Source organism: Saccopteryx leptura, chromosome 3 (assembly GCF_036850995.1).
Source record: "Saccopteryx leptura isolate mSacLep1 chromosome 3, mSacLep1_pri_phased_curated, whole genome shotgun sequence".
Lineage (NCBI taxonomy): Eukaryota > Metazoa > Chordata > Mammalia > Chiroptera > Emballonuridae > Saccopteryx > Saccopteryx leptura.
The window spans coordinates 303,915,335-303,987,423 of NC_089505.1; positions in this window are offsets into that span (position 1 = coordinate 303,915,335).

Here is a 72,089-nt window from a genome sequence, read left to right on the forward strand (position 1 = left end):
CCCTCCCCACAGCGCCCTCCCCCCTTCCCTTCAGGTTTATCCCATCCTATCATCCCCTTTCCCTCTGTCTTCTTTTCCTCTGGTCCCTTTGATCCCTTCTCTGTCCCAATTCCATCCCTCTCATTGTTCATTGGATTCCTCAAATGAGTGAGGTCATCTTGAAAGCTCTCAATTGGCTAGCTTCCTGGGGACCAACACTAATTTCACACCCATCTCATCCCAATTTACTCCTAATAAGTGCATCTCTAGGATCACTATGGAGGGTTATGACTCCTAAATAGAAAGGCAAATACTAATCAAAGCCTAAATTAAATTAAGGTCATATTCATTAAGATATAAGTTGAAAGATGTCATTAAGATATAAGTTGTATTTGGTTGTCTTTATTTATTTAAAAGCCCAAATGTTAATTTGGTTTATTATTCAAGAACTTAGCAATTTACAACTATTGATAAATTGCAATCATTTATGAATTCTGTTGCAAGTGATTTCTTGGGAATAATATGGTTCTGGAGTTTAGAAATCACTTTTTTGCAATTAATTTGAGGAGCTTCAAGTTTATTTCTACAGTAAGGCTGTGCTCACAAGCAATCTGAGATGCAGGCTGGATAAAATAGAAAGGGGAGGGGTTATAAGTGCTTCATTAGAATTTATGAATGGGTGTGTGTGGCCAGAGGTGAAAGTCAGAAGTCGCATGTGGCACAAGGGGCAATGCTGACACTGAGTCTGGGACACGCTAGTGAAGGCCCTCCAGCCACGTGTGATGGTGGAGAACACAGGAGTGTCCAGACACAATGAAAAGATCGTTCTTTCCGAAGTTCTCACACTAAGTCTCAGGGCCACATTTGCCCATTTAGTTAGGGTTTTTCCCCTTTTGGAATAAGCTACACAGAAGCAATAACTCAGGGTGCTTGGGACCCCTTCCTGTGTGGGGTGTGCCTTTGTGGGAGCATGCGCAGCCACAGTGTAACAGGAGCCATTCTAAGTGAAGGGGGTACCCAGGGGGATAAGACAGCCAGGCCCTCAAAAGGAGCTTTCAGGGCCATGGGGGCAGTCTGCACCTCACACTTACACCTCACACAGTGCCACAGGAAAGTGGCACCATGTCTTGGTGTTAAGGGGCTCCTATAACAGCAAACAGAAAAAGTTTAATCAGAAACAAAAAGTTTTAAAAAATTATATATTAATTTTAGAAAGAGAAAGAGAAGGGAGAAACAGAGAAATGGAGATAGAGAGAAATTGATGTGTTGTTTCACTTATTTATTCATTCATTGGTTGATTCTTATATGTATACTGATGGGGGATTGAACCTTCAACCTTGGTGTATCCCCACAATGTTCTAACCAACTGAAGGGCTTCTTTCTACCTCAAATACTCCCAAGACCACACAAACACACACACATACACTCACACACACACACACACTCACATGCTACCTCCCACCTACATGCTCACAAGTCACTTTATCTGTTTTATTTAGCCTGATGATATTCATTTTACCCCGAGAAAAGGAACAAAGCTGGGTAGGTTTAGAAATCAGATTAGCTAGTGACAAATACAAATAAGATGTTTTTTTTAATAGAAAACACGAAGTTAAACTTAAAAGCCCAGTAATATATACTTATAATCAAAACCCCTAGAACCACTATTTTTCCTACTAGGCAGGGCTACTCAGAATACCCTGCCAGCTGGCTGGGGTATGTGTGAGAAAAAACGTGTATTTAGGGAGTTGTGCCTGCACCAGACATTTTTCTCAGCATTGTGGCCACTCCGCCACGCTGCCCGGGCACCTGCAGGATCAGTGGGTTTGCACAAGCAGCTTCCCAGGCGAATGACGTAGCTCCCCTCCTGTTGTTCCCAAGGACCAACATCTGTCAGAGATCAGCGTATGCATCCGCGTATTAAAGCGCTCAGTGTTTTGAGGCCCTGCACTTAATTTTCCCTTGGGTAAACAGAGCCAATAATGGATAAATACTGAAGGATCAAATATCCTTAAACTAGTGGAAGGAGCTGTGAGTGCAGACTTTAATCTACATCAGAAGTGAGAAAAAGAAAACAGAGTAAAAAAAAGAAATATATATATATATATATATATATATATATATATATATATATATATATATATATGACAGAGGCTCTTCGAATCAAGAGTGAGGAAACCTGGGAAGGAGTTTGTGACACTGGTCATGTAATGTCATGGGGCATCTTAACAACTGGTGGCAGGAGGGAAGAGGATTTAGGAGCTCTATGGCTGAGTGTATTGAAATGTTAAATATGGTGTGATTCAACCAACTTAACTTTCTCCCTTTGGAAAATAGCACAGGGTCTTCTTGCTGCCATGGTCCAAACTGGTTGAGCCCACTCTCTGTAACTATACACCGGAAGATGTCTACATGTATCCTAATTGCATTTCAAGGCAAGTCCTAATAGGAAGATGAACTTTGGACAGGCTGACAGTCTTGGCCTTTGAGTCCATGGTTGACCTTCTAATGGCTGAGCCAGCCCCTAAGGGAAAACACACAGCTTGAGTTTATCTTTCAAGTATAAACTTCTGAGGATGAACATTTCAGGCTCTCAAGGATTCTTGTCTAACACAGGGGCGTGGTGTATTTTGTATTTCTATACAATTCTTTCTTTTAAAAGAAAAGCTCTCATCTTTCATATAATTTTGTCACAAAGATTATTCCTCTCAAACTTTATCACTGTTATGCAAACACACAATTATTTTATGATTTGCTAAAAAAAAAAAAAAAAACAAAAAAAAACATTTACCCATTCCAGATTAGAGATTTTCTTTTGGTTAAAAATTAGAGATTTTTTTTCTTGTTACTTAAAAAAAAAGTATATAGATCATTCTTGCCATGGACCGATACTCATGTAGCTATTTTCCTAAACTATCTGGGTCTACTTTTTTTTTTTTTTTTTTTTTTTGTATTTTTCTGAAGCTGGAAATGGGGAGAGACAGTCAGACAGACTCCCGCATGCGCCCGACCGGGATCCACCCGGCACGCCCACCAGGGGTGATGCTCTGCCCACCAGGGGGCGATGCTCTGCCCATCCTGGGCATCGCCATGTTGCGACCAGAGCCACTCTAGCGCCTGAGGCAGAGGCCACAGAGCCATCCCCAGTGCCCGGGCCATCTTTGCTCCAATGGAGCCTTGGCTGCGGGAGGGGAAGAGAGAGACAGAGAGGAAAGCGCGGGGGAGGGGTGGAGAAGCAAATGGGCGCTTCTCCTATGTGCCCTGGCCGGGAATCGAACCCGGGTCCTCCGCACGCTAGGCCGATGCTCTACCGCTGAGCCAACCGGCCAAGGCTGGGTCTACTTTTGAATTATACATATTCAGAAACCTCAAAAAGAAGTTAAATATGGCCGATGGTTATGGTGATAAATTGTGAGTAGGAAAACAGAAAGAGAGGTTCCGGGTAAGATGCTCCTCAGAAACCAGGCAGACACAACCCACACAGGTGTCTGACTGGACTAGTCTCAGCCTCCAACATCACTGCTGTATACTGGCAGTCCCCATGTGTCCTTTCTAATTGGAGTTGAGGTCTCCCCTCATTCATCCTTTCCAGAAAAGCCCTTGGATAACCTTCAGAGTAGGCAAGGCAAAAGATCGCCCAGAATTGAGTAAGGGAGTCAGGAAAGCGATCAAAGTCTGAAGTCTAACTCAGACCTGGCCTCCCAGATTTCTCCTCTGTAAGAAGAACAAAGTGTTAGTGCAATGTCAAAAGAAAACAAGAAATGTAGAAAGCAGAGCGTCAGAACAACACGCATTCATTTTCCAGTTAGTTAAAGAATGTTCAGTCCTCAAGAAACCAATGATGGAATAACAACACACAGATCCTATAAATAATGAACGAACTGGATATATAATCAACTGTGTTAAAACTGCATTAATAAAATTACCAATAACTGAGAAGAAGGCAGAGACAGCCAAAAATAAATAAAATCGCCACCACTTGGAAATGCTCTTCGTTCTTGTTGCTTGTGTGTTTGCAAATGGGTCCTTTCCATTTTTGTGGTGGAAAAACAAACAAATAACAGATATGCATGCATGTTTAAGAAGAAATAGTGATGTGACTCTGTCATTTTAAAATCCATATGACAAATTTTCTCCTCCCTTAATTACAAGGTTCCATGTATTTGTTGATTTCCTTCCTGGAAAATTTATTTCTGAGCTTCCATCTGGCTCAAAACCAGAGATCTTCAAATTTAGTTTTGCATATATTTTCTCATGTAATAATCACAATCTACAAGCTGAGTATTATTTTAGAATGAGTAAAGGAGAGGTTCAGCTAGGGTAGGAAAATGCCTAGGCACAATATGCAAATGAGATAGACTTCTAACCCAGAGGTATCTGGGTATCAGAGGTGTCTGAACCCTAAATCTAGTTTCTTATTACATCTTGATTTCCCTTTTATAGAAATGGATTCCTGCCTTTTCACCACCAAGAGCCTCTTTTTAATTTTTCCTTTCTTCCCCACTAAAACCAAGTTTTAATATAATTTTGACCAACAAACAAATGATAAAAATTAACAACTAGTTCTCTATTTTATAGTCATAGAAAATATTTATTAAAATATTGTACAAATGAGTATGTTTGGCCAATGTAAGAAAATACTGAGTTGATAAAATTTCAAAGCATTTTCAAAAAGACTTTCTCACTAGTCTATTCATTGCCTTGGGTTTAAATGTTTAATTTGTATTATTAGGCTTTTTGAGTTATTAAAAAGAGTTATCCTGTGGGTCTCTGGGACTCTGGGGACCACTGGTCTCTAATCAGCTAACGGAAGACACCAGATTGTATGTTTTCAAATAACAGAAGCAGGAGATGTGATTGTGCTGTTCGTGAGAAAGCATTACCTTGAGCCAGAAATCCTTTCATATGCCAGTCTAAATCCCTCCTGCTCCAGTGTAAACCCATTTCCTCTTCTGGCCTCAGGAGAAATGGGAACAGCTGCTGGTCGTCTTTTAACCCTCTCTTTGTGACCCACGGCTGGTCTGTCTATATTGTCTGCACCACATTGTGAGCCACCCACGTTGGGTAAGTTCGCGACAAACTAAACTATAGGTTTGCTATCCTGACTCTCATTTCCCAGCACATTATCCAGGTTCTCTTTTTTGTTATGCAATTGAGAATTTAGCTTCTGTGGATCCTGACACAAAAGCCTCAGGCTTGGGAAGTATCTCACAGGACTGCGTGTGTTGCTCATATAGCACCCGGCTGGAGGAGAATGACTATCTGATATCATGATAGCTGAGACTAATATCTGTTGCTGCTATTCCAATTGCATTTAGTACTTCTGGAAATTCCTGCCTTGGGTCACAGTCCTATTACCAGCTGGGGTCAAAATACACCAGATGAAGGATTCATATTTCCATCCAATTCATTATACTGATGGCTCTTATGAAGCATCTGGAATGGGGCACAGTATGGGGAATCCTAGAGAGTCATTTGGAATAATGACAAAACTCTTCTCCATTATCAATCAAATCCTACTCAATCATTAAATGACATGATCAGTTTTCTTCAATTCCATTCTTTATGTCAGTTGTCCCCAACCCCCAGGCCACAGACCGGTACCAGTCAGTGGGCCATTTGGTACCAGTCCGCAGAGAAAGAATAAATAACTTACATTATTTCCTTTTTATTTATATTTAAGTCTGAATGATGTTTTATTTTTAAAAAGTAATCGGATTCCCTCTTTTACATCCGTCTAAGACTCTCTCTTGACGCTTGTCTCGGTCACATGATACATTTATCCGTCCCACCCTAAAGGCTGGTCCGTGAAAATATTTTCTGACATTAAACCAGCCCATGGCCCAAAAAAGGTTGGGAACCACTGCTTTATGTCCCATTAACAAATAAAAATAATAATTAATCTGACTGTCAGGCCATCCAAGAGGGCACTTCAGGAAGGGATCTGGTTCATTTCCCTTCGCCCCAAACAACCAGAATCACATACCCTGCATGGACTCTTTTCTATTGTTGGGCTTTGGATCTCCAAGTTTGGAACATCAAATAATGATTGTACCAATATTGAAAATAATTTTAGACTTTTATGCAGCTACTTAATGGAACCAACTTCCCAACTCTACTGGAAAGCAAAAAAACAAAACAAAAAACCAAAAAACAAGTATGGCCAAAATGTATAAATTCTAATTTTTAAGGACAGAGGGGCATTCTCTTCAGTCAGCTGTGGTTCCCTTCCAGCCAATTCCCCATAGGAGCTATATGCACCCAAGGGCAGGTGATAACATCATTTGTTCTTTAAAAAGCTTTTATTACAAAACTGTCCTTTCTTTACAACTCTAAATTTTTATGATAATTTTCAAATATTTTTTATTGCCCTTTGGCTTCTGAACAAAGCTTTCTATAGTTCTTATAGAAATAAAAGCTCTTTCTATTATTACAATAAATATTGCCTGGAAGGATCTACTAAGAACAGAAGCAAAAAGTTGGCTTCCTTACTGAAAAATGTCATCTGAAGGCCCAGGATTCAGAATGAAAATCCAGTGAATTCAACTTGGTTGAATTTTCTAAACCACCTACACAACTTCCACAAACATTTTACGGAGGCAAATGGCAAGTCTAATATTTCTATTTCTAACTCCATCTAATCACCAAAAGAAAGTTTATGTTGTGTTTTTATTTAATAATACCAATGTCATTTCTGCTAACTAAAATAAAACAAGGCTAACCATGTTGGTGTATATATAATTTTATGATGGGGCAGTGAGATGAGTCCTTGAGCATAGAAAATTAGCTCGTTTCATGGACTGAATGGTGCCTCTTCCCCAAAAGATATATGTACCGCACATCCACGGAACCTGTGATTGTAACCTTATGTGTAAAAAGAATCTCTGAAGATATAGTTAGGGTAAGAGGTAGTCATCCCGGGCTACCTGGGTGGGCCCTAAATCCAGTGACAGTTATCCTTATGAGAGACATGCCAAGGAAAGACAAATGCGCAGAAGGGGAAGAGACCATGTGAAGACAGAGGCAGAGACCGGAGGGGTGCAGCCCTACCCGAGGCACCCAGAGGAGAAGGTGACAGGGCAGAGAGAAGTGATGCCTGCACAAGCCAGGAGACAGTTGGAGCTCCTAGAAGCTGGAAGAAGCCAGGCACTGAGTCACCCCTAAAGCCTTCAGAGACAACACATCCCTGCTGACACTTGACTTTGGACTTCTGGTCTCCAGAATGTGAGATTTCAGTTGTATTAAGTGACCAAGTTTTTGATCATTTGTTAGCAGCCACCAGAAACTAACATGATTATTTAAAAAAATTGACTATCTTAATAACCAAATCTATTGTCCATAAGATTCTAGGAGGGGGTAAAAAGATTCAACTGCAGGTTAATCATTCATAAAACAAATATTTAATCAACTCCTATATGCCAGGCTTCAGGAATGAAATTATGAGTGAAAACTGGCATAGTCAAGAATATAGAGGCCTGAAGACAATTCTATTCTCTCTCTTCACCTCACATCCAGTCACCAAGTCCTAGTCCTACTTCTTAGTGTCTCTGATGCACCTGATCTCCATTTCCCTGCCCCCATGTTTGCACAGACTCCCCCTGTTTTCTTACCCGGATCCCTGAAATGGCCTCCATGGACCCTCCCTGCTCCCAGCCTTCCTGACAATCCTCATCTCAAATGTATTACCCTTCTGGTCCAGTGCTAACACATCCACCAGAGCGAATACCATCAGATAATTCACCCTCCTCCCAGATGCAGCCCTCCCAGGGTCACTTATAATCTGTCCTACAAAAGCTGAACCTTTTGTCATAATTAACAAGGTACTGCCTGCCTGTCTCTCATCGTTCAATGTTCCTCTGTGTCTCCTAGACTTCAGATACTCTAAACTGATCTCAGCTCCCAGGAAAGCTCTGTTTTCCAAGGCCTCCCTGCCTCTGCTCTGCTGTGCCTTCTGGGCAGAAGTCCCTTCCGTCTCCCCTTCCCTTCCATGCCATGGTCCTCCTCCACCAAGTTCACAGCCGCTCTATGCCTGACCTATCTGAGTAGCCTCTCTATTCTCTGTGCCCCTTCTTTGGTCAAGACTGAATTAGAGTTCCTTCCTTTGTTTTCCATAGCTTCTTCTGTCCTTCCTACTAGGCACAAAATACCATAAGGTCAGCAACTGACTGGTTATCAACCTGGCAGCCAGAGGAGCAGGTGAGGTTGCTCGGAGGAGCACCTGTTGCCCTGGAGAGTACCTTCTGTGGTGTTTTCCAGCACTGGGCATGCCAGGATATACAAGAGGAGGGTGGGGCACTGCTATAAACCCTGCAGGGGGTTGTGCAAAGCCAAAATCCTCAAAGGCAACCACCTAGATGTCCCCAACCTATGTGTCAGGGTACCAGGTTTTCTAACCATGGCCCTGAACTTAACATGGCAGACTGGCCTGGGCAAAGCATTCAAACAACTCCAAGGCACTGTGATCTACGGGATCAGTAGTCCGCAGCTTGGCAGCCTCTGGCACAGGACAGGAGGGCCTCTTTGCCAGCCTGTTACTGCTGTGGATGCCCATCATTTCTATCTTCCCTCTGAGGGGTACCTAGACAACTTAGCAATAACCAGCCAGCTCTGCTCTCTTGTAGATATTCTTCCAAATGCCCAAATCAGCACATCTGTGAACATGCCATTTCACCTGGACATTTTTCTAGGTTGCCACTTATCCTACATGCCACTTGCATTCTCTCCACCTGCCATGTGGTGACAAACCCAGACCTCCACATAACTGCTGCTTTCTTGCACCAGTCTCAGGATTACTCTCATTAGTTTAGAGAACCAGCTGCCATAATGCAATGAGATGTGCAAGAGATTTATCAAGAGAAACATCTTCAAGGGAAAGAGCTGAAGGAGATGGGGGAGCCTTTGGCTCATGATGCCAATGTGACCCCTGGAAGGAGAGAGGGAAGAAAGGAGAGTTGGGTGGGAAGTGCCATGGACTGCAGAGCAGTTCTAAATATCTCAGCTGGGCCAATGGGGAGTCCTTGAGGCAAAGTCAGCATCTGGCAGGAATGGACTTTGTACCTACCTGTGTCACGTGCAGTAACTGGCTCGGAGCAGCTCCTGGGAAGTGTAGTTCTGGGGGGAAGCACAGTGGTAAGTTCAGAGCTAGTACCTGGGGCCACCCACCAGGTACTTCCCCTAGCAGAGATCTAAGTGGAATATTATCATGGCAGCCACATTCATCAATTTGTCAGATGAAAAAAATATAAATTACATACAGTATAAACTTTGCTGCTAGCTCTTTCGTCCTACATCAATAACACATGCACATTGTGAACAACGACTAATCTTCCAAAGACTGTTGGTGACTGCTCACTATGCATCAGTTATAAAGTTTATGCATGAATAGCAAAGCCTATATTTGTGTTGTCTCCTAGTGATAAAACCATGTGACATATACATAAATCGATAATCAGAAGAGGGAATTGGTCAAAACTTGAAAGGAAAACAAAGCACCCCAAAAGTGGCAGTGCTAGAAGATTGGATTGAATGTAAATAGAGTTATAAAAGAAATAGTGGATCATGGGAATGTTGATACTGTCACTGTTTGAGACTCTAGAGATGCAGCCAGAAGAATATAGTGAGGACAGAGTGACCGTGAGATTGGGCAGAGGAGAAAGAGAGACCTTCCTCAGAGGTACAACTAAATCCTTTCACGGTTTCTTGTCATCATTAAGATGATAGGTACACAGCTACTTTTTTCTCTAAAAGTCAAACCAGGAAAAATCATCAAGCTAAAGAGAAGCATGATTTCAGGACTAGGAACAATAGATACACCACAGGAAAAGGCCGTGTTCACCTACTGCTCAATCTGCAGGAAAATGTGTAGAGCTAGATGATGGCAGCCAGAGCAGAGAGGACCTGGAAGCAGCTGTGACAGGATGAGCTGGAGGAAACCATTTCATTCTTTCTTTCTTCTCCCATAATGACTTGGTCCAATCACTTCACATCCATTCCCTAGAAATGGGCAAAGCCAGCCCAAAGCACTGGGACTGGTGGGAAGAGTTAATGGAGATGTAGTGGGTACTGGCTGAGGAGGTGCCCGGGGGTGCTCAGTTCCCCAACCCTTCCCACCCACACTTGCATGGCTGGAGGAACACCACCCATGGAGATAGCCTTTCCCTAGTGCTGTGCCTCCTTAAGTGTGGACAGGTACATCCTGCCCAACGGATTTGCTTGGTGCTGTAGCAGCAGGAATCACCTACAGTGGATTTGGGGTGTTTGGGCCTCTTCTCGTTGAAGCTCAGCCTGTCCTATCTCTTAAAACTCATTAGAACTGGTAGAGTTTAGGGCATGGACTTCAGCTCCTTCCCCACCTTTCCCATATATGTTTTGTGACTGAGTACCTGATCCCTCCAGGGAATACCACAAGCCCAAATGATTCAGAAGACAAGAAGAAAAAAGAAAAAAAGGACATGTGATATTAAAGCAGAAATCAATCTGCTTGATTAATCTTTTGTATTGCAATTTTAAGTTACTATACTGATTTACAATTATGACTGTGGAAATCAAGAATTTAAAATATCCTAAAGTATATTTAAGGAAGAGACAATAGAAAATGTTTTTACATAATCATGAGTAAGAAATAACAAAAAATGAAAATATGAGGTATGCAGAAAACGAACATTAACAAAAAAGCAACAACAACAGATGGAAAAAACAATAGGATGGATTCATTGAAGAGCTTCAATAAGTTGAAAAGCCTGATTCAGTAGTTCTTCAAGAAAGCAGTAAACAAGAAAAGATATAAAAAATATAGATATGCAAGATAGAGGTACCAATATATGCAAGATAGGAGTCCCAGAAAGAAAAAAAAAAATTGTAGAGAAGAAAGTACTGTATTAAAAAAATACACATAAAAAATTTTTATAATTAATAAAAGATAAAGACTTCAGCCTGAATTTGTTAAACTGTACAGATAAGGAAACACATTTAGATAAAATATAGTGAGAATAAAGAATATCAAATATAAAGAAAAGATTCTAAAAGTTACAGAGAGAAATAACAGATTGTCTACAGAAGAAAAAGACTGGTATAAGATTCACCAATGGCAATGCTGCATATAAAACATAGTAATGTTTTTATTTTATTTATTTATTTAATTACCTTTGTATTTTTCTTAAGTGAGAAGTGGGGAGGCAGAGACAGACTCTTGCATGGGCTCAACCTGGATCCACCTGGCAAGCCCACTAGGGAGCGATGCTCTGTCCATCTGGGGCCATCGTTCCCTTGCAACCGGAGCCACTCTAGCACCTGAGGCAGAGGCCATGAAGCCATCCTCAGAGACTGGGACAACTTTGCTTCAATGGAGCCTTGGCTGCAGGAAGGGAAGAGAAAGATAAAGAGAAAAGAGAGGGGGAAGGGTGAAGAAGCAGATGGATGCTTTTCCTGTGTGCCCTGACTGGGAATCAAACCTGGAACTACTACACACCAGGCTGATGCTCTACCACTGAGCCAACGTGCCAACACAGTATGTTTTAATATATTAAAATTAAAGATAAAATTAAAGATAATTTTATCCTGTAACAATATCAAGCTAAATGCTATTAAAATGTGACAGGTAATATAAATATTTGGTAACATAGCAGGTCTCAGAAGATTTTTCTATACATAGATCCTCTGTGAAAACACCCATAAAATATTCAAATCATGTGAAGAGAAAAAGTTGGCTGACATTTCATGAGTATGGATTGTAAAAAAAAAATAACCCCTAGAGTTTATTGTTCATGAAAAAGAAGGAAAACAATGATAAATAAGGACCGAAATAACAAAAGATAGTTTATCTATTAACAATCTGTAAATAAAACTCTAGACAATATCAATATGATGTAGTGGTGGTGGAGACAACTTAGCAGGTTATCTTTTAAACTTCATGAGCTTAAGAATTGAATAAAAGTAACTAAAATTAAATAAATTTGAATCAAAAGTAATCACCATAAGGACAAATTTATTGACATTTAAAACTATAGAAGAAAACTTGAAATAGGCAATGGAAAGCATAGAAAGAAAGGGAGAGAAAAGGAATAAATGAATGAAAAAAAGTAAAGGGAATATAAAATGAGATTTTAAAAAGTACAAACATAAAGTAATTAAAATAAATGTATATAGGTTAAATTCACCAATTAAGAGACAGTAATTCTCACACTGGATTAAAAAATAAAAGCCATCAAGCCCTGGATGGGTAGTTCAGTGGATAAAGTGTCAACCTGGCGTGCCAGAGGTCACAGGTTTGACCCCGGTCAGGGCACCTACAAGAAGCAAAAAATTAGCACACAACTAAATGGAACAGTTAAGTGAAATAAGTAGATGCTTCCCTCTCTCTCTCCCTTCCTCTCTCAAGTCAATGAAAAACAAAAACCCCAACAATATATTTTCTAAAAGGATAACTTAAAAGATATAGAGAGGTTGGAAGTATAAATAAGGAAAAAGATTGATCAGTCAAATATGCATCAAAAGATATTTAAGGTAGCAATCCTAATACATAACACAATAGAGTGAGATGAAGAGGAATGTTATATACTAGTAAAAAAAAATAAAAAGAAAAAAGTTATATCATCATAAACTTACATGAATCTCACAAAACAGCCTCAAAATAGAGAAAGAAAACCTGAAAGGACTTTGGGTAGACAAATCAACAAATCAACATGCACAGCTAAAAATTTTAGCATGTCCCTCTTACAAACTAGAAAAGCAAGTGAACAAAAATTAAGTAGTGATACCAAGATACAAACAATATAATTAATCAGTTCAAGCTGTTTGCATATATAAAACTTTATCTCAAATGGAGGATACACATGGAATAGCTACAAAAGCAAACTTTGCATTAGACACATAATGAACTCTAAATCTAGGCCTAAATAAATCCTAAAGGCTAAGTAATAAAATTTGCTTTCTTCCTTATAATAAAATTATTTTAAGAATACAATAATATATGTAAAAATTAAAAATCTTAGAAACTAATTAACATTTCTAAATAATTTTTGCAACAAAATGGAAATCAACAAAAGAAATTAAGAACATACAGAGAGAGGTCTACATCACTATTGATCAGCTTTTTATATAATTTAAAACTTATAAAGAAGTACACTTCAAGGCAGATCCAATTTACTTGGATTTATCAGATCCCAAATATTTTATAGAACCAGTTGAAAATGCCAAAAGCCACAGCAAACAGTCTCCTGGTAGTGGGGATGGTACTTGAAGTTTGCTTTCTCAAGTTACCTTGAAAAAGATAAGATCTATTTTATAACTAGATACATTGTAATCTAGGTTCCCACAAGAACATTTAGGACCTTCCCTTTTCTTTGGGGTTTTTCATAGAAATTCCTAGCCATAGTCCTATAGTTTTTATACTAATCTCAAGTAAAAACTAGTTTTATAAAAACCAACAACAGGAATGCATAGCATACAATACTTGAGAATTTGGCTGCATGTAAAACTTCTAAGGACATTTTTATTCTCTGTATAGAAATAAAGAAGAAAGAAAAAGGTATGGAAAGGACATTTAGAAAGAAAGTCATAACAGGAGAATAAGAAAAGGTAGACAAGGAGAGATGGAAGTTGGGTGGGCTACAGAAATAATTAATGCCTTGAAGCTGAAAGGAGTCATAGGAGAGAAAGTATTAAAATGATAGTACATAGAATATGTTAGGTAAGGAATATCATATAATTCCTCAATACTGCCTGACCAGATGATGGTGCAGTTAATAGAGCATCAGACTGGGACACAGAGGACTCCGTTTCAAAACTCCATGGTTGCTGGCTTGAGCAAGGGGTCACTTGCTCTGCTGTAGCCCCCAGTCAAGGCACATATGAGAAAGCAGTCAGTGAACTAAGGTACCACAATCTTCTCATCTCTCTTTCTTCCTGTCTGTCTTTATCTTTCCCTTTCTCTGTCTCTCTCTCTCACTGTCTCTGTCACACACACACACACACACACACACACACGCGCGCGCGCGCGCGCGCCTGCGCGCGCAATCCTTAATATTATTTTTTAAACAGATGCTAAAAAAAAAACCTAAATGGCAACCCTGATGAGCTTTGTCTTCCTTCCTTCCTTCCTTCCTTCATGGCAACCCTGATGAGCTTTGTCTTCCTTCCTTCCTTCCTTCCTTCCTTCCTTCCTTCCTTCCTTCCTTCCTTCCTTCCTTCCTTCCTTCCTTCCTTCCCTCCCTCCCTCCCTCCCTCCCTCCTTCCTTCCTTCTTTCTTTCTTCTTCTTATTCTTTTTTTTTTCTTAGGGGAAATAGATTTATCAGGGACATTCATAGCCTCTTACAGAGCCTATACTCATGTTAATTCTCTAAACCTAACCTAAGGAGATTAGGCTTCAAGATATAGTTGAAAACTGCACTTGCCTGTCTTTTGCAAATCCAAAAATGGGCAGTTCATCATGTCCTCAGTTTTCATTTGAGGTTCTGGCTTCCTAAACCTGAACCTGTGGTACAACTTACAGGTTCAACTTACTTGGTAAAGCCAAGTAAACAGGAGGTCTTGTTTTCACTGCTACCATTAAAAGCAAAGCAAAACCTGCTATTTCACATGTATAATTTCTTGAAAGGCAGTCAGTCAGTAGGCTATTTTTGTGATGCCACATACAAGTATGAACTAGGACCGACTGTGATTTCCTTCTCAAATAAATACCTGCTGAGAACCATAAACCACCCATATTTTAGTTTGACTGAGCATGCATGTTTTTTCCAAAAGCTGATAAGAGTAGAAGAAATGGCTCAACCAGTTTCTGAAGTGAACAATTAAACCCATTGTTAACCTGGAACCCAAATATCAGAATTAATGAGCTTTGTTGGATTCAATTCTGTTTCCAAATTGTAGAGCCTCTGTACCTTTAACTATGGGTGCCATATCATAACTATGACACCTTCCTTGTGGCTTGAAAGAGTTGTTTTTTTGCAATGCTTAACAACCAGAAAGTGATTTCAGTACAGAATCATGGGGAGAAATGGTGATTTAAGAATATTCTCTCTAAATATATAAAATAAAATATATAAAAGTATATTTATATAAGTATAATATAACATATCTAAGTATAAATATATGTGATTTCTATCTCTCTCATTCAAAGATGCATGAAGGTTATTTGAACTCATTAGAAGGGATAGGAGAGAAAAGTCCTTTTCAATTAATCAAAATGATCTGTTGTTCATGGTTATTCATGACTGAATTATTTCAGACATTGCCCCTAGAGTGACCTAAAATTTCAAATATAAACCAACACTTTCTCTTTTCAAGAGAGGAGGTAGATTTTTTTTTTGTCCCACCTGTCCCCCTCTCCCTAAGAAAGCTGACAGAAGGGCAGGTAGGTTCTGGCTGTGTATTTAGGAATTTAACCTAAGGCAAGGCAGGAGATAGGACCCAAGTTACTTCACAGAAGGGCAAGCCACCTGGGCCTGGAGAACAGAATCCCCCTGAGCAGAGAGGGTTGGGCTACAGACCCCTCCTCATCCTGATGGTGAGCAGGGAGCACAGCACAGCAGGGGGAGCCCTCTCAGCTCTGCTAACACGCTAAACACACAAGCAGCCATGGATGTCAGCATCCCAAAGAAAGCCACATGGGGGACAATCTGCTGTCTGATACTCTAGTGCAAGTGAAACGAACAAATTTAGGAGTTAGTTCTTCTTGCTACCGTAAATTAAAGACTCTCTGTTTCCAGAATGTGTAGCATGCTGCTTCGAAGTAAAAAAATATTATCTCCTTTTAAAAGAAACTCAGCAAAGCATACAAGGGCACCGTAGCAAGAGGATACTGAAGGTCAACGATAACATGTCAATGCATTTCCTCTCCACAGACAGCAGGATGTGGCTAGTCTAATATCAAATGACATTGTTAGATACAATCTAATATCTATAAAGTAGATAACTGATATCTATACAGTTGTACAGTCAGTGATCTTAAAAATGATCTCTAGACTTTTTCAGAGAAGATGGGAGCCCATGTCCTCCTCTAAGTATCCAGGACACTATTCTCTGTCACAGGAATTCTCCTGATCTAATTCGGAAGACACAGATGGAATCCACTGCCCACTCCTCTGTGTACTGCAGCTCACACTCACAACTGCCTTCATTCTGCCAGTACTGGCCTCAACTCTTTTCACTGGGCCTTTCTCTGACTCCTTTCCGCTGGAATCCTAGGTTGTCTCCCCCATTATGATAGTTTATTACTTGTTTCCCACTTCTCCAAACCATTAAAATGGTTATTTTCTTAATGACTCGCCAAAGCACTTGAGGCTGGAGTAGTTGCATTTATTTGGCATGTCATAAAACCGCGCTGAGTGGTTCTCGCAACGAGTTATGGTCCAGTCTGGTGCTGGCACTGCCGTGATGGAAAAGGAAGTGTATAACACCAAAAGAGTTCAAGGCCAAGGCTCGCATTAAATGAAAGAATACGTCAAGGCATTTCTCACCAGTGGGCAGTGCAGGAAGAATGGAAATCTGCTCAAGCTTGGGAAAACCATGAGAAAAATTAACGATGAGAAGCCAAGCAGATTTGGGCAAGCTCCTCCTCCATGCACAGTTCTCTCCCTGGGACCTGGTGGAAGACAAATGGATATTGTTGGTAAATTTACATTTTTTCACTTAAAAATATTATCCTAATATTCTAACTGCTCAATAAAATTTGTTAAAGCACCTATGAGAATATTTGCTTATTTAATCCTTTATAATAGCAAGTCAACCTAAAAAAATAGTTTTTCAAATTTAAATAGGTCGAAATCTCATTAACAAAAGACAAACAGGCAGAAGAATGTAGGGTTCTTAGCTTTTATTACCAGCCGCCCGTCTTGGTCTGGGAACCACAGTGGATACAGAGCTAATTCAATGGAACCAGTGAACAGGTTCCCCTGTGCGGTGTGAGGGGCGGGCTTTCAGATAAAGCTGCTCGGCGTGGAAATCGGTCTAAGGAACACCTGGCCCCACTCCCAGCCACACATTAGTTAGAAACTGGAGAAAGAACCACTTTTAGACCACTAATGAGCCCCAGGTGAAAACGCTGTTAGCTAGAAGTCTCTCTCTTTTTCTTTTTTTCCCCCCAAATTTCCAGTGTTTTGATTGATGAGCAAATTGTTTAGGCTTCTTAATTTTCCATTACATTAAAACATAACCTTTGTTTTTCCTTTTTATGAAAACATTTTTGTCTCTGGCACCACGAATGCCTATCAGTAGTTATATATATATAAAAGGCCAGCTTCCTGTTGGGGCATCACTGGGTGACACAGACATGCTTTTGGTAGTTTGAGTCTGCAGAGTGTTTATGATCCAAAAAAGTAAAATGGGGAATACTTTGGGGTTTAAGGTGATTGATTAAATTAAACATATACTGTTGCATTTTCTTACATTTGTACCACTATGGCAGATGACAAGATTTAGGATCTCCCAATGTTTTAAAAGAAATTGCCTGTTATTGTAATTCATTTGTAATTTGTAATTAAAATGTATAAATATTTAGTTACTGTCACATCTCGGGTGCTGAGAACCACTGGCTCTAAAGGAAATAGACCAAGAATAATTTGTTGTTGCAAAGCGTCATTCACCTAGCACATATTTCTCGTGCACACTGTGTTATGATGGAAGAAGAAATAACAGTATACATAAGGATCTCAGTCACACTCCACCTTTTTATTAAGACAAAAATTTTGTAGATATCTGGCAACATTTTGAGACTTTTTTTAGTTTGAGCATTATTTTTAAAATTATTCATTGAATACCTATCATTTATACTAGGCAACACAGCAATGAGTAAAACAAATATGGTTAGTGTATTCATGGAGTTCATAGCCTGATAATGTTAATAAACACTGAACAAAGAAATACAGAAATTTCTATAATTATGACTGAATAAGCCACAAAGGAAATGTCTAAGGTACACTGAGAGTGTATATAATAGAAGGACCTAATATTGACCAGAACATTAAGGGAGAATTCCTTGAGGAAGTAACATTAAGTTAAAACCTAAAAAATAAACAGAAATTAGCCAGGTGAAGAGATAAGAAAAAAGAACCTTACACAGAACAGGCAAGTCCGTGAAGGGAAGCAAACTCCTGGGTTAGAGAAAAGAGAGGAGTCTCAGTAACAGTTTGTGTTTCTACCTTCATAACTAAATGTGCTGAGCATGGTATAAACTTTTCTGGCTTATTCAAGTCATCGTTTTAATCATCAATGATTATGTGAAGAGGTGTCTTTTTTTGTTTTGTTTTTTTGTCTTTTGTTTTGTTTTTGTTTTTTGCCATCAACTATCACTTTTAACTTCCGATAATGCTTTTTATCTTATAATCTGCTATGGTCTGGAAATCTAGATAATATAATAATTTTGTGATACATCTAAAAGAAAAATAAATGTTGAAACAAATAGGCTCTGTGTAAGAGCATGAAGTCACAAGGAAAGCCTAGAATCCTAGCGTCACTAACTGTACGACATCTATCCTGAGTTGTTGCAGACCCTTCCGTGTCCAGGTCCGAGTGGGTTGTTAAGGAGCCACGCCAGTCCTGGCAAAGTCTAAGCTTCCATAAAAGGAACACAGGAGGACATGCCTTGTAAACTGAATCCTAGAACTGTCTCCCTCACCTCATCTGCACCTCATACTCCCCCAAGCTCTGCATTTTCTTGGCTACTAAACCTAAGGTCACTCACCGTTGCAGCAGAAGAACATTAAAGACAACCTGGGCCAGAAAGGTAAAAGCACCCTGGAGAACAGATACCCTTCTAAAGTGCCATTGTCACTCTAACCAACTGTTGCCACATGATAAGTTGGCTCAATATGACCACCAGTATGGTTTTCTTTTCTAAGAAGCTAGAAATAATGATTTTTTAAAAACAAAGTTCTCCCGCTTATATATGCTACCAATTAAAACAAATTGTTTTATAAATATGGAAGGCAAACAATATATCTGTGACTTGGAATGCCTTCATTTTGAAATCTCTGTTTTTCATCTTCACTTCACTCATACCCTGATGCAGAAACCCGTTTCTCAGACCCAGGCTTTCCCCCAAGCAGTGGTACATTGGTAAACATCTAACAATCATCTATCTGTCTGTGGTGCAAATCCCTGGTCAACTTCAAGCTACCAAAGTGACATCACTGAACCAGAGCTGGGAAGAGACCCACAGTCATAGCACCTTAAATGGATACATGTCAGTAAGTACAAGGGCACATACAAGAGTAAAATAATAGGGAAGTGAAGAGTTTTTAGTGTTTGTTACCTTCGCTTATAATATACAGGGCTGAGCAAAGGTAGGTTTATGGTTGTTCGTACGGAAAATAATACGATAATTAATAAAAAATAATCCAACAATAAACTGTGTTTTGAATACTCATAACTGTAAACCTACTTTTGCTCTACCCTATAGTTTATTTAATTGGACAGTGATATAATTTAATTTTTAAGAATGGCTGTGTTTAACAATTGGCTTGCAAAACTGAAACTTGTGAGCTTCTACCAGCCATCTACGCACACCAGTGCTACCAAAATACGCTCTCGTTCGCCCTCACTGACCATCGCTGGCCTTGGACTTCTCCTTCCAGTGAGCCACCTGTGGGCCAGCAGCCCCATCACCCCTTTACTTTAGCTTTCTCCTTGTCTTGCCCTCAGGTTCTCACTTGGGAATGGTTTAACTGAAAGTGAAAATGACTCTTCTCTAGAAATGAAGATGTTACTAAAGTTAAAATGTACTATTTCAAGCTCCTTACCATTTTTACGCACACGCCTGGGTGGGTATGTGCTGTGCTGTGTTGAAGGCACGCAAAAATGACAGACTAGCCAGAGCACGTCTTCCTGGAGTGTTGGTGTTCTGAGAAGTTTTAAAAAATAAAAGCTTTTGTCACATATATGAACACAAAGTTAGGAGGATCTTGCTTTTTTACATCTGCCCATCTTGGGGCTTCAGGGAGTAGAGGAGTGAAACTGAGTGAGACAAACCCAGAGAGTTTTCATTCCTATGCAAGTTTGTGACTGAAAACTGTAGTAATTTTGAGCATAATGTTCCTGATTACGAGGAACAGTATCAGATCTTTGATGTAGATAAACACACACACACACACACACACACACACACACACACACACACACACACACACACGAAGATAATAATACAGCAAGTTCATAATCGAGTGAAGTTTAAACGAGGTAATATCTGTAAGGCTGTAGCACAGTGCCTGGCACAGATTCAGCATGTATGCCGGAACCTCGCCTCTTCCATCTTGTCTGCCCTGTAAACTCAGGGGGAAATGCTAACCCCAGAAAGGGTGAGTCTAGTCAAGGCTGCATGGGTAGGAAGGAGGGGAAAGGGGACTCAAAGTCAGACTCTTCATTAGGAGGCAGAGGTCCAGGATTAATAGCTGGGACCAGATTGCCCATAATGTTAGTGCTCCCGCTGTGTCCCAGTGCGCAGGACTGCAGGAGGTACCAAAGGGCCCGTCCTATCAGTGCCGTGCAAGTGCACAGTGGTCTGAGGGGCCCGCCGCATCGTGTCCGGGTTAGCGGTGATGCAGTGCACTCGGCACTCCCTCCCAGGGGACTCCGCAGGCATGCAGCGTGAGCGCTGTAGCTGTGACGTGGTGCCAATCTGCAGAGAGTAACTTGGCAGGTTTACTAAAAATATAAATTTATCTCTTTATAAATCAGTAGTTTAGTATTTAAAAAAACATTTTACACAGCCTGACCAGGCAGTGGCGCAATGGATAGAGCGTCGGCAGAGGACCCAGGTTCGAAACCCCAACATCATCGCGGGCTTGAGCTTCAACTCATCCAGCTTGAGCGCAGGGTTGCAGGCCTGAGCGAGGGATCATAGACATGACCCCGTGGTCACTGGGTTGAAGCCCAAGGTTGCTGGCTTGAGCAAGGGGTTACTCACTCTGCTGTAGGCCCCTGGTCAAGGCACATATGAGAAAGCAATCAATGAGCAACTAAGGAGACTAAGGAGCCACAATGAAGAATTGATGCTTCTCATCTCTCTCCCTTTCGGCCTGTCTGTCCCTATCTGTCCCTCTCTCTGTCTCTGTCACAAAAATAAATAAATAAAAATAATTTTACAAAAAAAATTGGCTTTTTTCACATCAAATCAACTTACTGATACAATTCTGCCTATTAGCCTATTCATAAACATCTGGGTTGGGGATTTCAGGGTGACTCTTATTTGATCTGTTTAGACACAGAATTCTAAAATTATATTTTTATTTGCTAATATTGGTGTTTACAAACAATAAAGTGTTAACTTCATAAAATGAAAAAAAAAAAACAAAATAAGGGAAGTTCAAAATCACCCTTCTCATTTTTATGATGTTTGTAAGACTCAGTATAACTACCTCGACAGTTAGGAAAATGATAACACCATTACAAACACAATCAGTGAACCAGAACCAGGCATCAGCTTTCTTACAAGCATTAAGTGTATGCAGACTTTCAAAATATAGACTTTACTTTTTAGATGTGCAATAAACCTAAGAATTGGTATTTCTCTTGGGAGAAAAGTTCTGAGTAATATTTCTGTAAAACTCTAATATATTCCCTGCTGTGTAAAAAAAGTCACAACAATTTGAAAGGATAATTGAAAGCTTTATAATACATACAGTAAGAAAATTTTTATCTAGAAGGATGACAATGAAAAACACAATTAAAATTAAAGCAAATTAGAAAAATGAAATGAGGATACCATGATGACCTAACTGAGACCATACTTTTGTCCTTCTCACTGCAAACAACAATTTTTAAAGTGGACAAAATATCTGAAACAAATTATTTTAGAAATTGATAACAGATGGCACAGGACTATAATTCCTGAAGGAAAGTAATTAAATGAAGTAATCTCTTGGTCACTTGAGCACCCAGTCTAAGACATTTTTTTGGTCACTGTGCAGGGAGGGGGACCCTTAAGTGGAATCGAGGGGTCTCACTGAGGTTTCAATTAAAGATTAGAGTTCAAGTGGGGAACCAACCATTATATGAGCATCAGAGTTTGAGAGAAGAAGAGGCGGCAGAGAACAAGTGTCAGAATTTTTCACATCATTCATCTTACATCATTGGCTGAATCCCAAAGTACATGTTTGCAGTTTGAAATTCCATGGAACTGGACAAAGAGCAAGCAGCCATAAGCTGAACAATTCCTAAAGCTCACCTGGGGCTGAGGGATGCTCGGATTCTGACTGGTCAGAGTAAGAATCCTTGTTGAACACTGGGAACATTAAATGAGGATTCCAGAAGGGCCAAATCCCAGAGTAAAGGTTACTCTGAACTCTCCAGAATAAAGATTATAAAAAAAAACCCCAACGGATCAAGTGGATACACGTAACTTAACTGCATGCCAAAAAGAAAGCCCATCATTCTTCAGGGAAAGACAGCAAAATCCAGCATGCAACAATCTAATAACTATGATATCTGTATTCTGGCTGGACAGATATCTGATTCTGAAGGCTGGGACAGAGGAAGAGGCAGAAAAATGTGGCCCATAACCAAAATTAAAATCAGTCAACAGAAACAGACGGGAATTAAAGAAATAATATATTTTGCAGAAAGGAATTTAAAAAGCTACTAAAAATATGTTCAAGGGTTTAAAATAAAGCATTATTTAATAACAATAATAATTAAATATATAAAAAGATCCTAATGGAATGTCTAGAGATAGTATGCATGAAATAAAAACTAATCATTGGAGATGAGGAAGAGCTTATTACACTCTACAGAAGAAAAAATCAGTGAGCCTGAGACAAATAATAGAACATTTTCAAGAGTAAGCATAGAGAAACAAAAAGACTAAAAAGTTCAACAAAATATTGGACTATCCAGGTGTCTATAATATTGGTGATTAGAGTCCTAAAGGAAAGAACTGAGCCTGTTTGCCCTTATTTTAACATTTCAGAGGTAGGAAAATGAATGCCTAAGACAAAAATAGTTACAATGCTATGTGGGTTGATTTGTAGAGGTAAACATATTAGAACAATAATACAGAGAACTGAGTGAACTAACATAAACAGTTGTCAGGTTTTTCTATTATAAGTGAAGAGATATAATCTTATTTATTGATTGATTTATTTCATTTATTTTTTATTTTCCAAGTGAGAGGAGGGGAGATAGACTCTGGCATGCACCTCAACCAGAATCCACCCAACAACCCCCATCTGGGGCCAATGCTCTGCCCATCTGGGACCATGCTTGCAACCAAACTATTTTTAGTGCCTGAGGCAGAGGCTCCATGGAGCTATCCTCAGTGCCAGGGCCAATGTGCTCAAACCAATCAAGCCATGGCTGCAAGAGGGGAAGAGAGAGAAGGAGAGAGAAAAGGGGAAGGGAGAAAAGTGCTTCTCCACTTTTCTCCACAGGAGAAGCAGATGGTCGTTTCTCCTGTGTGCCCTGACCGGGAATCAAACCCTGGACATCTACACGCTGGACAATGCTCTACCCCTGAGCCAACCAGCCAGGGCCAATATAATGTTATTTAAAGATAGAGTAGCAACAATCACCAATAAGTTAAATAAAACAGACATAACAAGTAATAGCAGAAAAACAAAATACAAAAATACTTAATCAATGCAAAAGAAGTAGGATCATGGAAAGAAAGAGACAAATAATACAGGGAAAAGAAAATACTTCAATTCAATAATGTAGATAATTATTTTAATGTAAATGTATAAATACACTGTAACACTGGTAGCTAAGGCCAGGCAGGTCCACGCTGGATTCAAGCAGACAGCAGAGAAACTGTGGAGCTGGAAAGCATTGGGACATTCCATTTAATAGAATCTCACAATGGTGGATGAGCACACAGGCAGGGGAAAACCTCTTCTCTACCACACAAACAGCAATAATGGCCCCTCACAGTGACAGGCACGCAATATGTGCATCCACAATCCCAATCTCTCTCGAGTGCAAGTACCCATAGCCTTATATAGGCCATACACACATGGCACTGCTATGCAACCACACACCAATCAGGCAAAGTGCTTACAGCCAGTAACCCCGCGAGCAAGCCTAATACAATGCCCCATATTCTACCCCTTTAGGCTTGTTCACCTCATAATAGGTACATTACATACATTCCAAAAATGACAATTAGAAAGGTGACCTTCCCAATGTCTCCCTGAGCACTCTGCCCAGGGAGTTAACTGCAGGCCCACCTCCAACTCCCCACCCCATGGTGCCAACAAGGCCACCCATTGTAGGTGGGGGGCCTGTACAGTCCAGGGCCATGTCCACTGAAACCAAAAATGTCCTTGATGTGTCTCTGCAACTGGATGAGAGCAGCTTCCTGGTGCAGGAGTAGGTCCACCAGAGCTGCCCACTACTCCTTCAGGGTCTCTCATACTGTCCAAAGGCAGCATGTCCATCCAACAAGAGAGCCGGTGCCCCCTCTGGTTGCAGTCCACAACAGACATCCCAGATGTCTGTGCAAATCACCAAGGTAAAGGTCCATTATAGGCAACTAGGTTCACATATGACCTCAGGTTCCCCCCTCATCCCTGCCATCATGGCAGCTCTGAAGACACTGCCCTAAGGAGGAGCGCATGGCAAAAGTGGCCAACTTCTCCACCTCTGCTCCAGAGAGTATGATGCCATCATCCCCTATGTCCCACAATTGCAGCAAGGCTACCAGGAGCTCAGTAGGTACTCTTTGCTGCTGGGTTTTTACCTTCTGGATGAACACTGGCAAAGCTCTGAGTGTGTGGATGGTAGTTTTAGCCCAAGACTCCCCGTGCTCAGAAGAGGAGCTGGAAACACCTGCTCTCACTGACTTAGAGCTACTCCACCGGCACAGCTACATCTTTGGTTCTGAAGTTGCTGGCTCTTGGCCTGAAGCTGAACCCGTAGTTCTTCCTCCAAGAACTGTTGCTGCCAGCACTCAACTTCCAGGGCAAACTGCAACTCACAAACCCATTCGGCCCCCTTTCTCCAGTGTTCGCTCCAGTTCAAACCGTTGCTGCCGCTGGGTCCACAACTCACCCTGGAGCTCTTGACCTCAGGCTGCCTCTTGCACAGAACTCCCGGTTTCCTCTTGTAGGGCTGTAAAAAACACCCAGCATATGGCACCCAAAAGTACAGCCATGGGGAACCATACACTGGAGAAGAGCGGCCACTCCTCTACCCCACCATTCAAGGGTGTCAGCAGCTTCATACCCATTTGCTCTGAACCTGCCAGATGTGATGCCGATGGCCAAGGCCAGCCAGGGTCACACTGGATTCGGGCAGACTGTAGAGAAACTGCGGAGCTGGGAAGTGTTGTACCATTACCATTTAATAAAGTCTCACAATGGTGGATGAACCCACACAGGCAGAGGAAAACCTTTTCTCTACCACACAAACAGCAATAATGGCCCCTGACAGTGGCAGGCAATCCACCATCTACAACCCTACATCTCTCTCGAGCACAAGCACCCATAGCCCTATTGGCCATACACACGTGGTGCTGCTATGCACCCACACACCAGCCAGGCAAAGTGCTTGCAGCTGGTAACCCCATGAGCAAGCCTAACACAGCTGCCTCACACACACCAACTAGAAATTAGAGATTATCAAACCTGACTTAAGAAAACCTAACTCCGTGTTGTTTATCAGTAACAAACAAATATAAAGACAAAATAAGCCTAAAGTAAAAGGGTAGATATGCAATGACACGCAAACACTAAACACAAGAGAGCTGGAGGGGCTATTTTATATAAGGCAAATTAGACGATGGAACAAACAAACAAAATATTACAAGGGATATAGGAATTAAACATAATGTTACATCAATTAGATATAATACTACAGGTTTAACCAATTCCTATTAAAATATAAGAAATTTTTATTGTATATATAGGCAATATTATTCTAAAATTTATATGGAGCCTGACCAGGCAGTGGTGCAGAGCATAGAGCATTGGACTGGGATGCGGAGAACCCAGGTTGAAGCCCTAGTTACTGGCTGAAATGTGGGCTCATCTGTCTTGAGAGTGGGTTTACCAGCTTAAGTGCGAGGTCGCTAGCTTGAGCGTGAGATTGTGGGAAACTGCAAGCTGACAGAGTCCTTGCCGTTTAGATTTGCGGGGGACAGAGCTGTGGGGAACTGGCAGTGAGCTGACAGGGTCCTTGCTGCCATCCCCTCACCTCAATTGCATGATTAAGTTGCTAAAGCTAAGCTGTTCCCCACAACCACTAATTGTTTAAGTTGGTAAAGGCAATTTACATGCCTTCCCCCAAGGCTCCGTGTTAGCTATAATGCTGATGGTTTCTACTCATCCCATCCCCCATACCCCATGAAAAGACAGAAAGCAGTTTTCTTTCACCCTTTGTTTTGTGAAGTTAAGATATTATGCATGGTGGAGGGTTTTTTGGACTCTGGGGAGAATTCTTGGTTTGCCTCAGAGATGTGACTTTGTATCAGATGTCTCTTTGATTTGCTAATGGCTCTCTGCTCTATAAATAAAGCATTTTGGGGGTGGAGACTCACTCTTGCAAGCCATCAGCTTGGCAGTCAGTCCTCCTGATCCTCCCATCCTTTTACTTTCTGTGTTTATTGTCTAATCCTCCACTATTCCCTCCCAGGACTTGCAAAATTACAAGTTGCACTAGTTTGCGACATGGGATCATAGACATGTCCCCATGGTTGCTGGCTTTAGCCTAAGGTCACTGGCTTAAGCAAAGGGCCACTTGCTCTGCTGTAGGCCCCTGGTCAAGGCACAATAAAAGGAAAACCCTCCCAGTTTCTGTAGGATGATGTGGCAGCATATGCGCATGCGCAGATGATCATGTAACACTGTGTATACAGCGGAGCAGCACACGGCCATACCAGTCAAGATGTGGACGGTACAGAGGAAAGTTCAGTGTGTTCTGTGCCTCACTAAATTCAAATCTGTGACTAAAATGCAACGTGAATATCGGTGCTTTTATAACGAAGCGCCACCACATAGGAATAACATTACTCGGTGGATAAGCAGTTGAAGGAAACTGGCAGTTTGGTGGAGAAACCCCGTTCTGGTAGGCCATCAGTCAGTGACGAGTCTGTAGAGGCTATACGGGATAGCTACCTAAGGAGCCTTAGAAAATCTGTGCATGAGCCCACATCGAACTGCACTGAATAGGTATGAAACTGGGAGAATTTTCCTTTTATTTGGTGCAAATTTCACATTTCTATCATCTTTTGTTGCTTTCCTGTGACCGGTCAAAAGTGCACCATGACTTTACGGACACGCTGTAATTTTCAGAAAGAAAATGAAATGGGAGAAACCAGTCTACTCAAATTCAAGATGTATTTATTATACAGCTACACTAATCTAGACACTGTGTTACTGGTGGATGGATGAACATGCAAATAAGTGAAACAGAACAGAGAACTCAGAAGTGGGCCTGCCCTAGCCGGTTGGCTCAGTGGTAGAGCATTGCCTGGCATGCAGATGTCTCAGTTTTGATACCCGGTCAGGGCACACAGGAGAAACGACCATCTGCTTCTTCACCCCTCCAAGCCCTTTGCTGTCTCTCTCTCTCTTTCTTTCTGTCTCTCTCTCTTCCTCTCACACAGACATGACTTGATTGGTTTAAGCGCATTGCCCCAGGCACTGAGGATGGCTCCACAGAGCCTCTGCCTTAGGTGCTAAAAATAGCTCATTTACAAATATGGCCCCATATGGGCAGAGTATCGGCACTGGGCAGGGGTTGCCAGGAGGATCCTGGTGGGGGTGCATGCAGGAGTCTGTCTCTCTACCTCCCCTCCTCTCATTTGGAAAAGAATGAGAAAAAAAAATAAAGTGGACCCACAAAAATATGCCCATTTACTTATTTATTATTGTGGTAAATGACATATTTGTTATTTTAACCACTTAAATGTGCAATTCAGTGGCATTAATTACTTTAGCATGTTGTGAAACCATTACCACTATTTCTAAAACTATTCAATATTCGAAAAAGAAACTCTGTAACCATCAAGCAGTTACCCCCAATTCCCCTTCCCCACAGCCCTGATCATCTTTAATTTACTCTTTGTTTCTATAAATTTTTGTATTCTAGATATTTTATATAAGTGAAACCATATAATATTTGTCCTTTTGTGTCTGGCTTATTTCACTCATATTGTTTTCAAGGTTCATCTACTTTATAGCACATGTTAGAACTTTATTCCTTTTTATGGCTGAATAATATTTCAGTGTACGTGTGTACACATTTTATCAGTTCATCTATTGGTGGACACTTGGTTTACTTCCACACTTTACTTATTAGTAATGCTGCATACATATATCTGTAATATGCATATACATATCTGTTTCAGTCCCTATTTTCAAACATCTACATATTTAAAATTTATTTTATATTTTTATTTATTTATTTTTAGAGAGAGAGAGGAGAGTGGGAATGGGGGGAGGAGCAGGAAGCATCAACTCCATATGTGCCTTGACCAGGCAAGCCCAGGGTTTTGAAAAGGCAAACTCAGAGTCTCAGGTTGGTGCTTTATCCACTGTACTACCACCAGTCAGGCTAAAGATTTTTTAAAATTAAATTTAACAACCAAAAAACAAACCTGGTTCAAATACATAAAAAGAGTGAAATAATCCAGTAGAGAACTATGCAAAAGAGAAAAAAAAATTACACTCCTTTGCATAAAAAATGAAAATGAGTGGCAAATAAACATGGCAAAGACATAGCATTATTAGCAATCAAAGAAATAACTAATAAAATAAGATCTCTCTCACACACACACGAACACACACACGCACCCCTGCACATGCTGTTCTTTCTATCTGGAAGACTCAAATCACTCTTCTGACTAGCTACTCCTTTTTCCTTATTTCCCTTTGTCCCCTGAAACGACCTAAAGTAATGATATTCCAGTAGCAATGAACACATCTAATGTGAAGATCTTAGTTTCTAAATTTCGTTCTCTGCTAAAAGGAACCAGAATTTCTTGGGAAAATGGCCAATTCTAGGGCTGGGGAAGAGAATGTACAAGATAAGCGTAACACATCTTATGCAAAATCTAAGTAAGAAAGTGCTCAAAGAATGATGGGACATGTCACTGGGTCAGCAGAGCAAGTTAAGGGGTTCCCCATGGCCAGATCTGTTACAATTTGAGCATCAAAATAAATAATAAAAGTAATGGATCATTGCCGACTTGAACCAAAAAGAATCAACAAGTCTATATTGGTGTGTGGTGGGGGTGGGTGTAGAGAGAGGGGGGAAGTGGAGAGCAAGACGGAAACACTTCCTCAGGTGACAGAAAACTCCCTGTATGTGTTTCTTATGCTAGTTAATCAGCAGGATTTTTTGTCCTCCATGGACAGCAGACCATTCGCCTCTCCTGGGTAAGTGATTATAGAGCAGTAGGCACGCTCTGGGGAGGTATCTGATGTCCAGTATGTTTCAGTGTTTCCAGTAAAGAAAAATCAAAGGTTCAAAAGTGCACATAGCACCCTATAGTTACAATAATAGTACCTTACATTTATTTACTCCAGAGTTAACAGTTTTCAAGTCTACCTTGATTTTCATAATAAATTTAAAAGATATGCGGGTGGGTGATTATTCCCATTGTGCAAACTGGGAAAAATGAGTCTCACAGAGTCAAATAAATTGCAGAGATGGAATTACAGATGTTTTCTGACCCAGTGCATTGTCTCAAGAAATATGTCTTGTGGAACCTTTGCCCTCAGAGAAGGAGCACTTAAAGCAGCCAGGTATGTTTGATCCTCTTTCACCACCCAGCAGCAGCAGCCAAGCCACGCATGAGACCATGTGGGCTCGTGAACCCAAGTAACTTTAAAATGCAAAGGCCACCTGGCCTGTGGTGGCTCAGTGGATAGAGTACCAACCTGGAACGCTTAAGTTGCCTGTTTGAAACCCTGGGCTTGTCGGGTCAAGGCGCATAGGACAAGCAACCAATGAACAGCTAGAGTGAAGCAACTACTTCTTGCTCCCCACCCCACCTCCTTTCTCTGTAAAATCAACAACAACAACAAAAGCCAAGGCCATGTTCCATTTCTGCTACTCATCGGTTCTGAGGCCAATTAGTAACAGTGATACTAGTTTTCTCATTCGTCTTACAATTCAAAAGATGAAATTGGGGCTCCATAATGTAGACAGCTATAAAGAAATCAGGTGAAATCAGAACCTGAGAGCTTATAGAGAATGCTTTTGCTTTTGACCTCATAGCACTTCTAGACTTTAAACTAGGATTTGCATGTGTCCGTTTGAATCTTGAGTCTGGGGTATTTGTAATATATTAAAACACTGTGAGTGAGTGGTGAAGTTTATATTTGCAATGAGATCTTCCTCTAAAGGTCTGAGGCTGAGCTACTATTTAATTTTCCAATTTTGGAAAAGGAACTGAAATAAGCACTTAAATCCCTTTCCTCCCATTTTTGTAACATGAGTCAAACTTCAGGAAAGTTCTCCTCTTTCCCCACACAAAGAAAATTTTTATGTTCCTATCTAGAGTAGAGCTATCTAATGACCAAAGAAAATCCCATCATCTTTTTTTCCTGGAAAAGCCACTTGTTTTAATGTAACAGTCAGCATGTCAGGGAGAACACAACAAACTTAATTGGCAGCCATGGAGCAAATGGTTCCTGGAGTCTGCTCATGCACCTGATATGGCTAAAACAGTTATTGGCAAGCCACCATGTGGTTTTTAAATTGCAGAGAACTAAATGTTAGGAAAACTCCACTCTTATACTTTGTGGCATCATTTAGTATTTCACAAACTGTTACTTCCCAGATCATTCTGTGAATGAAGACATCCCAGAGAGGCACTGAAAGAAAACATTCTTTATATCTTTTCTGGACACTCAATTTCTCAATGAATTCTCAATTGACTCTCAACTTTAAAAAGTTAAGACTCCTCAAATTGTGCTTTTGACATCAGTATTCTAAAATACAATGCTTTGTGTCCAGCCAGTGCTTTCATATTTATTACTCATTCAACAAATTCTGTATGTCTCCAAAATACAAGACCCCGCGGGAACAGCGAAACTGTTGACAATCTCTTCTCTTAGGGAGCTAATTTAACATCTACAATGGGGTAATACCGGTATTTATTTGGTGAAGCAATGGAAGAGGACCCCTGAGGTTGGAGGAACTGTTGAAAGTCTCGTGGAGGAAATGGCACTTGCCCTGAGTTTTGAAGGATGAGGAGGATTTCACAGGGGAGGTCGCAGGACAGTGAAATGGCAACAGCATAAGCTATGATGTCCAGACAGAAACGTGTGACAGGTACACTGACAGTCAGTCTATTCAAAATGGTAATGTTAATGACCATGGTAATCCATTACTGCTCAAATTACATTAAACTATTTGGTTTCCTATTACAACTGACCCCAACATTCCAATAATTTTTAATGGTTAATGGTTTCATGCTATTCCTATAAGAACTAAATAAAAACAATGAATAACATAATAAAGTACATCAACATCTAATAAATCCAAACAACCTTATTTAGAATGTAATAAAAACTCATGACCATTTTTGTTAAATCTTTGATACAAAGTTCAAACACATAGACTTTGCTTTGATAGAATATTCCATGACATTAGGACTTTTGTATATTAAACTGATGGCCACTAAATTTTCTAGGCTCTTCTTGTTCCCTAATCTGCAAAGCAGAAACTTAGATTACTTGTTCCAAATAACTCCTTCTAGCTATGTGATTCTCTAAACACACTTTAACTCAAAAGCACACAGCTACATATCATCAGTTGCCATCTAGATATTGTTCAAGTATAAAAAAAATTCTCAACATCAGTACCTGAATCTATCCCAGAAACCTAATAATTTTATGAAATGGTCATTTGTTAAGTAAGGAAATGAGGTGCCCACACAGAAGTGTCATAGACAGCCATCTGGAGACTGCTGAGAACCCCCAACACTTGCGCTCTGGCCTGAGGGAGCAGAGGAAGCAGATGTGGTGGAGGGAAGTGCACTGACTGGGAAGAGGAAATGTGTGCCGTTCCCAGCTTCGCCGCGGACGAGCTGTATGACTTTGGATAAGTCTTCTCACCTCTCTGGTCTCCAGTCTCCCCCCGGCCCATCAAGACTCCTTAGGTCCAATTATGTTCTATGAAAAAAAAAATCTATGATTCTATGTGATTCAACATTTGGCTGCTAAACTGCAACAATAAGATTCAGATTCACCAAAAGAACACACATCATGATTTTACACAGGCACTTCTACAATCCAGGAAGTCTTTTCCACCACCCCTTCTGTTCCTGCCCTGTTTTCTGCTTTCATTGCTGCATCTTCTGATTAACACGAATCATTCCCAGTAGTGTAAGTGCTCCTGCTTATCTGTTGACCATTCTGAGTGGGGTGGGGTTGGGGGGTTCTGAAGCTTGTTGGGGATCCAGTTCTCTTTTTCCACTCAGTTACGTAGGAAACAAGACTCTCCCGATGCTTTCCATTGCTAAAAATGGAATGCATTCAGGCTAAAGCTCCAAGCTGTTAGCCTGGAAGATAAGTAAAAAAATAATTGAACCTCAGAACAGCTGCAGTCTTTGCTAGGTCCTTAAATTTCTAGTAATTAGTTTACTAACGGGAACTTACCAAATGTGAGTCTTTCATTTATTTGCAAAGATCATGAAACAACTTCAAAAAACCTTAGTGTTATGATAATTTATAGAACACACATTTATGAAACAATTATTAGTAGAAAGATGTTCTACTTGGCATTAAGTTAACATTTACTCCTACTTTATATGAATTATATCTCTGGGGGAAGAAAAGGAAACCAAAACTGAAATTGCTGTTTGTTGAGAAAGTTTAGCTTCATTTTTTAGCTAAATTATCTACACAGTACAATTCATATGCTTCAGAGTAGGGACATTATTTTTGAATAAGCAGCCTTGGCATATATCTATTCATATATCCATCCATCCATCTGTCCGTCCATCCACCCATCCATTGAAAGACGGTACCTGACTTTATGAGCACCTGGCTTTCTGCTAGTTCAGAACCCCAGGTGAGGGTATATGCACCAAATAGCTGCAATGATAGACAATGGAGGTAAATAATAGCTTTCTACTGCCCATGAATTTACTTGTTAATGATCTAAGATACCATAATGACCATCCCCTCTCATTCTGCTCTTATACACACACACACACACACACACACACACACACATACACACACACACACACACACACACAACTCTCTTTAAAAGAATTTGTTTTTTATCATATCACTTTCATATAAAAATGTAACAACTTAAATTTTCTTTCCCACTTCATTCCCAAAACAGACACACTCTGGAATGAATTCTAAAGCAAAGAAAGGTATGTAATGTGTTAGATATGCAATAAAGATCCAAAGAAGAATCAGAAAATGAAAAGCCTCTGAAATGAACAGAAAGGAGCATACATCATTTTTCAGAAATGTCCTAAGATGGGCAAAGGTTGGTGGAAACTCAGGCCCATGCTTTTGCCGGATTAAGGACAAAGACCATCCCCACCTGGGTGGCAGAGACTGTGATCAAAGCAGTTAGAATATGGAGTGCTCCTGCCAGCAGCCAAGGGCATTTTGAAGTCACCCAGGAGAGAAACATGGACATTGCAGCAGGTGGATGGGAGTGAGTGTGGAGGGCAGATGGGGTGTATTGGTCAGTGCTATTCAGTAAGAGGACCCAACCTTCCCTGGGACTCATTCTACACTAACCCTTGCTACAAACCTGGAAGCAGCTATAATTACTATATTCTTAACCAATAAAAATACTTTAAAACTAAAGCTTATGTAATTGAGTTACTTTCCAAAGTCTCAAAGCTAGGAGTGTCCAAGTTAGTGCCTATACTCAGGTCTACTCTGACATCAGAGCAGATCTCAGCTATCCAAGGAAGTCCTTCTTTTCTGATACACCCATTGTGCTATGTGCCTCCTCCTGATGCCTGCCTGACCCACTGGACCCTTATGCACAGAAACTCTTTGTTTCCCATTCACCTCTCCCACTAAGTGCTGTAAACTTCTATAGAAACTTCGGGTCTGATTGAATCATTGCTAAAGCCATGTAATAAATACTGTCTTTGGTATCTTATGACTATCGATATCTTCCTGTTTGGTTTCCCCCTTCCCTGTATTTTGCCAATATCTCTACAACCTGCATTTCAGTACCCAAAGAGAAGGTGCAAGATTTTGAGTTTAGTTTAAGTTCTTTCCCTTTCCTCTCTCTCTCTTCCTGCCCCTCATTTTTTCTCTCTTTCTTTTTATTCTCTCTGTATCTCTCTTCCTTTCTCAACATGGGCCATCTCTAACATTAGTATCTGGAAATAAATTGGTATCTGGTTTAAGGATGTGTGTGTATGTGTGTGTGCATATGTGTGTGTGAGAGAGAGATGTGTAAGTATGTGGTTTAAACTTTTAATTTGTTACAAATTATTCCAGACATATTAACATGTATGAAGTATAATATTATACAAATATCCATATACTCATTCCCCATCTTAAAAAATAAAATCTGTCAAATACAGTTGCATTCTTCTAATGTTCCGCTCCTAAACAAACACTCTGATGAATTAAATAGAAATTATAGCACTTGTTTCTATTTTGTTTTTAAATTAACTTTTCAGTTCTAAATTAACTTCTTAAATTTTATTTTAAAATCAAGTTTTTGAAAAATTTACTTTCCTTAGTAACAATAGATTCTATCCTCTTCTGTGACCCAATTCTGTGTGTACTTGCGTATCTCTGTCATTTCACAGTCAAACCATTAAAACCAGAAATTACCAACTTCCCCACCAAACTGCCTTCCCCTCCGGGTTTCCCCCCTCTGCAAGAAGCAGGGCAGTTCTCCCCTTCACCAGGTGTGATGTGTCAGGTCATATGAGCATCTTTCCCTTGTGGCTCCCCCAAAGCTGACCGGCCTGGAGATGCTGATCCTGTGTTTCTCTGTGTCAGTTCTGTCTTTCTACATCTCCTCTGCCGCACTCTCGCCCAGTGGTTCTCAAACTGCTGCCCAGGGCCCATGGGAATCCCCAAGAGTCTTTCAGGATGTTGTGAGGTCAGAATGATTTTCATGATAATATTGAGGTGTTATTTGCCTTTTTCACTTTCTCTCACAAGTGTACAGTGGAGTTTTCCAGAGCCCACATGTCATAGGATGTTACAACAGATTGAATGGATGGCAACTGAATATATGACAATCCAACTGCATTCTATTAAGAAATTTGCAAAAGCATAAAACAATGTCATTTTTCTCACTATGCTTTTAAAAAAATAGTAATTTTATGCCAATGCTTTAATATTGATATATTATGGGTTTATTATCATTAATTAAATAACTTTATAACATTTTAAATTTCTCAAATATGATAAACATAGATAAAAGCCATATAAACCAAAGCCCTTTAGGGTCCTCCATCATTTTTAAGTATATTAATGGCCCAAATGCGTGAGAACTGGTCCGTGTCTTCACTGCCTCACTTCTCTTGATTGAGTTCGCAACACCTTCTCAGCAATTTCCCAGTCCTTCCCTCTTCTATCCATTTACACAGGACTGCTGAGTTCACTTTCTTAAGAAAATATTATTTTCCATACTACTATTCCCCAACCTTATTAATTCTCCAGTTTTATCACCCATAACTTGAGGCCATCCACCACTGGTCAGGTCAGTTTCACTGACCCCAGAACATAGTTTTACTCACTTATTCACTGATCAACTCAGGGGTAGTCAACCTTTTTATACCTACCGCCCACTTTTGTATCTCTGTTAGTAGTAAAATTTTCAAACCGCCCACCAGTTCCACAGTAATGGTGATTTATAAAGTAGGGAAGTAACTTTACTTTATAAAATTTATAAAACAGAGTTACAAGTTAAAGCATATAAGAATAATTACTTACCAAGTACTTTATGTAGGATTTTTGTTTGGCAGAATAAATCTTTATAAAACAACTTACTCTAGTTAAATCTATCTTTTTATTTATACTTTGGTTGCTCCACTACCGCCCACCATGAAAGCTAGAACACCCACTAGTGGGCGGTAGGGACCAGGTTGACTACCACTGGTCTAGATGGTTCTGGCCCACCCCTCCCTAGACAGGGCCCCTCTTCTCCACCCAGAGAGGCAGCAGAGAGAAGTGCAGTTAAGAGCATGTGCTCAAGCATCTGGCTGGAATCCAGTCACCTCTTATTAGCGATGTGATATGGGCAATTCACCTTCTGGAATTTTAAAACAGAAAATAAAGTACAGTAGGACTTAGTTCAAATGGATGTTATAAAGGCTACATGAGATCATGTTGAATAAAGTAAGTATTCAACAGGTGTTAGCAATGTTGTTATCCAAATCCTGCTAAGCTTCTAGCTTTTCCACAAAGGCCTCTCAGGCTCCTTCATCCAACACTGTTCTCCCTCTTCTACTCCACTTACTGGCTTGGAAGGTTCTGGCACACACATCTCGACTTCACAAGTGAGATAAGAAGTGAACTCACTCTATTCTCCTCCTTCATTTCCTCTCCCCTTATCCCCCCATATATGTGTGTATCTGTTTTCTTAGACCTACCCAGTGCTGTTACACCTGATCCCATAAATCCAATGTGTGTCACCATTCCTCTGCTTTCTGAAAATGACAAGCATAAATCAATCCTCAGCTGACAGCGCCGCATAAAATACGTTCGGTCTATAACCTTTCATTTGTCCTGCCCTTCTCAGAACAGTTAGACCAAGTCTTCCCCGTGGATAATAAATCCATTCATTTGAAAAAGGAAACTCAAACAGGAAACATTTTATATAGAGAGGCAGCTCTGATGATAGAATCATCCAAGCCACACAAAAATGAGGCCAAGTGCTGGTTGATTCTGGCTGCAAATCACTCCCACTGTGAAATGACTTCTAGTCATCCCCAACTTCTGAGAAGTGTGCTGGGAATTTACAGGCTTCAAATCTTCAGGTAGAGCCCCAACAGCTAGGGGTGGGTGTGGACTGTTACAGGGAGTGGAGAAGCCCCCAACTAGGAGTCCAGACCTGCCCTGAAGTCAAGGAAGGGTGTTTCATGACTATAAGCTGGTCCTCTGGCTTCTGGACATCAGGTTTATGGTCTGCTAAACAGTTGTTAAGGGATCAGATGATATTAAATATGTACATTTATATTTTATAGATCGGTGCATAATGCTAAAATCCACCTAACATGACAAACACTTCGGAAGTTAAAATTCTGAAAGATTCAGCCTGACCAGGTGGTGACACAGTAGATAAAGTGTCAGCCTGGGATGCTGAAGAACCAGGTTTAAAACCCTGAGGTCATCAGCTTGAGCATGGGCTCAGCTTGAGTGTGGGATCATAGACATAACCTCATTGTCACTGGCTTGAACCCAAAGGTCGCTGGCTTGAAGCCCAAGGTTGCTGGCTTGAGCAAGGGGTCCCTGGCTCGACAGGAAGCCCCTAGTCAAGGCACATATGAGAAAGCAATCAATGAACTGAAGTGCTGCAACAAAGAATTGATACTTCTCATCTCTCTTCCTTCCTGTCTGTCTGCCTCTCTCTCTCTCTCTCTTGCAAAAAAATAAATAAATAAATAAATCTGAAATATTTGTATGTATTAGTGTTGAGATAGTCAAATATGTTCTGTATAAGCAGAAAGCATGTAGGACCACTTTATAAACAGTTTGGGCATTATCGATCATAACTGAACACGTATATACTCTATAACCCACCAATTCTACTGTTCAGTTTATATCCAAAAGAAATGTGTGCATTTTCACCAAAAGAAGTACACAACCATGTTCCCACCAACAGTATTCATTATCCAAATACAAAAAAGTACATACAGTACTGCAAAATTCCATTTATGCAAGATGCAAAGGAAAAAAGAGGCAAAAGAGGTTGACAGTGTTAGAAGATAGGGTTCTGTTAACCCTTAAGGGTAGAAAATGGTACTGGCTAGCAGAAATAAGCGAAGGGCTCTGGGATAAAGTTCTAGCACTGCTCCAGTTCTTGAGCTGCATGCTGATTACATCAGAGTATTCCGTTTGTGATAAATCTTCCAGCTGTACCCCTAGGACTGTGTATTTTATATGTATATTTTCCTTCAGAGAAAAGTTTACTTAAAAAACATAACAGGTACATTAATCTGCCATTCACCCTTTTATTTTCCATGGTTTTTAAAAGCAATAAAATAAATATGGCATTATTTTCTTGTAACTTCTTTCATTTATAAAAATGTCATTGACCAAGATAAACTAGCATATTGATTTCATTGTTGCATTCACTAAATATACTTATTTACAGATTTATTTGCATGTGAAAAGCTTCCTTTTAAGGAGAAGAAAGAAAGGGAAAACTTTTTACTTTTTTCTAAAATGGAGAAGTTGATTTTTCTCTGTTATAGTTTAGAATCCATTACATTTTAAAACTTGGCAAAGAAGTAGTCCAAGAGGAATTTGCCGGGACAACCTGAGTAAGTGATGATGGAGTTGGAGTGGATGTTTGGACTTTAAGTGCTATATATAACCATAACCAATGTGTTTAAACCAACTCCAGCAGCACTGAGCGACACCTGCGGTGTATGTCCCTTCGGATGAAAGTTGTGGCTAGCTTGTTTATTCGACTGAATTTCCTGACCTTTATTTTAACATGAGCCTTGAAGGGGAAAAAAAATGTACCTTGCTTGCAAAAAAACATTTTATCTGAAGTCCTGGAAAAAATTCTAAAGGACAGTTCAACAATTTTGTGATACCACGATTATCCTTTAGCACTAAAACTTAGCACTAAAAATGCCTTCCCCAAAAGTCTATGAACAAACCCAGATACATTCATTCACCACAAATAAAATATTTTATTTTATTTTATCTCTTTAAAAAGAGATCTTGTGATTTAGGCAAAAATTCAGTTTGTAAGAATTTTTACTTTTTATGATGCTCTATTTTTATTTCAGACCATGTTGGAGAGCATGCACAGCCCTTTTAAAAACAATAGCTACCTACTCTTAGCCATCAAGACTACTTAACTGAGCCATGTAACAAGCACACTCTGGGATCTGTGCCAGCTATAAACTGTGTCATCTGAAGCTGTCATACTCAATTGCTTGACGTTCAAGCTTTCTGCAAGTATGTCAGGGTATGTCTGGTCTAGGAGCCTTCTTAGATAGCGACAAGTAATCGCTGAGGAATTCTTCTGGCCCTAGCTTATGTGTAAGAAAGTGCCTATCTACCTGTTCCCTATCCCCTCTAGCATTTTATATTAAATGACGTGGAAGTTTAAAATCCAATATCTGAATAATATGTTCTCATTTAATCAGTAGTTCACTGATCTATTAACATGTTATTTGCAAAAGCATTTTTCTTTGGAATCTTAGGGAGAATTCAGGAGATCCATTCAGTCATTTTCTAGGTTATTTGCACATACCACTAATGCAGTATCAATCTTTTTTATTTTTTTTTTTGAGTATGTTGCATACTCATCACCCAAAGTCAAATTGTCTTCTGTCACCTTCTATCTGGTTTTCTTTGTGCCCCTCCCCTCTCCCCTCTATACCCCACCCCCCCGAACCACCACCCTCTTGTCCATGTCTCTGAGTCTCATTTTTATGTCCCACCTATGTATGGAATCATATAGTTCTTAGTTTTTTCTGATTTACTTATTTCACTCAGTATAATGTTATCAAGGTCCATCCATGTTGTTGTAAATGACTCAATGTCATCATTTCTTATGCCTGAGTAGTATTCCATAGTATATATGTACCAAAGCTTTTTAATCCACTCGTCCTCTGATGGACACTTGGGCTGTTTCCCAATCTTCGTTATTGTGAACAATGCTGCCATAAACATGGGGGTGCATTTCTCCTTTTGAAACAGTTCTATGGTGTTCTTGGGGTATATTCCTAAAAGTGGGATAGCTGGGTCAAAAGGCATTTCGATTTTTGATTTTTTGAGGAATTTCCATACTGTTTTCCACAGTGGCTGCATCAGTCTGCATTCCCACCAGCAGTGCAGGAGGGTTCCCTTTTCTCCACATCCTCGCCAGCACTTATCCTGTGTTGTTTTGTTGATGAGCGCCATTCTGACTGGTGTGAGGTGATATCTCATTGTGGTTTTAATTTGCATTTCTCTAATGATTAGTGATGTTGAGCATTTTTTCATATGCCTATTGGCCATCTGTATGTCCTCTTTGGAGAAGTGTCTATTCATTTCTTTTGCCCATTTTTTGATTGGATGATTTATCTTCCTGGTGTTGAGTTTTACAGGTTCTTTATAATTTTGGTTATTAACTCCTTATCAGACGTATTGTCAAATACGTTCTCCCATTGTGTAGTTTGTCTTTTTATTCTGTTCTTATTGTCTTTAGCTGTGAAAAAGCTTTTTAGTTTGATATAGTCCCATTTGTTTATCCTGTCTTTTATTTCACTTGCCAGTGGAGATAAATCGGCAAATACAGTGTGTCCGTAAAGTCATGGTGCACTTTTGACTGGTCACAGGAGAGCAACAAAAGACGATAGAAATGTGAAATCTGCACCAAATAAAAGGAAAACTCTCCCAGTTTCATACCTATTCAGTGCAGTTCGATGTGGGCTCACGCACAGTTTTTTAAGGCTCCTTAGGTAGCTGTCCCATATAGCTTCTACAGACTCATCACTGACTGATGGCCTACCAGAACGGGGTTTCTCCTCCAAACTGCCTGTTTCCTTCAACTGCTTATCCTACCGAGTAATGTTATTCCTATGTGGTGGCACTTTCTTATAAATGTGCCGATATTCACGTTGCACTTTGGTCACAGATTTGAGTTTAGCGAGCCACAGAACACACTGAACTTTCCTCTGTACCATCCACATCTCGACTGGCATGGCTATGGGCTGCTCCACTGTATACACGGTATTACGTCATCATCTGCGCATGCGCACATGCTGCCACATCATCCTACAGAAACTGAGAGGGTTTTTTCTTTTATTTGGTGCAAATTTCACATTTCTATCTTCTTTTGTTGCTTTCCTATGACCAGTCAAAAGTGCACCATGACTTTACGGACACACTGTATATTGCTGGGAGAGATGTTGGAGAGCTTACTGCCTATGTTTTCTTCTAAGATGCTTATGGTTTCACGGCTTACATTTAAGTCTTTTATCCATTTTGAGTTTATTTTTGTGAATGGTGTAGGTTGGTGGTCTAGTTTCATTTTTTTTCAGGTAGATGTCCAATTTTCCCAACACCATTTGTTAAAGAGGCTGTCTTTACTCCATTGTATGCTCTTACCTCCTTTGTCAAATATCAGTTGTCCATAAAGGTGTGGGTTTATTTCTGGGTTCTCTGTTCTGTTCCATTGATTTATATGCCTGTTCTTATGCCAGTACCAGGATGTTTTGAGTACAATGGCCTTGTAGTATAACTTAATATCAGGAAGTGTGATACCTCCCACTTTATTCTTCCTTTTCAAGATTGCTGAGACTATTCGTGTTCTTTTTGGTTCCGTATAAATTTTTGAAATATGTGTTCTATATCTTTGAAGTATGTCATTGGTATTTTAATTGGTATTGCATTGAACTTATAAATTGCTTTGGGTAATACAGACATTTTAATGATGTTTATTCTTCCTAACCATGAGCATGGTATATGCTTCCACTTGTTTGTATCTTCCCTGATTTCTTTTATCAATGTTTTATAATTTTCCGAGTACAAGTCTTTAATCACCCTGGTTAAATTTATTCCTAGGTACTTTATTTTTTTGGTTGCAATTGTGAAGGGGATTGATTCCTTAATTTCCCTTTCTGACAGTTCATTGTTAGTGTATAAAAATGCCTCTGATTTCTGAGTATTAATTTTATATCCTGCCACCTTGCTAAATTCATTTATCAGATCTAGTAGTTTTTTAACTGCGACTTTAGGGTTTTCTATAAACAATATCATATCATCTGCAAATAATGATAGCTTTACTTCTTCTTTTCCAATTTGGATGCCTTTTATTTCTTTTTCTTGTCTGATTGCTGTGGCTAGGACTTCCAGAACTATGTTGAATAAGAGTGGTAAAAGGGGGCACCCCTGCCTTGTTCCTGATCTTAAGGGGATTGCTTTTAATTTTTGCCCATTGAGTATGATGTTGGCTGTGGGTTTGTCATAGATGGCCTTTATCATGTTGAAGTATGTTCCCTGTATTCCCACTTTGCTGAGAGTTTTGATCATGAATGCATTCTGGATTTAATCAAATGCTTTTTCTGCATCTATTGAAATTATCATGTGGTTTTTCTCCTTCCTTTTGTTTATGTGATGAATCACATTGATTGATTTGTGAATATTGTACCAGCCTTGCCTGGTACAATAAATTCCACTTGACCATGGTGTATGATTTTTTTCATATATTGCTGGATCCGGTTGGCTAATATTTTGTTGAGGATTTTAGCATCTAGATTCATCAGGGATATTGGCCTATAATTTTCTTTTTTTGTGTTGTCTTTGCCTGGGTTTGAAATCAGAATTATGCTCGCCTCATAAAAGGAGCTTGGAAGTCTTCCTTCCTCTTGAATTTTTTAAAATAGCTTTAGAAGGATAGGAGTTAGTTCTTCTTTGAATATTTGGTAGAATTTACTTGTGAGTCATCAGGCTCAGGAATTTTCTTTGTTGGGAGTTTTTTGATAACTGTTTCGACCTCATTTGTTGTAATTGGTCTGTTTAGGTTTTCTGATTCTTCCAGATCGATTTTTGGAAGATTGTATGTTTCAAAGAATTTTTTCACTTCATCTAGGTTGTCTAGTTTTTTGGCATATAGTTCTTCATAGTATTTTCTTACAATATTTTGTATTTCTCTTGTGTCAGTTGTTATTTTTGCACTCTCATATCTAATTTTATTTATTTGAGTCCTCTCTCTTTTTTTCTTGGTGAGTCTGGTTAAAGGTTCATTGATCCCTGTTTACCTTTTCAAAGAACCAGCTCCTGGTTTCATGGATCCTCTGTATTGTTTCTTTAGCCTCTATGTCATTTATTTCTGCTCTGATCTTTATTATTTCCTTCCTTCTACTACCCCTGGGATTTACTTGCTGTTTTTTTCTAGATCTTTTAGATGCAGGGTCAAGTTGTTAATTTGAGCTTTTTCTACCTTCTTAAGTTATGCCTGTTATGCTATGAACTTCCTTCTCAGGACTGCTTTTGCTGTGTCCCATAAATTTGGAGTTGATGTGTGCTCATTATCATTCGGTTCTAGGAATTTTTAAATTTCTTCTTTGATCTCATTGTTAACACATTTGTTATTTAATAGCATGCTATTTATTTTCCAAGTGTTTGAGTATTTTTCAGTTTTTCTGTCATGGTTGATTTTTTGTTTCATGCCATTGTGAAAAGAGAAAATGCTTGATATGATTTCAATGTTCTTAAATTTGCTGAGACCGCTTTTGTGCCCTAACATGTGGTCTATCCTAGAGAATGTACCATGAGCACTTGAAAAGAATGTATATTCTTCTGCTTTATGCTGAAAGATTCTGAAGATATCTATTAAATTCATTCAATCTAGTGTGTCCTTTAGGTCTGCTGTTTCTTTGTTAATTTTCTATCTTGAGGATCTATCTAGTGATGTTAGTGGGGTGTTGAAATCCCCTACTATTATAGTATTGCTATTGATCTTGCCCTTTATATCCATCAAAGTCTGCTTTATATATTTAGGTGCTCCTATATTAGGTGCGTAGATATTTATAATGGTTATATCTTCCTGTTGAATTGCTCCCTTTATCACTAGGTAGTGACCTTCTTTATCTCTTACTATAGCCTTTGTTTTAAAGTCCATTTTGTCTGATATAAGTATTGCTACCCCAGCTTTATATCATTTCCATTTGCCTGAAATTTTTTTTTCCATCCTTTTACTTCAGTCTGTGTGCATATTTTGTTTTAAGGTCGGTCTCTTGTAGACAGCATATGTATAGGTCCTGTTTTCTTATCCACCCAGCTACCCTATGTCTTTTGATTGGATCATTTAATCCATTTACATTTAAGGTTATTATTGATATGTACTTGTTTATTGCCATTTTATTCTTTAAAGCTGTATTCCTCTTTTGCTATATTCTTTTTCCCCTTTGATCTCTTTACAATAGGCCCCTTAGCATTTCTTGCAGCATTGGTTTGGTTGTAGTGAATTCCTTGAGTTTTTTTTTTTTGGTCTGGGAAGTTTTTTATTTCTCCTTCAATTTTAAACAATAGCCTTGCTGGATAAAGTAGTCTTGGTTGTAGGCTCTTGTTCTGCATTACTTTGAATATTTCTTGCCATTCCCTCTGGCCTCAAGTGTTTCTGTTGAGATGTCAGATGTCGTCCTTATGGGGGCTCCTTTGTAGGTGATAGCCTTTTTTCTCTAGCAGCTTTTAATATTTTCTCTTTATCACTTAGATTTGGTATTTTAATTATGATGTGTCTTGGTATAGATTTCTTTGGGTTTCTCTTTAATGGAGTTCTCTGTGCTTCTTGAACTTGTGAGAGTTTTTCCTGCATTAATTTAGGGAAGTTTTCAGCTATGATATGATTAAACAAAATCTCTATCCCTTATTCTTTCTCTTCTTCTTCAGGAACCCTTATGAAGCGGATTTTATTTCCCTTCATGTTGTCACAGAGCTCTCTTAGAGTTTCCTCAAAGTTTTTGAGTCTTTTTTTCTGCTTTGCTTCAGTGCTTTCATTTATCTTGTCCTCTAACTCGCTGATTCGATCCTCAGCTTCATCTGTCCTGCTTTTAATTCCTTCCATTGTGGTCTTCATTTCTGATATTGTATTTGTCATTTCTGACTGATTCTTTTTTATTATTTCAATGTCCTTTTTTATATATGCTATGTCTTTATTTAGGTGTTCCTAATGACCACCTATTGTCCTAAGATCTTTGAGCATTCTAACAATTGTTATTTTAAACTCTGCATCTGGTAATTTGGTATATCTGACTTATTCACGTTCTTTTCAGGACATTTCTCTTGATTCATTTGTGTTGCATTTCTCTGCCTTCCTATTTTGTCTGTGTATAAGAAGGTTTTGGCCACTGGAGTCCAATGGGTGTGGCCTCTGTGTTCTCTATGTGTGGTCTGTCTGCAGGTCCACAACCCCCTCTACTGTGTTAGGGTATGGGCGTTGCCAGTGCCAGCCTGCTGGGGCTGTCACTAAAGTTTCTGCCTCTCCTCCATGGGAGGGGCTATGATCATGGACCTGGGTCTACAAGCTTCGGTGACCTCAGCCTTTGCCCTGCCCCCACAGGTGGGGTTATGTGCCACACCCGGGCCGCAAGCCTCGGCACCACAGGCAGGGGTGAGCACCTTTGCAACACAATATCAATGTTAGTTGCTTTTTTGTTAACTTGTATCACTACAATTCAGCCAATTTCTGAGCACATAGTAGAATCTTACTAAATATTCGATGATCATATGAACAAATGAATAATATGTTACCCTGAACAGTAGGGGAGTAAGAGTCCTTGGCAGAATTACAGGCTGATAGCATTGACTAGACCAGAGGTGAAGAAGACAAACTCAGTTCTTAAGAGGGAATTACTCCAGGGAATCCACTGGACTGAACACCTTCAACTGCAGAGCATCCTAAAAGCCAAGTTGATTCCAATGTCCAAGGCCTCAGAACCACAACTGTAAACTGCTCTGCATTCAGCCTAACCAGCCCAAGGCTGCAGAGCCCTCCGGTCAGAGCCACTGTCCACCCTGAAGCCTCACACTTCAGGCCAGTCTTCTTCACTTATTCTGAATTCAGCAATATTTACTGAATGTCTAATATATGCCAGGAACTGACTTTTTATATAAAGTAATTATTGATACTCATTTATGTCCATATAATTAGAAAAAATATATTTATCATGAAAGGTTATTGTAAAGTTAAATGAATTATAGTATGTAAATTCCCTAACATTTGATCTGGTAGGGGTTCAAAAAAATTATAGCTATTAATATTGAATATAATGAAATGCAATTTATTTTATTTTATTATTTTTGTGTGTGTGACAGAGAGTCAGAGAGAGAGACAGATAGGGACAGACTGACAGGAAAGGAGAGAGATGAGAAGCATCAATTCTTTGTTGCAGCACTTTAGTTGTTCATGGATTGCTTTCTCATATGTTCCTTGATGGGGGTTGGGGGGCTATGGCAGACTAAGTGACCCCTTGCTCAAGCCAGCGACCTTGGGCTCAAGCTGGTGAGCCTTGCTCAAACCAGATGAGCCCGCGCTCAAGCTGGTGACCCTAGGACTTTGAACCTGGGTCCTCTGCATCCCAGGTTCTAGGATGCTCTATCCACTGTGCCATCCCTGGTCAGGCATTGAAATGCAATTTTACCCAATCAAAAACAAAACATTATTTAGAAAACATTATAGTAGTTAAAATTCAAATACAGAATTTTTTTATTTTGCATTTTGTATATTTTCTGGCCCTCTCTGAATAGTTGCTATTCCAATGAGTTTGTAATAAAAAATGAACTTTATCTTTGTATTTAACCCTAAATGTAGAAAAGCACAACTATATATTTCTAAATTGTGAAACTCTGGTAGTAATTATATAATATTATTGTGAATCACTGGGTTCAGAGTTGTTAAACACCCAGTTCCCTCTACTAAGGACTCCAATATTCCCCAGCATCAATCAAGCTCCTGCCATATAATGTGTTTCATGGTTATAAGTTCAGCAGTATTTTCCAAACATATAGAAAAACCCATGTGTACGAATACTTAAAATTAGCCTTGGGCCTCTGAACCCAAAGTGAATTTCCCCATACCTAAAAATATTACAGCTTCATTATTGAAGAGAAAGACTTTACTTTCTATTATTAAACAAATACTTTAATATAAATTAATTTAGTTATTTATACCTTAGTAGCTATAAACTTAAAAGACCTTTTCCTAAGCAAGTGTTGAGGCATAGGAAGTGAAGTAAGTTTCCAAAAGAAAATGGTTTTTGGCCCTGGCAAGTTAGCTCATTTGGTTAAGAGCATTGTCCTGAAACAACAAAGTTGTAGGTTTGATCCTGGGTCAGGGTACACACGGAAGCAACCAATGAATGCATGGCTGAGTGGAGCAACAAATGAATGCTTCCCTTCCTTCTTCTTCTCTTTCCATTCATTTTATTGTCTCTCTGAAACAATAAATCATAATAAATTAAGCCCTCGTCGGATAGCTCAGTAGGTTGGAGCATCGTCCTGGAGGTTACCAGTCTGATTCCCCAATTAGGGCCCATACAGGAATAGCTCAATGTTTCTGTATCTCTCTCCCAGACTCTCCTTATCTCTCAAAGAAGAAAAAAAATGGTTTTCAGGTGTTGGGAATGCTACACATGGTGGATGGGTTGCATGTAGGGTCAGGAGAAATGGTGCTAAAAGTGGAGGCTAAAAGTGTTGGAGCCACTGTGCCTACATATTAAATTTTTAACATTTCTTTTTTTTTTTTCTCATTTTTCCGAAGCTGGAAACGGGGAGGCAGACAGACAGACTCCCGCATGTGCCCGACCGGGATCCACTTGGCATGCCCACCAGGGGGTGATGCTATGCCCCTCTGGGGCTTCGCTCTGTTGCATCCAGAGCCATTCTAGCACCTGAGGCAGAGGCCACAGAGCCATCCTCAGCACCCGGGCCATCTTTGCTCCAATGGAGCCTCGGCTGCAGGAGGGGAAGAGAGAGACAGAGAGGAAGGAGAGGGGGAGGGATGAAGAAGCAGATGGGTGCCTCTCCTGTGTGCCCTGGCTGGGAATCAAACCAGGGTCTCCTGCACACCAGGCCGACACTCTACCGCTGAGCCAACCGGCCCGGGCCAATTTTTAACATTTCTAGGTAACCAAGTCAATGATAATCAGATCATTTGTCTATCACAATTCATTAAATCATGAGATCCTTGTGCCAAAAGTGGTTCTGTGACATTGAGCAGTCATTGAAACTGACTGGACTTTAGTTCCCTTACTTACAAAATAAGAATCACATGAGATAATCCTCTGACAAATCTAGGACTCATTGGCCAACAGCCTATATTAGTAGTTCTCAAACTTTTCATTTCTATGGTTGTCTCTGTACCAGGAATAGGTCCCCCACCCCCACCCCAGTGATGGTCACTGAGTGCCATGTGCAGATTCTTAGACCTCTGATGGTAATACCACCCCCATTACAACAGATACTGTCAGTGTCCCCTTCTATTCCTTCAGCCTCACTACTCAGTTGCTCCAGGCAACATCCAGTGGTCAGGGTCTGCCTATCAGTGCCAAGGACTCTTGCCAGAAGCATGGAGGGACAAGTGCCAGGGACTTAACACTCCCTGGGAAGAACCTTCAGCCAATAATAATGGGAGCTGGTGTACAGAAATTCAAGCTTTCTCATCTCCTCAGAGGAATTATTCCGAGAAGCACGCACGATTTCCCAGAGGTCCCCTTGGAATGAAGCTCCCCTGATCCACACTGGTAGCTGCCTTGATAACTCACCCTTTACTGGCTGTCTCCCTTCCCTGGATTACTTCCCCAACATTCCAGTATAGATTTCAACTTCAAAAAAACCACTGGGAAACCGAATTCTTCAGAGTTATCTCACAATGCAAACAAACCTTTTCCATCGGGCCCTGGATTAACTAAGATTTAAGAAACTCTGCATTGGGGTAGGTGCCTACTCTGATGCTCGGAAATGAAGTGCATATATCTTTAAAAACAGAGGGAATGAAACGAAATCAGATAGCTAAATTCCAGTTCCTCAAACCATTCACCCCTGGTGTAAAGAAAAATCCAGAGATGAAAAGTTCATATGCTCTGACATTTTTCTATCAAAACTGCCCCTTCCCCAAGTTCCCCTAATACATGTTCTTGTAACATAACAATATCTGATATCAAAAATCCCCAATTTCATACTTGCATAATCACATCAACAACTTGATTTCTTCAGTATTTTGCGTTTTGTGCCCATAATTAGAAAAACGTTTATTGTTTCTTACAAATATAGCATGAATGAGCTGACAGGAACTTATTAGATAAAAATATCTTCAAACTGCAGATAACTTATTAACTCACAGAATAGAAAATTAATACAAAGAGTGACCTTAAAATTAGCTACCAAATGTTCCTTCTCTCAAAAACGTGACATTAGAATACCCCACTGATGTTCTCTTTCGGTGGTTTTGAGCCCTATCAAGGGCAACACAAGCAGTTGCAACAAGGTCATGGCTCTCGGCAGTCACAGGTCAAGAGGAAGTACCTGAGAATTTAAGAATCTGGCTCTTTACCTTCTTCCTCTCTGCACATGCACTGAGCCAAATGCCAAATCATCCTGCGAGGAGCCAAAATAAAAGTCTGTCTTCCCGGTAACAGAGGTGAGAGCTGCCACCCTACCCTTCATGACACGTACAGTCCTCTCCTGTCCCCCCTCAGTCTTGCTCCTAGCCAGCTTCCGGGAACTAAGTTAGCTACAGTCAATGAGTCTCTTACATGAGGTATCAATGACAGATCAAAATCCCTTGCTAGTAGAATATTTTCCAGTTTTCTAGATAAGAAAGTCATTGTTAGTGCTTCCCTTTCTAGACCTACCTAGAATTGGAACATTGTTTCTAGAAAGGGTATTGTACATGAGCATATAATTTTTTTTCTAGGCATATTACCTAATCCTAGATCTATGCTGAAAAAGGTTTACTCTAAATTAGGAAGTAGCTAAGCTAAAAATGTGTGTGTGTGTATTTGTGTGTGTGTGTGTGTATGGATATTACTAAAGGATATATCTTGAAGTGGCAATATAACTAAGAAGATGATTCCTTTTTCATTGTAGAATATGTTTAAAGAATTCTGTAAAAACATACACAAAGCACAGAATGATTCAGCCATTTGCCAAATGTAACCATTCCAAGAACTCACAGAGATGACCTCTGATAAGCCTTTGTCAGTTTTCTTAAGGATGGGCCCAGGTTAACAGTATGAGTTCACCCTCAGAGTCAGCAGGAGACGTAAGTAATAACGTTCCTGGTCAGCACTGTACAGACATAAAGCCACAGGTATAGAGCAAAGATACTTGAGGGCTTCAGAAAATCATTTCATGGACATGAGAAAAACATTGTGTTTGAAATGTAAAGAGTTCTGAAGATTTATTTGACTTTACAGGTTAAAAGAGCAAAATTAATATAGTTTTAGAAGACTCTTCCAGTCAATTGTAACTTTCAAACCTTATCCATGTTTAGCCCCTGAATCATTTCCCTTCCCAATACTTCTCATGAGAGAGAACCCAATTGCTAAGCCCTGGCCAAACATGACACAGGAAAGAAACATTACAGTGAAGCTAAAGGAAAAACACCTTTGCAGAGTTCAGACTTTCATTTGAAGGGCACCTTTTTCTATGCTGTTTTCACCACGTTTAGCAAGATGTAAAAGTCGATGGATGCCCCTTTTCTAAAGGTCAGATCATCAAGCTTTATCCTCAACACTTTTGCTGGAAAGCAGAACCACAAAGCTCACAAGATGAGACGCATTTCAGTACATTTCTTCTCCTTTCTGAACAGGGAGTAGAGGGGATGGGAGATGCAAATCTCAGAAAAAAAGTTTCCTGTGGGGTAACGACATTTTGGGCTTTGATCTAAAATAAACCAACTATATAAGAAATACAAATGTTGCTTTGCAATTAATAATGTATCTTATTAAAAACATCCCAGAAACATTAACTGAGAGAAAACATTATACATAAAACATGATTTTTCAGTGAACTCTTGTTCCACTTTCCCACAACTCTAACTCTGTTCCTTTCTCCTTGACTCTCATTCTTAAAGGACTTGCTCTTTGTGTTCTTCTCTATAACAAATGTCCCCTGCTGACCTTATCTTAAGACTCTTCCAGCTTCAGTAGTACCAGGGTCACAGACTATACCCAAATGGCAGTAATAAAAATGACATTATAGTACTGAATCAGACATTTATCAAATAATTGGGAAAAAAAATTAAAAAGGACAGTGAATCAGTATGTTCAGTCTTGGATAATATCCCATTGCATTTGTAGCTCATCCATACAAATGAGATCTTATCAAGTCCTCCAGGTGGTTTCACGACATACTGTCAAGAATAAACTCTGCTGCCTTCCCTGGTTACCCAGAAATACCTGAAACACGGGAAAAGAACATTTACTGCAAAGTTACAAGAGAAGTTTCAATCAAAAGAAAACTCACATGATATGTATGTCATATAGTAAGAAATGTTTCAACAGCAAGTATCAAAAACGTTTTACTGCAGCCTGAACAAATAGGAGTTTATTTCTCTCATATAACAGGAACTCTGCAAGTAGGCAAATGCAGCTCAACAATGTCAGGGACAGCAACTCTGAAGTCCCTTCCCTTCTTAATAAGATATATGCCCAGCTTCTGGCAACACATTTCACTTAAGACAGAAAAAAGACAAGAAGGGGGAAGGAGCAAAGAAGCCACATCTATCCCTTTGATTAAGAAAGCCAAAACCTGACCAGGCGGTGGCCCAGTGGATAGAGCGTTGGACTGGGATGCGGAGAACCCAGGTTCAAGACCCTGAGGTCACCAGCTTGAGTGCGGGCTCATCTGGTTTGAGCAAAAGCTCACCAGCTTGGACCCAAGGTCGCTGGCTCGAGCAAGGGGTTACTCGGTCTGCTGAAAGACCGTGGTCAAGGCACATATGAGAAAGCAATCAATGAACAACTGAGGTCTCGCAACGAAAAACTGATGATTGATGCTTCTCATCTCTCTTCGTTCCTGTCTGTCTGTCCCTGTCTATCCCTCTCTCTGACTCTCTCTCTGTCCCTGTAAAAAAAAAAAAAAGCCAAAGTTTTTCCAGAATCCCACTCCCCATCTCCACTCCTGAGCAGTGTTCTGCTTATTTCCAATGTCAGCCCCAAGCTACAGGGCAGATTGTGAAAGCAAGCGTTTACCCCTCTCAGCTGTTACTGTAGAAGCAGGCAACTGGGAATGGATGATGGGTTAACCAACACATGGTCTTAGAGACGAATTTAACGGTGGGAGCACCCAGCACGTGCCCTGGGCCCCGACTTCTGAAAGGCCCCGCAAAACCCCAACTTTACACTTTTTCTAATGACACTAAGTTTGGTTTCATATGTGCAATTTAAATATTAATAGCAGATAATATTTTTATTTATCTAAAAATATGGTTATTTTCCTTGTCTCTTTTTTTTTTTTTTTTTTTTTTTTTTTTTTTTTTTTTTTGTATTTTTCTGAAGCTGGAAACGGGGAGAGACAGTCAGACAGACTCCCGCATGCGCCCGACCGGGATCCACCCGGCACGCCCACCAGGGGGCCACGCTCTGCCCACCAGGGGGTGATGCTCTGTTGCCACCAGAGCCACTCTAGCACCTGGGGCAGAGGCCAAGGAGCCATCCCCAGCGTCCAGGCCATCTTTGCTGCAGTGGAGCCTCGGCTGTGGGAGGGGAAGAGAGAGACAGAGAGGAAGGAGAGGGGGAGGGGTGGAGAGGCAGACGGGCGCCCCTCCTGTGTGCCCTGGCCGGGAATCGAACCCGGGACTTCTGCACGCCAGGCCGACACTCTACCACAGAGCCAACCGGCCAGGGCCCTTCTCTCTTTTTTTTAAGGGACCCAATATTTTCTTCTGTGCCTGGGGCCTCAACTGACGTTAATCCGCCTCTGCATGGTCTGCCCATGTACAAACTTTAAGTGAGAAGACAGTCATGGTCAGCCTTTTGTCTTGACAATCCTCACTGGAGTTTATAACTTTTCCCACTAGGCAGGTGAGGCCTCGAGGGCACTGGTGCCTGTGTTCAGCTTCCCAGTTGCTGAAATCTGTGCACCAACCCTTCAGAGCAATTAAGAATTCTTACAATTCCTGTAATCTCAGCACTTGACGTCACATCTTGGTCAATCACTTCCTATCTCCTAGCAAGATGCAGATCCCTACGCAGATAAAACTTTAGTCTTTTTCTGAACCCGAGGTTCATGTGGCATTAAGTCTTCTCCAGAGAGATATGAATTCCATTACTTATTTATTTTTTTAAAGATTTTATTTATTTATTATAGAGAGGGAAGACACACACACACACACAGAGAGAGAGAGAGAGAGAGAGAGAGAGAGAGAAGCAGGAAGCATCAACTCCCATATGTGCCTTGACCCGGGAAGCCAGGGTTTTGAACCAGCAACCTCAGCGTTTCCAGGTTGACGCTTTATCCACTGTGCCACCACAGGTCAGGCACCATTACTTATTTTAATCATGGTCAACTTTCCTCTTTCCCCTCCTTGCTTCTCCAGAGTACCTGTGCCCATTGGTACCACCAACCCATAGAGTGTGAAAGACTTGGCAACTGTTTCCCTACAGTTTATTAACAGATGAGAAATGTTATCAGACATATGCACATGGAAGAAAGGCAGAGGCAGAGAGCTAGCTTGTCCCTGACAGGCTGCAGAGCTGATTAAATGGAATTCCTCAGTGTACATCATTAGCTGACTCGTTTGCCTGTAGGTTCTTTTATCAGCTTTTTAGGATTCCAGCACAGCCCCCAGCTAGTCTGGGTGCCCCCAGAGTTGATTTAAGAATCACTCCTTTCCATAATTGTTGAGAAACTTTTCAACTTGTGCTCACCCATTTGGAAATATTTTTTACTTAATTAGCAGCTAAAATAGCCACAAAAATATCAGAAGTCTTAACAGTACTGCAAAGGAAAAAAATAATACTAATGAAGCTGTTTGATCAATACAAAATATATCATCTGGCTTTTCCTGAACTAGGGACTAGGTAATCAGTAAAACTATTTCCTCCACCTGGTTTTTACCACATGGGGATCTCTACCAGGAGAAATGTCTGTGAGCTCCTCCTCCTGGCTGTGCTAGAGCATTCAGGGGCTAGTCCTGGGAGGGCTGGCCTAGTTTAGCAAATCACTTAGCAATTTAGTTCTGTCTTTATTTCAACCTTGTCTCCAGAGCATAGAGACTGGCTCAGGATGGGATTCTGGGAGGAAGGGGTCAGCTGTGACCAAGGCCCCAATGCCTTCACATACCCCTTCTGCCTGCCTAGCTAGACCTTGAAGCAGACCCTCGGGCTTAAGCCTGGTTGAGCAGGTCTCCAGAACCCACCAACCTGATCATCACTCATGATTTGAGTGGATCCACTAAGTCACTCCCAGGGTTCTGTTGCACCTCTGTGAAATGATGTATAAGGATACCTTGCAAGACATAAAGCCCTTTGTCAATGCAGGTATGTGTCTGGTAAGGTGTTGAATGAACGAATAAATGTTATTACTTAAATATTATCCTGTATTAGACATAAACTGTGTGCAAACTAAAATTTATTTTTTTTAACATCTTAATTTATACTTAAGTAAAGCTATTTAAAATATCAATGTGAGCCCTGGCCAGTTAGATCAGTCAGTTAAGAGCATCATCCAAAACAACAAGGTTGTGGGTTTGATCCCCGGTCAGGACACACACGGGAAGCAGCCAATGAGTGCACGACTGAGTGGAACAACAAATGAATGCTGCCCTTCCTCCTCCCCTCTCCCTCCCTTCCTCGCTGTCTCTCTAAAAATAAAAAGAAATTAAGCTCTGGCCAGATAGCTCAGTCAGTTGGAGCATCCTCCCAGTGTGGAAGTTGCTGGCTGGATTCCCTGGACAGGGCACATACAAGAACAGTTCCATGTTCCTGTCTCTCTCTCTGTCTCTCCCTGCCTCTCTCAAAATAAATAAATAAACAAACAAACAAATAAATAAAATATCAATGTGAATACTCAAGTAATTGTATTAAAACTGTGATTTTAAAAACTCAAAGTCAGCTGATGTGAAACACTCCACATGAAGAGTCCTCCTTTAAGGGATCAGTGTCTTAAAAAAATAATAAGAGGAAAACATGATCTGGGAGTTCAGTGGCAAAAGGCACTATGGGTTGCATTTAATCTGTGACTGTAGATGGAACTTTGTGGATATGAAACCCTCCTGACAAGTTCTAAATAAAAATAATTTTTCTTTTATTTAATCAAACTACCAACCGAGCCAGGACCTGCCAGGGTCACTCCCTCTTCCCTGATCCCCACGTGCTGCTCTGCAAAGCAGCATACTGCTACTGAAATGCTATGAGATATCCTCTCCCGGGCAGCAGGCAGCACCACTGACGGCAGAAGATCTTTCTCTCTCTCTTTAAACAGGATTCGAGAACCTTTCCCCAAACAGCCTTCCTGAAACTCCCATGGAGACTGTACCCCTCAGAAGCCCGAGGGATGCTCTGGCCCAGGGTGCAGCTTCCCCTTTCCCTTTCTCTGCTTTCCCTCCCCAGCCACTTTCCTGTGAACATGTTTTATGTTGGCCAGGGGCCAAAGAATTCCTCACAAATAAATTAGCTGTTTGTCTGCTAGAAAACTGACTTCCTTGGTCTTGCTTATTTGCTTCAGCATTGGCAGTGGCTGAAGGCCGGGAATGGTGCAGACCCCTGAGGGGCTGTGTGCGTGGAAATTTAGCAATTCTACCCTCCTGAACCTTCCACCTGCCAGTTTCAGGCACAAGTCATGGAGTGCGAGTTCCTGTGATCCCAGCCCCAAGCCCTTAATTTACCACTAGCGAGTGGCATGTTCACCAGAAATTTATCTCAGTGACATAGACGAGTGAAGAAAGCAGATTATTCTAATCTCTTCCTATCACTCTTCTTTGAATACAGTGGGAAAATCGAACTCTGATAAGTTCATCATGATTTTATTACTCATGTATGTATTCATACACAATAATTTTTATATTTTGCATACTGCTGAAGCACAAATAAATGGAATCACCTGTGTGTGTTCCTCACTGATTTCCTTTTCTTTCCCTCTCAGGGTTTAAAATTTAATCATGTTTCCCTGGATGGGTAGCTCAGTTGGTTAGAACACTATTCTGAGGCCCTGGCCAGTGCTCAGTGGATAGAGCATCAGCCCGCTGTACGGATGTCCCAGATTCAATTCCTGGTCAGGACACACACACAGAAGTGACCATCTGCTTCTCCCACAGCCAGTGGTATTCTCTTCTCCTTTTCTCCCTCTTCTTCTCCCACAGCCAGTGGTTTGCTTGGTTCCAGCATGGCACTGGATGCTGAGGATAGCTCCGTTGGTTCCAGCACCTCAGTCTCAGGTGCTAAAAATAGCTTGGTACTCGAGCATTTGCCCCAGATGGGGTTGCCAGGTGGATCATGGTCCGGGTGCATGTGGGAGTCTGCCTCACTATCTAAAAAATAAAAATAAAAATAAACATTATCCCCATTGTGGGTTCAATTCCCAGTTAGGGCACATATAAGAATCAACCAATGAATGTATAAATGGAACAACAAATCTATGTTTCTCTCTTTCTTTTCCTGACTCTCTCTCCAAAAAATAAATTAAACTTAAAAAGATTCAATCATGTTGATACCTGAGCTAAAGGTACTCATGTTTACTGCTATATAGTGTCCATTTGTAAAAATGCCACACCGATATTTTTATTCATTCTTATTGTAATGGAGATATATTTCAGGGCCCAATCTTAATGGATGTAAACACATAGAATGTGAAATGATTTAGAAATACTGTTGTTTTTTTCTCATGATGAAAGGCAGGAGAATCATAAGTACAAAATTCAGGCTCATAACCACCTACTGGAGGAAAGCTGAGGAAGGAACCCAAGAGGGAAAATGGAAATTGTGAAGATATTGGGAGCATTCTGTTTCTTAAACTGGGTGCCAGGAAAATGGCTATTTATTTTGTTATGCTCTAAAGTGTGCATGTATGTTAGTTATACCTTTTTTTATAAGTGTGTTATATGTCATAACAAAAAAAATATGGGATGTGGCCCTGGCTGCGTAGTTCAGTTGGTTAGAGCATTCTCCAGACATGCCAGGTTGTGGGTTTGATCCCTGGTGAGGGCACATATAAGAATCAACCAATGATGGCAGGAATAAGTGGAACAACAAATTGATGTCTCTCTCTCTCTCTCCTGTTCTTCCTCTCTCTCTAAAAAAATCAATAATAAAAATATTTTTAAAATATATGAGTTGTGACGTTTCCAGAATTCATCATGCTTCGTGATCCACATTTGTTCAAATCAACAATGTCACAAATTAATTCCTTAAAATAGGTTAAAATACAGTTCTCTTTGATCTGCTAACTATATTTCAGATGTTGCTCTCACCCCTCTTGTATAATTTATGACTTGATACAGATTTCATTGCTTTGAGAGCTAAGTGAAACACAATATTCAGTGAGGTCATAACATTCCATGTAGGAATCCATTCTGGCTTCAGTAGTTATAATAAACACGCTAAACTATGTCTATAACACATGAAGAAGTTCTTTACAAGTTTACTTTACATGCCTTCCTTTGATATCGCTCTTTACCACCCAGACGCCCAGCACCACTGGGTAGGTCTCCTGGGGGTGATGCCATTCCTGCCAGAATAATCAAATGTCTACTTTTAAATTTTCAATCTCCATCTTATTGTACTTTATTTATTCTTTATTGAATAAAACACAGTATTTCTTAGAAAAAATGTAAAAAAAACCTCTCAACAAAACTATAAGTGCTACCTCATATTAATATGTCAGATTGCATCCTCCCCCCAAGCCCCTGGCCATATCTTTCCAGCGCGGTCACTATCACAGCCATTCAGGGCAGACAGGGAACGCTCACACTGACCTGCAGTCATTGGATTGTGTTAGAGTACAGGATATAGTTTTTACCTATTCAGATTGGGAAAACATACAGGTAGTGAAAATGCAAAAAAGACATTCAATGGGTATTACTATGGTCTACTTGGATAAACATAAAACCAAAATTCAGCAACTGTTCCATTTGGGTTATAACTTGTCCAAATGTCATTTGATTTTATGGTCAAATTTTGTATCTTCTGCAAAGCTTTACTCTGATTCCCTCTTCGTGTGTCCACCAACATAATTGTTCTCTCGCTGAGCCTACATAACTTTCCTTTTATACTGAGCACTAGTCCACATTAGTAGTAGTTCTATGTGTTTATGTCACTAAGAATACACACTAAAATGCATGTTAAATATTGTACAATAAATACTGACAAATAATTTAAAATTTAAAAAAGCAGATGTTATGAAGTTGTAAGCAACAGATATCTGGAGAAACAAAGCAAAGATTAATTTTTGAGAAGCATAGTGAAGGTCTCCTGGAAGGGTGTTTGGAAATCCAAGCTTGGGAATAGGAAGGCCCCGTGGGTGCTGAAAAGGAGGAGCCATCGCAGGGCTGGTGGACAGCACTGACCCCACAGTAGAAGACCCCCGCCTTCCCTTCCATGCGTGCTACTTGGCTACGTACCAGAGACAGGAGAATAAATATCTACAGGTATTAACACCAACTAGGTGGCAAAAATTCTCCCCACTAGCAGTTCAAGGATAGTAATAGTATAATGAGACAGATGAATCACTAATTACCCAAGAGTATGGAAAGTGCTATGGTCACAGGTTTGTACAGAAGGCTGGGGACGCTGGAGGCCTGTGATAAGCAGGGAAGGAGTCTCCGAAGGCAGGACACCTTTGCCAGACCACAAGAAAGAAGTGAAGCTTACCAGATGGACGGAGAGAGTAGAGGGCGCGACCGGCTGAAGGAGCAGCGCACAGAAAGGCAGGGAGCGTGGAAGAACACGGAAGATCCCGGGGGTGACTCTGTGTGTGACTGAAGCTATGAGCAGAGCGACAGGAAATAAGGCTGGGAGCCAACTGGGATCAGCACCGTACTGGCCCTGAGAAGTTGTTTCTGATTCCTGTGGGCAACCTGGAGCCAACCAAGAGAGTGACTGGTTGAGTCACATTAGCTAGTAATGCAACCTAGGGGACTTCATCGAACTCTTGGTTGCCTCAGATTAGGTGGAAATAATTGTTATTAATTAGTAATTATGCAAACATATAATTGTTACTAATTATTAAGTGAACATGCAATTGTTAATTATTAATTAAGTGAGCGGACATCTAAAGAGTTTAACACTTCAACCAATAAATATGAACTCTGAGTAGGAGGAGCAGAGGGGGTAGTAATAGTAGACCTGGGGGAACCTGAAGGGCCAGAGGTGAGTTAGTGACAGACACAGTGGGGACGCTGTGTAGGACCCTGAGAGCCAGAGGAAACAAGGGGAAGCATCCTATAGAGCAGCGATTTTCAGATTTTCAACCGGTGTGCTGCAAGAATTGTTAACTCATGCCATACCTGACTACAGTGATACCTCGGTTCTCGAACATAATTCGTTCCGGGAGAACAGTCGAGAACCAAATTGTTCGAGAACCGAAACAATGAAACCCATAGGAAATAATGGAAACTGGATTAATTTGTTCCAAGCCCCAAAAATATGCCTATTTACTGGTGCTTTCTCACAAATAACGACTTTATTGATGCTGTCACCTGCTAACTCTTTTTCTTTAATGAAAATAAGAAGCAGCTTCTCCATTTCCTCCATTATCTGAGGCCTTTGCTTTGTTAACAATGTAACACCTTTGGCAACATTGGCAGCCTTTATAACAGCTTTATTCTTAAGGAAAGTTAGGGTAGTAGATCTTGGCATGCCATACTCAGCAGACAGATCTGAAACACGTGTGCCCTGTTCATATTTGGCAATGATTTCTTTTTTCAGCTCAATCGTTGTTCTCACAGCTTTCCGCTTACCTTTGTCTGCATTACCACTTCTGGCTTTCTTTGGACCCATGTCTAAGGGTTAAATTCAGTGTACAAAGCGTGCACAAAGCGTGAGTCTCTCCACAAAGCGTGAGTCTCACCACAAAGCGTGACTCTCACCACAAAGCGTGACTCTCTCCACAAAAACGTGATTCTCTCTCTCCACAAAGCGTGACAAAGCGTGACTCACACTGATGACGCAGGCAAGGCGCGCTCGGCCGAATGAACGCCATTCGGCTCAACTCGGCTAATCTCGGACGTTCGAGTTCCAAATATTTGTTCGGATTCCAAGACAAAATTTTCTCGAATTTTCTGGTCGAATACCGATTTGGTCGAAAGTCAAGGCGTTCGAGAACCGAGGTATCACTGTACTTACTTAGTCAGGGGCACTGACCTCTTTTCCTTCAGATTATCAAATGAAAAATAAAATGACAACAGCTGTTGGTGTGAATGAATCAAAATTATATCTACTTTTTGTCAGGTCAGCAAAAAATACCTTTTTTGGTGTATCACAGGATTTTAGTAATTAATTTCTGTGCCATGGGATGAAAAAGGTTGCAAATTGCTGCTGTGGAGAGAAGTGTGGGTGTCATAGAGGAAAGAAACCTGGAATGTACAGTGCCTACATGTACTTTACAATATTAACTCCTTTAATCTTCAAAAGCAGCTCTACTGATATGGGTACTATTATCCCCTTTATATAGAAGAGGAAACTGAGACTCAAAGAGGTAAACTCACCAAAGGATGCATAGATAGTGAGAGAGAGAAGTGAGATTCAAAATCAGGCCTGTCTATACAATGTCCACGCTCTCCTCACTACACCAGGTAAATCATTTCCAAGGTTCAGTTAATGGCCCCCCAAATAGTTCGCCATCAGTAATAAGTAATTCTATACAACAAATAATTCTCTGTGACTAATGGGGCTTTTATTCCTCTCTCTACTCTCTCCATCCCCAAACACCAACCTATTAGGAAGAAAAGGAAAAAGAACACAATTGATTATGATTATGGCTGGCATTCTGGATGCAGAAAAGATAAATGATTCTCCAAGGAGAGGCTGGGTGTTTAACAGCACCTTATACTGTCGTCCAGTGACAACTGCCCCCTCAGTTCTTACCTTTCTCCAGGTAAAACCTCCTCATGGTTTAAACATTATTTCCCAACCTACACACCAAGTAAAAGAGCCAGGAATTCAAAGGAGGAAATCCATAGACTGAGAAAATAATGATGGTCACCTCCCTGGCTTTTAACCCAGGATTCAAACGTTTTATTTCTTATGCTAATTTACCATTTAGAGATCAGGTAGTAAATCTACAAATCTCTAGGAATTATATAGATCAGGAAAAAAAATTCTAGCAATGATTCTCTTTAACAACTTTCTACTACAATGAAGAGTAAAATCTATGATTTGAGATTATCTATTTGCCTCTTCTGAATGGCAGATAAATGTTCAAGGTATTTTATTTTCTTTGACTTTATAGTTAATTACATACCTGCTTTATATATATTTTTCATAAGTTATAAGAGCCTAAAGGATAATGCAATGTCTCTTTTCCTAAACTGTACTATTTGGCATTTACTTGCCAACAAAAATTATATACATAATACACCATTTTATTTTGCAATCTAGTGGATAATGTGAGAAAGCTTAGGCATTACAGAAAGGTAGAAAATCAAATCCATTTTAGGTAATTGTGTTATTTATCCTTTCTTCACTGAAAAGTATTTCTCAATCCTGGCTTATTAGAATCATCTGGCATCTTTTAAAAAAGTACCTACATCTGGATATCCCTTCCCTCCTCCCAGTCCCATCCCCCAAAGATTCTGATTTACTTGTTGGGGCTCTTGGTAGAAAAAGACTTAACATGCACTTCTAATGTGCATGCAGGTTGAAGACCAGTGCACTAGACCAGTGTTTTTCAACCAGTGTGCCGCAGCATACTAGTGTGCCGTGAGCCATGGTCAGGTGTGCCATGGGGAAATTAAACATGGGTCCCCAAACTACGGCCCACATGCCGGATACGGCCCATGGAGGCTATTTATCTGGCCCACCGTCAGCCGCCTCCATCGGAACATAAACATTCCCCTCACAATCCCTCCAGCTATCAGCAACAGGAAGAGTGGAGGCACAGGGAACGCTCACTGACCAATCACCTTGTAGGATTCATCCCGACCACTAGCGATGAACCAATAGTAGGCTGCCTCTCATCCACACCCAGGAAGGTCCCCGCTTGGCTGCCGGGGGCAGTAGTTGAAGCTGCTACTCTTCCCCATGGTCCCTGATTTCTAATCCTGGTCAGGACTGGAGGTAAATGTTGCCACCACTAGATGAAGCCTCAGCCTCAGCTGGTTATGTCTATCCTGATGGTGTATATAGATATTTGACCTTTTTCTTTTTAAAAGAGGCCCCCACAGAGGGTGATATACAATGCATCACAATGTTATCTAACTTTAAAGCTAAAGTTTGCTGATCTTCCTTTGGACAGGTTTTGGTTATATGTTGCCAAGGAGTTCCCCATTCTGGCCAACAAAGCTATTTTGACATTGCTCCCATTTTCAACCACATATCTATGTGAGCTGAACTTCTCAAGCTTGACTGCGATAAAAACTAAAAACAGAGAGAGACTGAGAACTGTTGAGGAAGAGCTTCGTGTGTGTCTTTCTACCATTCCTACCAGGATATCCCTTTTGTGTTCATCTAAACAGGCCCAGATTTCACACTAAGTGAGTATAAATACATTTAGTTACTATATTATTAACTATATGTATAATATGTACTGTGTTAGAGTGTCATTTTGTGTCATTTTGGTAGGTGGTGTGCCCCAGGATTTTGTAAATGTAAAAAATGTGCCGCAGCTCAAAAAAGGTTGAAAATCACTGCACTAGACCACAAACTCAAAGAAGCAGCTCAGTTGGCTCCTTTGTCATTGTGAACCGTGTTTTTTTCTTTTCTCTTTGTACTCCTTACAAGTTTTTCACTGAAAGTGGGACACATTGTACAAGACCCAGATACTGAGATAAACACTGCTATGCTTGGAGATGAGCACGGCTTTTGTTCTGCTGGGCCATTTGCATAGGGGTTTGTGTCAGTCTAGGCAAGAGTTGGGCTGGGTCTGAAGTTTGCTTCCTGCTTGGCGTTGGGTCTCCCCACTTGGCTTAGGACTAACTGTCCCTTGTGCAAAGGACAGAGAATTTGTCTCTCCCAGCTCTCCCAGCTGTATTTCACTTTCATTTTATTTGATACTTGATAGGGTGATGAAGGTGGAGGAGTGGGGGGAGGAGGTGTTGCCTGATGTTCTTATTAAACTTCAGCTTTAGGCAGGCCTTGTGAACCTGGGGACTAGGGCTGTGATACTCTCAAGTATTCCTGCTCCTCCTGCACCGAGGAGCCTACGCAGTGTCTCAGCCCTGCCCCAGGGACCTCGGTCTGCACTTTTGTTCTCTTTCCCTGCAGATTAAGGCTTTTGCTCCTCTGAGATGATACAGATGAGTCCGGCAGGATTTCCAGTGACTTCTGTTTCCTCCCCGCTCCAGCCAGTCCCACAGGGTAAGTTTTCTTAGACCTGTCCCCACTCTTCCCTGTGAGTTCCTAGAGTAGAATCCTTCTCGAGCATGTGATCCCTGAAACCCCCAGAGACTTCACACTCCCATCTACTCTTCAGGAAGTCATTCAGAATTTCTAGTTGAATCTTCTCTTTGGTTTATATGGAGTTTAAACAGCACCGCCTTTCTTTAAAAGCGCTTGTTTCTGTTGGGTGGGGGGAAGGTTGGGTGTGTGTGTGTGTGTGAAGGGACTGAACAAAAAAAGGACCAAAAAAGAGAAAAAAACTCACAGACACAAACAACAGTGTGGTAACTGGGGGTGGGGAGTGGTTATGGAGGAGGGTACTGAGGGAATAAATGGTGGTCAACAAAGACTTGAGTTGGGGGGTGAACACGCAATGTAGGAAGCAAAAGGTGTGTTCTAGAATTGGGCACCCAAAACATGTATAATTTCATTAACCAGTGTCATCCCAATAAATCTAATTTAAATTTTTTTTTAAAAGACAGTATTTGTCTCTCCCTATATTTCAGGGTAGTTGTTTGCCCTGCAAGCTTAGTTCTCTCGTGGGTTCCAGCAAAGTCCTTCATTCCCAGCCTGCCAGCTTTCCTCCCTGTTGTTTGCTAGTAAGTGATAGTCTCTTTAGCACTCACTCTTCTTCTCCAAGTGAGATAAGAAGTCTTTTTCTTCCAAGAGGCAATTTGTCCCATCCTATATGTTTCTCATAAAAACAATAAATAAATATAGGGGAAAGGGCCTACAAGGTTTTAAAAGAAAAGAAAAAGAATTTCCAATTCCTGCCATATAATTAATTAACCAGAGGTGTAACTTCAAACAAAAACAATGGACTGATAAGACTTATTACACCCAATACTCCAAAAGGACCAAATGATAAAACTACATGCAAGTGCAAGTAACCTGAAAAGTAAAAAGAGGATATGAGATAAATGCAAAGTATGACCTTATATTTTATTTTTTAGTTGAAGGTTGTATGGTTCAAAATAAAATAGGTGCCTTACACTGACTGCATAAAGACTCGGATCAGTTCAGCAACACTCAATGAGCACCTACTACATGCCATTTCTCCATTTGAGGAATAAGCAGGACACAATCTGTAACCTCCAGGAGTTTTTAGTCCAGCACGAAAGGTAAATATGTGTTTAATTTGACTCAATTACTTAATTATAAATATCTGAAACTAATATCTGTACACTTCATTTTTAGAAGTAAACTGAGTAACAATATACACTAATGAAAATAAATTTTTATAATTAACTCCTTCCATATTAGGATATTGATTTAATTAGAAAAAAAATGACAACTGATTTTCTCTCAAAATATCACCCTGATTACAACTTTATTAAATTGATAAAATTCTTCTTCAACTAAAGGATTATTTTACTCTTTAAACAATTAATTTGTACCTCAGCTGTTGTAGTACCATGATTTAAAGAGCTAAAACTTGTCATCACCAGAAAAACTACATTAATAATACTTTATTTTTAAAGACAAAACATTTTTATGTATGATTTAGGTAGCCCTTTAAATGATTTACTCTTTTTTCCAGTAGGTCATTTATAATTGAGGGGTTCCTAAAGCTGAACAGTTAGACGCAAAAACATGTGCTCAAAGTTGAGACAGAAATGGCAAATGGCTACATTCTTAAGATCATGCAATTGAGTGAAACAGGGAATTCAATACCTTAACAGATGACAAGTTCAAGGATGACCCTGTTTTCACAAAAGCTAAGTTGGAACACATGAAACCATCTGATTTTGAGTTTTCATGTGAATCGTTTTGGAGCACAAGGATTAAGGAAGGTATGAGAATGTGTCCTTGGATTAGAATGCATTCCAACAGGATGAGAATAAGAAATATGAGAAATATTAAAAAGAAAACAAATACAGCATTGTTAATTTCTTACTATGAGGCTAAAAGACTTGAAGCAAAGGATTTGTGTGACTTCATTAGTGGGTGACTTTCCCACAATGCACCTGCATGCAAAAGGGAACTGTAAACAGTTCTGATTTAGTTCAGAGACAGAAATCATTGTAAGCTACCATCAGACTTAGCTTAGTCTTTATACACTGCTAGGTTTGTCTTCTGGAACTAAAAAGATTTAAAAATTCAAGTCTGCTTATGTTTTGGGCTAAACAGTAGAATTATGGAAAAACAGTTATATATCTATATAGATACATAAATTACAAAGAAGTTGAGAGCCTTTTGGATAGTCAGAAATATGTGAAATTAAATCAGTTGTATAATTTAAAACTCAGTTGGTATATAGGGAAAACTCTACCTTTAGCTCATGTGAATTATTTCATCAAACATAACAATAGATGATGAGCTAAAATATGACTCAGATCCTCTCCTCTTATAAAAAGAGACAAGTGAAAGGTCTGCGAGAATTGAGAACTTTTCTATGGTTCAGGGTCAATCTGAACAAGGGTACCAGCTGTTCTATTAGATAATGTCTTGGATAAAGTCACTCTTGAATGAAAATTTTCACACTTTGTAATAATAATACATCACAACTGAAAGGAAAAAAAGATAGATGATGACAAATATATGAGAGAGTCCAGAAGCTAATTCTTTTCCATGACCGAATTTATCTTCTCAGCCAGGAAAGAAGTAATTAGCATTTTGCCAAACTCCATGCCTTTTTTTTGCAACAGTTTAGAAATTAATAACACGATATTAGTACAACTAGAACATCTATTCAAAGCGCAAAAGCAGTTTAGCTACTGTGATCTTACCTCCCACTCTAAGGAGAATAAAATGAATGGACAACTACTGTTTACTTTCAGACCTATTTGACAGTAACTTGGAAAAATTAGGAGCTCATACAATGCACAAATTGATACTGGAAATGTTTCTTGTTCTTTGTCTAGAAGTCATTCTTTCATCTTCCAAACATCTGTCAATCAGTAATGAGAGAAAAGGAAGAATATTCTTGTCCATGATAGAAACACAGGTGGGAATGTTAATAAACATATTCTGAGGGCAGCTGCTCCTGTGGTGGTCATTTGATTTCAAGAATATATTTTACTTGCGTAGCCAAAACATGCTTATCAGTTAAAATGACTAGCTACATACATGAGAGGTTATTTTTAGATATTCTTTTTACATTGCATATTTTCTTTTTAGGTGGCACAAAATCATGCAACAGTTAGTTATTTTTCCTTGGCCCAAGACCTAGTGAATGCTGGTAATTGGGTAGTTGTATTGAAGATCTGCTAATAGTAAATCATGTTCTTTATTCCAACTGGGGGTTTACAATGATTTGAATTATGCCAGGGTTCTGTTCTAGACAACTTGAAATCAAACATGAGCATATTAATTTCTTGCAACCAAGACATTTCATACCACAATATGATACGCATGGCTGCTATACACTAATAGGCGAGCAACATTTTTTAAGCAGAGAGCAGTCAGTGTACATTTTCAAGGCAGATGTTTTCCAGATTTGCTATTGTCACTCATTAAGAAAATAAGAAGTCTGTGAATTATGATAATGTAAGGTACGATACTATGTACGCCATCTCATCCATAAAACACCACAGATTTTCCCAGCTGATTTTTCCTTTACTTGCTTTAATTGGTTCAGTATGATTGTCTTTGTGTGAGTGTAGAAATAATCTGTGTGATAAAATATACCTGAACAAAAAAATAGGTGGGCAGTGGGAGGTTGATAAAGTGAAAAGGGGTAGGTATTTTAGTTAACATGACTCACATATTAAAAAGTTGTCTTAAAGTAAATATGAAAGGAAATTATTTTGTGTATTTAATGAGACTTATTTAGCACATTATTTGAATTTGGAGAACAGTGTGTATATTTCGGATGAAGTCAAAGAACCGTACAAATATAATGCAATGAACGTTTCCATGTAAGAGAGGAGAGGAGGTCTTAACCGTGTTCCTAGTTGACTGGAGTGAGCACAGTTCACATGGCCTGCGAGTAACCATGAAGCACTAAATGAGGCAGAACTGAACCTGGGATTGTTTTTTCCTTCCTAGAAATTCAACTTAATGCTTGAATTATCAGAAAAATAATTGGTAATATACCTACAGGTGACTATAATTTTCAACCTTACACCTTTGTAAAGCTATATATCCTTACCTAACTTGATCTTCAAGTTTGGAGTAATATCTATGAGATACCTAATGCCTTGTTTCATATAATCTATCATTAACCCAACTGACCTTACTGTCAATTCTTTAAATTATGATTTATCATCTTTCATATCTTCCAAATATTTTGGTTGAAATATGTTTAATAAAAAATAGAGGTTTTCCATAGCTGCTACTAATGCATATATCTCTTTTTCTTTGAATCCATCCTAGAGGTCATGAATGGTGAGAGAGGTTTCTGTTTCTCCATAGCGGAGCATGATGTCGGCACAGGGCTCCCAGCTGGCCCGCTGGTTGGAATAGAATCTGCACGCCCACGGTCCAGACTGCCTCACTATTGCAACATGAGATGACTTAAAGAACTAAAAAGACATCTTAAGAGAGTAAATTGGTGGAAATGAAATGATGATTATTTTACAAAAACTTAATATGGGAAGCCTTTCAAAGGCACTGTTTTTCTCAAACGACTGAAAAACGATGGCAGGACCTATATCAGGGGTCCCCAAACTATGGCCCGCGGGCCGCATGTGGCCCCCTGAGGCCATTTATCTGGTCCCCGCCGCACTTCTGGAAGGGTCACCTCTTTCATCGGTGGTCAGTGAGAGGAGCATAGTTCCCATTGAAATACTGGTCAGTTTGTTGATTTAAATTTACTTGTTCTTTATTTTAAATATTGTATTTGTTCCCGTTTTGTTTTTTTTTTTTACTTTAAAGTAAGATATGTGCAGTGTGCATAGGGAATTGTTCATAGTTTTTTTTATAGTCCGGCCCTCCAATGGTCTGAGGGACAGTGAACTGGCCCCGTGTGTAAAAAGTTTGGGGACCCCTGACCTATATACAACTCATGACACTACAACAGTTCATGCAAAACGTTAAGTCTTCTGGTACAGAAGACTCATAATTCACTCACACCCCTGCACATAACTTTCAGCAACAGCACTTAGAAATTTACATACAAATGCAAACCCACAGACTCAGTTTTGGGTATAATAATAATGGATCCCAAAGTTTAGTAATTCCAAGTATGATTATAATGCATGTCTCTTCTTTTTCCCCATTATGCTAGAACCATAAAATGTACTTCCATCTCCAGCAGCAAGCATGTACATTCCGTTTATTATGATTATCCTGACATAAGCGGGAAGTGGGGGGAGGCTGTGGCTCAAGACAGAAGAACTTCACAAATATAGAACAAGCTCTTTGCAGTGATATCAATACCAAGGAAATTCTGGGACTGACTGGGGATCCCAAATATCATCAATGACATTTCTTTACGGATGAATAGAGGAGCTTTCAACTGAGTCTTTTAATGCCCTTCAGTACTCAGCCCTAATCCGAGTCTTAGTTTGTGGCAAGAGCAATGGCAAACTAAGAAACCACAGGCTGACAGAGGACTAGAGTCCTGTGTAAGGGCACTGAATGTATTACCTTTTGACGACACTGCTCCTCAACAAAATAAACAATTCTGGCCCCAAACAGATTGATCTCATTTGCAACAATCTGCAAGAATTTTAGCTCTAGACCCAAGATGAAGCAGCTATGGTTTGTGAATTAGCTGTTGGTCACCCCAAATACCTTCATCTGTGGGATTCAACAGATGGAGACAAAATCTCTGCACTTAATATGTCACAATCTGGAGAGACTCCACTGATGGCAGAAAGAGAACTGAAATCATCAACAGATAAATCTCTCTAAAGAAATCCAAGTGCAATATACCAACTGACTACTATGCACCAGGCATTGTCCTAAGGTATTTCACACACATTATTTCACTTGATTCTCAAAAGTCCAGGAGAGAGGTTTCATTATCCTCTATTTTACAAAGGAAAGCTAAACAGACACAGCTAGGGGATGATGAAGCCTTTCTTAGACAGTTTTTTCAACCCCATAGCTCAAGTTCTTCCCACTGCTATCCCACCCTCTGTAGGATTAAAGATGACCACAGATACCTTAATACTCTTCTCATGAAAAGATGGAGTCAGATGTTTAACCCCTTTTCCGCTTGAATCCTGGCTGTCCTTAGTAACTTGCTTGACCAATAGAATGAAGTAGAAATGACATCCTTGAATTTCTGAGTTGAGATTACAAAAAGTTTTATAAAACCTACACCTAAGACCTCTTGGAATAATCACTCACAAACTCTTGATCTACCAGGAGACAATATGTAAAGAAGCCCCAAGACTGAGTGGAAAGGGACCGCAGTTGAGCCCAGCCTTCCAGCCATCCCTGCCAAGATGCCAGGCATAGGCCACTCTGGACTGTCCAGACCAGATACATCATCAATTCCAACACCTCCATGTGACTCCAGTTGATACCATGTGGGGAAGAGAAACCATTCAGCTGATCCCTAGCCAAATTCCTGACAGACAACATCATAAGATACATTAAAATGATTATTAATGTAAGCATAAAGTTTGGGAGTAGTTGGTTATGCACAATAAATAACTGAAAAAAAGTGTTCTTCTGTGATATGAACACACTATGAACCTAAGGAGAGTTTTGGACAAAAGACTACAGCCTAATGTTGTAGAAAAACAGAACATTCTCCTGACCTTTGACAAACAGAATATGATCTTTTTGTTTATTATTCAGGTTAGGATACACTTAGGTGAATAAAGAAGTGAAAGGAAAAAAGAAAAATGTTACTCACATGTGACGTGTTTGAGAGGTACCAAAGAGAAAGAGAAAGTAGATTGATTAGTCAGTATTCTTTCTGACTTAGGGTTATGGAAACCTCACTTTAACTGTTTTAAACAAAAACAAAGGAACGTATGAAATGTCTTGTATTTGCAAATTGCAGTGAGATGCTAACTGTAGATATGCCTGATTAAGATGCTCTAAACTGTTTCTCTCCATCTTTCATTTTCCTTTTTCTCTGGGCTGGCTTTGTTCTCAAGCTGACTCTCTCCTCCAGTGACAAGATGGCCAATGGCAGCTCTTGGGGTTCATATCTCTCCGTTTCAGCTACAAGCTCTCCCACAATGGGAATTTTCACATCCAAGATGTCCAGGAAAAGGTGTCGTTTGCCTGGATAGGGTCACATACTCTTCCTTCCCTGAGTCAGTTTCTGGGGTCATGAAAACGACCAGCCCCCAACCTGGCCTTGGCCCTTATTCTTGTAAAATTAGATGACTGTTTAAGTGACCTCTGATGTACTTTATCTAGCCAATTTCCTCAGAGTTTTTAGTGAAGCAAACTCTCTAAAGGCAAATTATTCCTTTGAACAACTCACAGCCATGGCTGGTGAGAGGCAGGACTCTTGCTCTCCCTCATCAATCCACAGAGGGGGAAGCTTCCGGTCTCTTCCTTCCTCTACCTGATTCTCCCCACAGATAGGCAAGGTGCTGATCTGTTTAGTAGGAGACTGACCTCCACTAGCACCTGTTCTCCTGCTGGAAGAGATCCCAAGTCACTGCGGCATGACATTGAGTGCTGTTGGATGGTCCTGTGCTCTTGCATTGAAATCCCTCCCCTACTCTGGTACAAGCCATGGAACTTCCCATCTGTGAGTACTGACTGGCTCTGGGAGAACCTGCTCCCCTCAGTGGGGAGGTTGCCATTACCTCTGTGTGCCTTCTGTTCTCTAGAAGAGAAGCAGTAAGTTCTGGAAGGCTGCACGCAGATTCAACTCTTTGCAAACAAACAGGTTTATATTTGGGCTGGGTGGGAGGTGACCCAATTTTTGCTTCAAGTCTAATCCACCTTCTTTAATCTAGGTTTTCCAGAGTCCTGAATTTCATCCACCACTTGTCCTCCTAAAAAGATGATACTTTGAACCCCATTTTGTCTAATGATTCTTCTCTATAGGTGAGAGCCTGGAAGGGAAGGTAGGTATGATAAATCTCATTTACATCCAAGAAAATAGAGACTTTCTTTTTTTTTATTTTATTTATTTTTTATTTTATTTTTTCTGTATTTTTCTGAAGCGGGAAACGGGGAGAGACAGTCAGACAGACTCCCGCATGCGCCCGACTGGGATCCACCTGGCACGCCCACCAGGGGGCGACGCTCTGCCCACCAGGGGGCGATGCTCTGCCCCTCCGGGGCGTCGCTCTGTTGCAACCAGAGCCACTCTAGCGCCTGGGACAGAGGCCGAGGAGCCATCCCCAGCGCCCGGTCCATCTTTGCTCCAATGGAGCCTTGGCTGCGGGAGGGGAAGAGAGAGACAGAGAGGAAGGAGAGGGGGAGGGGTGGAGAAGCAGATGGGCGCTTCTCCTCTGTGCCTGGCCAGGAATCGAACCCGGGACTTCTGCACGCCAGGCCGACGCTCTACCACTGAGCCAACCGGCCAGGGCAAAATAGAGACTTTCAAAAGTTGTGATTAGTCCACAGTTTAGTGGTAGAGTGGGACTAATTCTAGGTCATCAGACACTGAAGAGAATCTCAAAGTTAGAAGCACACTGACATTCTGTATCTTTAAAACATGACCAGACAAATCAGGCAACAGTGACTGCCCCTCACACTACTCTGGCAAGAAACTATTATGTAAACTTAAGAGTTCAATCTTAATGTCATATATAGAGGACAGGAAAAAATAAAATAGTGCAGATAACACTCTCACAATGTCAGGTGCATGATTTAATTTCTAATTGCTATGACACTGTAACCATGCATATCACAAAAATAACACATTGCAGATGTTTTATCCATGTAGATCTGAGTGAATATTATGGAACTATGTGCCCTGGTGAATATGTATAACTGTGGTTGCTTCTTTTGTTGTTAAAGACCTTATTGGCTAGGATATTAGATATCACTAGAGATAATGCAAGCCTTAAAGCCTGTCAAATTGAGGCAGTCTATGCACCTGCATCCAGCCATCCACCAGCACAGCCGTTCTGGCAGCTGTCAGAGTTCCCACCCTCCCCCACATAACTGGGAATATCATGCCACATGCAGAATATGTCTGCTTACATGCAAAGAGGAAACGAGGTGATAGTGAATAGAAAAACTTGGGCAATCTCTCTACCTCTAATA